The 72,089-nt window shown below is 37.4% G+C and overlaps 2 protein-coding genes and 3 long non-coding RNA genes across 5 annotated transcripts; all 5 read right to left on the bottom strand.

The window, feature by feature from the left end:
• Nucleotides 1-36,714: 36,714 nt before the first annotated feature.
• LOC115963273 lies at nucleotides 36,715-39,778 on the bottom strand. The gene is made up of 4 exons (XM_031082226.1): nucleotides 39,089-39,778; nucleotides 37,914-38,093; nucleotides 37,437-37,837; nucleotides 36,715-37,357 (listed from the first exon to the last, which is right to left on the bottom strand). Exons 3-4 carry the CDS (start codon nucleotides 37,833-37,835, stop codon nucleotides 36,821-36,823), a joined length of 936 nt encoding a protein of 311 aa, XP_030938086.1. The 5' UTR covers nucleotides 37,836-37,837; nucleotides 37,914-38,093; nucleotides 39,089-39,778; the 3' UTR covers nucleotides 36,715-36,820.
• A 318-nt stretch (nucleotides 39,779-40,096) lies between these two features.
• Nucleotides 40,097-42,319, bottom strand: LOC115965141 (disease resistance protein RGA2-like). The gene is made up of 2 exons (XM_031084331.1): nucleotides 41,122-42,319; nucleotides 40,097-40,785 (listed from the first exon to the last, which is right to left on the bottom strand). The coding sequence occupies exons 1-2, from the start codon at nucleotides 42,317-42,319 to the stop codon at nucleotides 40,097-40,099; spliced, it is 1,887 nt and encodes a 628-aa protein (XP_030940191.1).
• Nucleotides 42,320-54,282: 11,963 nt separating this feature from the next.
• Nucleotides 54,283-55,582, bottom strand: LOC115963308. The gene is made up of 3 exons (XR_004085791.1): nucleotides 55,501-55,582; nucleotides 55,229-55,368; nucleotides 54,283-54,355 (listed from the first exon to the last, which is right to left on the bottom strand). It is a non-coding gene; the product is annotated as an uncharacterized LOC115963308 (long non-coding RNA).
• A 604-nt stretch (nucleotides 55,583-56,186) lies between these two features.
• On the bottom strand, nucleotides 56,187-56,883 carry LOC115963307. Its single transcript, XR_004085790.1, has 3 exons — nucleotides 56,797-56,883; nucleotides 56,448-56,688; nucleotides 56,187-56,261 (listed from the first exon to the last, which is right to left on the bottom strand). It is a non-coding gene; the product is annotated as an uncharacterized LOC115963307 (long non-coding RNA).
• A 223-nt stretch (nucleotides 56,884-57,106) lies between these two features.
• On the bottom strand, nucleotides 57,107-68,861 carry LOC115963235. The gene is made up of 3 exons (XR_004085763.1): nucleotides 68,667-68,861; nucleotides 68,429-68,491; nucleotides 57,107-57,493 (listed from the first exon to the last, which is right to left on the bottom strand). It is a non-coding gene; the product is annotated as an uncharacterized LOC115963235 (long non-coding RNA).
• Between the last annotated feature and the right edge of the window lie 3,228 nt (nucleotides 68,862-72,089).

Below are 72,089 nucleotides of genomic sequence, written 5' to 3'. Positions count from 1 at the left end.
GTCCGCTTTTTTTATTAATGTAAATGGAGCCTGTAGGACGAAGCCATCACTATCTTCTCTAATTTCTCATGTTCACATTCACGGTTGAAAATTTTAAACTTTTTTTTTTTTTTTTTCCTCATGTTCACATTTGTAGACAGAAAAAATGTCACCTTCATTATTACAAATTGGCTTCCACCGATTTCAAAGTCTCTTTGATAGTACACCATGCATGAGTCACTTTCTACTTTATTTCTCCTCATCTTCAAAGAAATTGCTCGTTTGGGAAACTTCTCTGAAGACTGAATGCCACTATTTGGAACAATATTTCACCTTTTAAACATTTATAAATGGAAAAAAATTTATGAATTCTCTAAAAATATTGATTTTGGAAATATTTTTAAAACTTTGATTAATTTCTCTTTGATGTTTAGGATTAAAAAAAAAAACTTATGTGTTAATGTTGATCTAAATTAAACTCCTGTCATACGTGTTTAAAATAGTCACTCCTTTTGATTGAGGTAGTTATTTTTATTTTTATTGAGGTAGTTTTAATTCAATCCAATCTTGACCCTAGTCAATTTTAGGTGAAACACAAATTCAATCACGTAAGAAGGGGGAAAAAAAATCAAATCTTACCTGATGTATAAATTTTGGTCCTCTTCACCATGTCAAACCCAAACTTAATCATGTAAACAAATAAATAAATAAAAACCTTTTTTTTTTTTTTTTGCCCGAAGTCTATTTAAATTTTGGTCATTATTTAAGTTTAGGGTGTATTTTGGCAATTTTAGAAGATTTTAGGAGTGCTTTGGTCATTTTCAAATTTTAGGGGCAATTTGGTAATTTTAAATATTGGGTAATTGGGTGGGTTGTGGCTTACCCATTTGAATTGGGTTTAAGTTATAAGTAATTAGTTAAACTAGTTTGTAACTCTGTGCATATGAATATGCTTAAAAGATATACATTAAGATGCATAATATAATTCTGACATATATAATTTAAATATTATTGATAGCTATTCTTATATATTTTTTTAATCTTTAAAAAGTCTTAAAAGAATATTATTAGGTAGAAGATGTAAATTTTTCATTTTTAAATTTTTTTTCTATTCATTAATTCTAGACTCCTTGGCTTTTGTATGCAATAACTTACTTGGATGGACATTTATAATGTAGTCCCACATTTGAGTCTAAAATTATGAAATAAAACTCTCTCTAAAAATAAATAATTTAGGACACATGGCACAAAAAGCTATGAAAACAATTAATTTTATTTTTCATAAAAAATTTCTGAAAATATTTCCTAAACCAATAATAGTAAGGCTTCCCTATAATCTAATATCATATATTTTCTTTTGGGCAAAATAATCTAATATCACATGCTTTCGGATAATCATTTAGTTACCACTTACCACCATGGCTTCTTGTAGGAAATTGTTATAATCCATTTCATAGATTACTCCATCTAAAGCGGTGCCATCCATTCCATGTTCTTAGCAAAGTTGTGAGAAGTGAGATCGATTTGATTGTCGATGGGGACAGTCAGGTTGTAGAAAGAGAAAGAGAGAGAGTAGTTTGAGTCAGGTAGTAGAATAAAAAAAAAAAAAATCCAAATTAGAAAGCAAAAAGGAAGAGGAGTTTATATACTAGCCTCTGAGCACGCGCTCACGTGCATGTTTAGAGACTGTTCTATTTTTTGGGTAAAATTTAATAATTTTCATTCATTGTAATTTGGGATTATTATATTTTCTAATCACCAAAAAAAAAAAAAAAAATCTAGGAGTGTGATGAGTATTATGCATTTGTGGGTGAAATAATTATCTATACCACTCCTAGCTAACTTGCACTATCAAATGACAAAAATTAAAAAATAAAAAAGGGAATAATATAAAAAATAAAAAATCAAGAATATAATGCAACATAAAAAATGAAAAGAATTCTAAAATGAAAGAAAGAAAATAATCAAACAAAACGGTATATGTCATTCAGTTAGTAAAATGTAAACAAAATGATTTCGAAAATTTGTTTGTGCCCTCTACTAAGTCCACAATCAAAAGGTAGTTTCTCAATAAGACGAATAAATGGTAAAAAAAAAGTCAACTACTTACAATACATAATATTTACTTGAAAAAAAATACATCTCTCTTAGATCCAAAGCCAGGGCAGTCAATTGTTCTCCCATCTTGTTAATATCCTCATGTTCTTTGCACATGTACATAATATCTGCAAGGAAAAAAAAAATGGTAAGACCAATGGGCTCCACACAAAGCACAAAATGGTGTTGCAGAGTAATGTTTTCAAACCCGAACCGTTTATTGAACCGTAAAAGGGAGAGATTCAAGATTTTTGAGGTCGAACCGGGGTCGAACCGTGATGACGTCATAATTAATTTAATAATTAATTAAAGCCTAAATATAGATATTAAATTTATAAAACTAGCAAAATTTACTAATATATCTATATATGTGAGGGAAATTTAATGATTTTCAAGCATATATTTAATAATTAAATAATAAAGTTAATAAAATAAAATAATAACCATGAAAACATTAAAATTTATGATTAATTTTTGAAGTAAAGTTGAATATCTTTGAAGGATTTTAATTATATATTTTTTTTATTCCTTGTAAGAGATGGATAATTTAACTAAGTAGAATAAAATTGTGTTAAGTTGTTTTTATAAAAAAAAAAAAAAATTAAAAATAAATTGCTAAGGGGTTGGACCGCATGGTTCTTGCCACCGGTTCGTGCGGTCCAACCCCGGTTTTAGGGGTTCACGGAATTAACTAAAAATCCGATTCTTTAGGCTTAAAAAACCGGTTTCCATCCCAGTTCCTGGTTTCCATCCTGGTTCCCAGTTTTCACTGTCCGATCTCCCGGTCCAAGCCGGTTCTAAAAACTATGGAGTAGAGGCCAAAGATGCAAATGTTCAATATGAAATAAAACCAAATAAATTGTTCAAGCAAAGGAATGATCGAGTGGCACAACCATCCATTGAGTTCCATTGATTTTCTTATGAAATCAAAGAATTAATGGGATTTTGAGGAATGCTCTGCATATTGGGTTCCATGGTTTGCTAACAGCACCACACGTGGTCTTGCCTGGCTTGCAATTGAGATTAAATCCATTTAAATTTTTGTTCAAAAAAATTCTAAAATAAAATTATTACAGCATAAATAAAAAATCAACCCTACTCACCTTAGATTCTATATGACAATGGTTGCAACCCGGGGCATTAAAAATTGGATAACAATGAATGGAACTCAAAAGAAGACACGTTGAGAGCAAAAACAAATACAATATTTTAAAGCAGCAATTGAATGTAAGAAATAGAAAACTAAAAAACAGGATAAGTAAAAAAAGAATATTTGCTTATATACTTATCCAGATAATCTTGGAAGTCAAGTAATCAAGTCTTTTGTTATTCAAGTGCAGTAATATTCTATTCGGTTTTTTTTATATATATATATATATATATATATATATATATATATATTTCCAGAAGAAGAAGAAGATGAAAAGGAAGGAGGATATAACATGAAACTTAAATAAAATAAATAAAAACTGGATAAGCAAAAGAAGTTAAAGAGAAGTTAAAATTTTTAAATTTGATAATAAAGCAGTTTCTTAGGAGTAAAACATGGGAGAGTGGAATTCAAGCAATTTGTTAGGAGAAAAATGTGGGGGTGGAATTCAAATGTGTTTAAGGTTTTTTTTTTTTTTTTTTTTAATTTGAAAAAAAAATGGGGCAACCGGGGTAGTTATTTTTTACAAAACATAGGATTTTTTTTTTTTTTTCAAAAATAGAAACGTGGTAGATAATTTTTTTGATACAACGTGGCTTTTTTCATTAGGTTTTTTGTTTTCAATTTTTATCAATTTAAGATTTTAAACCATTTCTTATGATTTAGAGATAAAAATAAGTTTATTAAATTAAGGGTATTTCATTAGTTTTTTTTTTTTTTTTTTTTTATTGAACGTGAGGTTTTTTCTAAGAATAAAATATTAGAAATTTTACTATTTAGTTTTTTTTTTTTTTTACTCAACGTGAGGTTTTTTTAAGAATATAATATTAGAAACGTGTGTTAGAATAAGTGGGTTAGTAGGACTGTTCCTATTTTGTAGGTAATGTTTTTTTAAATTTATCTAAAACTTAGGACTTTTTAAATTGATAATTTTACAGGTCTAACCCTACTATTTAAGCTTTACAAACTGGTAAATTTGAGGATATTTTGGGCATTAAAATTGAGGAATCCAAACAAGAGAAACCCCTTAAATAATAGTATATATATATATATATATATATATATATATACTAGTCGCTAACCCGTGCGATGCACAAGAAAGCTACCAATTTTTTTAATTAAAAATAAATAAAAAATAAGATGAACCTCCAAATGATGTGACATTAGCTATTGGAATTTAACACCGATTCTCTAGCAGCACATTCTTAGTAAGTGGAAGTTTCACTAGGTGAGCAAGTTCCAAGTCCTAAATGAATTCATTTATTCATTCATTGAGTGGATATGAGTATGGGGTCTTGGCTTTTTTAGGTGGTAGATCTTTGGCTACTTCAACATCAATCTAGGGGAGCTTTGATTAGAGTGGTGGGTCAAAATCCTCTAATGAACCCAGGCTTAGCCAAATCCATTTATTAGTTTGGAGCATCTTGTGATAGGCTTTGCGGTCAAATTTTCACCTCTTTAGTGGTATAGTATCAATGAAGTCATATACGTCTAGCAATAAAATAACAATGAAGCAACCCACATTCAACACTAAAGCCATCACAAATTAGAAAGTAGAGGAACAATAATAATTATTCTCAATAATAATTTGTCACACCTAAAATTTATGCTAAAGATGACATTAATATATAATTATTCTCAATACCCAAAAAATCATACTCAATAGGAACAATATTTTTTGAAAAAGATTAAAGAAATTGCTAACAAACCTGGAGTAGCAGTATTATCTATACTACTATTTAAGAGGTTTCCCCTGTTTGGGATCCTCATTTTTGTAGTTCAAATTGCCCCTACACCCTTATGTTTAAATAAAGATAATAGAAATAAAATTAAAGGACAATCTAGTAAAAATACAAATCTAACTTCCACTAAAACATTGTCTAAAAAATAGGACCACTTTCCTGTTAATTTTCAAATTATTTTCTCCACTTATAAATAAGATTCTCAAAATAAAAATTATATATGTATAAATATATATATATATATATATATAATATATATATAAAATAAAAATAATTTTTTTTGCTAAAAAAGAAAGCCTCACTGTACGCGCGAAGCGCGTGTGATGAAGCTAGTATGTTATTAAAAATGTAAAGGGAATGTAAATAATCTAATATAAAAAGATTAAAGAAATTTTTAACAAAATTGGAGTAGCAGTATTATAAGTTATTAAAATGTAAAGGGAATAATGTAAATAATCTAATATCACTCAACCTATTTTATAATTTTAAAGAATCAATCAATGAGCCCATAAAAAAAATAAAAAAAAAAATCAATCAGTGTGCAGAAGAGAAAGTGACATTGGGATGAGGGTGGGAAATTACATAAATTCCTAAAATTGCATAAGTCTGATCCGTATTTTCCTTTTATTTTTCTTGCTCCACCGTTTTTTTAATTCTCTCATCTTTATTTCTTTGTTATTTTTTTTACTCTTATCTTGAATTGTTCTCATCAACAGATTTAAATTATTTTTACTTTCCTAATACCTTGACTTTTCTTTCCCAATGGCCACACGTTCAGATTAGGGGTGTCCAACCCAACCCGGAACCCAACCAACCTGACCAACCCGCCCGAACCCGAACCGGCAACCGCCCGAACTGACCACTTCGACAGTGGTGACGGGTTTTGCACCCAAGACTCGACGTCACGGGTCGAGTGGCAGGTTTTCTTCTCCAAAACCCGAGCCTCCCGACCCGACCGACGTTATATACAAATCTAGCAATATTCGGGGAGATCCAAGCGAGATTTGGTGAGATCCGGCGACATTCGAGGAGATCCAAGCGAGATCTCGACCATATTTGGTCAGATCCGGCAAGATTCGAGGAGATCCAGGCTGATTTCAGTGATTTTTGGTGCAGATCTACTAGGTTTTTGCAGATTCCGGCGAATTTTTTGAAGATTCTGGCGACGTTTGCAGGATTCGACGACTCTTTCCACCGACCAAACCGACTCGAACACCACCCGAACCCAAAACCGACTCAACCGAATGACGCCGGAAGTCGGTTTCTGGTCCCTCCGCCTTCAGCCCGACGCCAGCGGGTCGGGTCCGGGCTGGGTCCAAAACCGACCCGGCCCGACCCGTGGACAACCCTAGTTCAGATGTTCTATTCTTCATTCTCATCCTCACAAATCTCTTCCTCTCCCTCTGTCTTAGTCTCTTCATTCTCTTCCTCACAAAAAAATTAGTTTCAATCACAGAAACAATAAGAATGCAAGATTATTTTTACATATTACGTCGTCATCGTTCTCCTTTCTTTTTTTCTTTTTCTTTTTTTCAAAATATTTTGCAAAAGCATTCATCTCAATGTTTAACAGATCTCATGGTGGTGGAGGCTTCAACAACAGTGATAAGGTGTTGCGAGCCTGTAAAATACTACTGAGAAAAAAAAATCCTCCTTTTTTTTTTTCACGTTTTCTTTTCTAAACATGAGATCTTTTGTCATCCTTATCGTATAGTACTGTACTTTTTTGCAATGTTCTAAGTTTTGACATAGTAGGCATTTCAGGGGCATTTCAATTCTTTGAGTTTATGTTACAAATATTGTAATATGTTACTTGATATATCCTGTTGTCACCCTAATACCTCATTTGTATTTAAAACCCAATTTTTTTCTTTACCATACATTTTAGAAAAGGTATCTAAACTTTAAATTTGCTTTGACACTTTGCGATCCGGTGTTATTAAAAAGAGAAGTCCTTGCTAATAGGAGAAAAATTTCATGGAGAAATTGATGGAAATATGCATGTGCACAGCGGAAAATTAATGGATCTACTTCATTCATAATTGATAACATACACTATGTAAATTTCAGAATACAAGAACAAGAGTGTGTACCTTCGTGTGATGAATTTCAAAACAAAGATTGTAAGCACTTGGGAATACTTTTAATCTTCACTCCAATTCCACTAACGCCCAAGATGTGTGGTCTCTGAATCAGTAATGTGAATTTGTTCAAGAGAGAATTAGAGAGTGTCCAACACTCATATACACCATTTCATGCAAGTTGTTAGTTTCAAAATTCTGTATGTTTCTCTCTTAATAACTGATTATCTAATTGGGCTAACCTTTTGGACATTTCCAATTGGACTCTAGTATGTGGCTTGGAGTGGGACCAAAAGAGATCAATAAGACACTAGCTCCAATGGGCCTTGGGCTTTTTTGTCAACTCTTGACAAGTCCAAAATTACTAATAATTATATTTAATATCACTATATAAATATAGTTGCACTCTAGGTCTTATCTATAAATTATATCCCAAGACTTTATTGTACATGCAACCCCTTCATAAAATATTCGTAGTAATACAAAGTCATAAATATAGACTGTCACTTTGTAGATTACTACATCTTAATCCTTGAGTACCTAGTTTAATCATTTTAAGTTATTCACCATATATCTAAGAAATCCAATTTCATAAATATATACTTTAGTAATTTCTTACTAAAGTGGTTAGGCCTAACTCTTTCAATAACTGAACCCATTAAACTTATCTCAAGGGAATATTTTAAATCTCCGTTAAGAGACTATGAATTCCATCTTGAGAATATATGTTCCATCAACACTAAATGTGACTGCCCAACATACTGAGGTTTTGACCGTTACTTTAGATCTCACTCCTAATATATCAAAGCAACTTACATTCCATGATCAAGTCCATTATTCTCTCAGGATTAAGAGTTCATGTTAATATAAGTCGTGAGATTTATTATTCAATTGACAGTCGTTACGAGAATAATAAATCTCACAGCGGTCCAATTCAATATGTGTTAACTCTTAAAACATATCAACATATCAATTAGAAGTCACAACTTCCATGATCAAGACAAATCATCTTAGTTGATATGTTATAGTCTTCGTAGATGAAACACCCAATTTCATCACCGACTACGAACTATATTATGAATTTACAAAGAATTTGTGATTTATATCTTCTGTGATTTTTCACATAAACCACATACTATGCATCTCATGGACTATATGCTAATGTCTGAATATTCATGTTACCATTATTTTAGATAATAATAAAACAGCTTTATTAATTACAATATTAAGTCATACATCATGTCATACATAATATCATACATAATATTACATATAGCATCAGATAATAGGATTTAAGGGCACTAATCCTAACAGAAATTTGTTTCAAAGTTGTCCACAGGAAATAAATTTTGGAGAGAGGGAGGGAGACGAAAAGAAGAGTGCAAAGATAAAGATTAAAGAAAGAAGTGTGATGTTTAATTTATATCTACTATCAAACGTTGTGTCTATAGTTTAGTATGGGCAGTTGGGCTTTTAAGAGCATCCACAGTAGTGGAGCTAAAAATTTAGCTTTTTAACTCCACCAAAAGTTATTTTATCTATTTTACCTATACACATGCTGCAGCAGTGGATCTATTTTAACTTTCAATTCAATAAAATAATATAAACATCACAATAAAATAATATATCCTTTACAATAAAATAATATATCTCACTACCAAAAAACATCCACAGCACCAATCACAATCACCCCTACCATCAGTCACACCCACAACCACCACCACCACCACCAGCAGTCCACAGCAAGAAAGAAAAAACTACCACCACTTCGCACTCGTCCCGTTCCTGACTCATCCGAGTCAACTCGGCCCACTCGTCCTTCTTCAGATCGTAAACCCACGACGATTCCAATGTGTTCTTGTTCTTATCGTGCCCACCCGCTATGTAAACCCAACTCGGAAAGGCTCCAATAGCGAAACAACGGTAACCCATCGGGTACTTAGGAACCGGGTCGACTCGGTGATGGGGCTTGGGGAGATCGGCAATGGGGCTTGAGGTGGGTTGGCGAGTTTGGTTGGCAGAATAGATCAGCGATGAGGGAGCTGGCCGGCGAGTTGAGGGATAAGGGAGATGAGGGAGCTGGCCGGCAAGCTAGAGAGAAAAAAAATTGAGGAAGAAAGAAGGAAGAAGAGAAGCTGGAGAGAGAAAAAGAAAATAGGAAAGGTTTTTTTATTAAGAGAAGAGAAGTGTAATAATTTTTTTTTTTTTTTTTTTTTTTTTTTTTTACCTTTAAGCTACAATGTACATCTAGGGATGACAATTTTTTCCCGACCCACGGGTACCCGACCCGACCCGACCCTAATGGGCCAGGTAAAACCCGACCCGATAAGGAATATGGTCGGGTTTGGGTTTTTTTAAAAAAAAAACCCGAACCGGATCCGGGTCAGGTCCGGGTTTTTGTAAAAACCCGGCTCGACCCGACCCGAACCCAACCTATATATATAATATTATTAATAAAAAAAACCCTAGGTATAAATACTACTCTTACACTTCTAAAAATCATTTCCCTAACCCTAATTTCTCACCTCTCAGCCGCCTCTCTCTCCTTCACTCTTAACCACCCCTCCTTCTACCTCACTTTCTCTCTCTCTCTCTCTCTCACTTGCTGCCGCTGGTTCCTCCTCCACCTCACCGGTCTAATCAGTCCTTGCCTCCCTCACCGAGCTGCTCACTCATCCACCTCGCCGTAGAGATCGCTAGCTCCTCCCTCACCATGCCGCTCACTCGTCCATCTCGCCGCAGATGCCGCTCCTTCCTCCCACCTCTCTCACCTCGCCTTGATTGGAAAAAGAAGGGATTTTTGTTGGTTTTTCGTGGTTCTGTTTTTGGAGTTTTGGAGGAGTTGAAATAGTTGTCGGCTTATACTCTGATCTGTTCTGTATTTTTATATTTATTTTTATGAAAGATCTGATCTGTGTTTATGGTCTTAAACTTTGATCTGTTAGGGGGTTTTTCATGGTTCTGTTTTTGGAGGGTTTAAAATAGAGGTAGGATTAGACTCTGATTTGATCTGTATTTTTTTGTTTTTTTGATGAAAGATTTGATCTGTATTTATGGTCTTAGACTCTGATCTGTAGTATTGAGCAGAATTTTTGTGCTTTTTACTTTGTTTTGCATTGCTCTTGTGATGGTTTCTGTTCTACACGACTTAAAGATTCAGGCAAAAATTTTTTTTTTTTTATTGGGCCACAGAATCGCCTGAGGTGGCGGGGCCCGTGGAGCCCGACGGGGCAGGTCTGTGGCGCAAAAAAAAACCCGTTTATTAAACGAGGCGGGTTCGGGTTTTTTGGGCAGACCCGCGGGTCGAGTTCGGGCATTAAGAAACCCGGCCCGAACCCGACCCATTGCCATTCCTATGCACATCTAAAGATAGATGTGCACCGTAGCTGAGAAGCAAAAAATTTTGCTTATAGCTCCACTGCTGTACTCTTCTTTTGTGATCAGTGGTGCTAAAAAATAGCAATATAGCTATTTAGTACCACTGTTGTGAGTGCTCTAAGGGGCGTGTATGTGTGTATATAAGACAAAAAGAGTCAAAATATTTTGTAACTACTGTTCAAAGAGTCAGAACATTGTGTCTCTAATTTACTATAGATGACTGAATACAATGGTTCTAAAAAGTGAAAATATCACTAAAACTTCCATCAAACGAAAAGACACAACTGTTCAACTTTTTTTAAATGTACATATGGCATTAATTTATGTAGTCACGTGGCATAATGAGAAATAGTCAACAAAAAGTCAAATGTTTTGGCTATTAGTTATTACTAGTCGCTAACTCGTGCGATACACAAGATAGTTAAATCTAAAATGACATATATGTATAATAAAAGAGACAAAACAAATGTGTGATTGCATTAAAGATAAATTAATATAAATGAATCTAAATAAACAAATTTGGTCTCAATGGATCAAGTGCAAATCCTTCATCTAGACATTCAGGTATCAAGATAAATGATGTGTTTTTGATAGGTAAGAATTAAGATAAATAACAATTACACATATACACAGAATCCAAAAAAAAAAAAAAAAAAATTGTTTACCAAAGAACCTCAAATATGTAAAATTTTCCAAAAAGAAACATCACATATTAATGTATAAGCACATGTCTACATTACTTTTGATTAATCCAAGTGCAACAACATTAAAAGCAACCTTTAGGCTTCTTCCCTATTTCAAGTGTCTCCTAAACAATGTCATTTTTACTTCTCAGATCTATTCATCATTCTACAATATAAAAATCACGATCAACACGTATGCATTTCATAAAATCCCCAAGCAATTTTTCTTTTGTTATATTTTTTTTTTTAATTTTCCTCTACCCTTCTCAGTTTGACTAAAGAGAAACCAAAGTGAATAAAAAAAGTTTATAATGTTGAAAGAACTTCCTCTTCTTTTAGTGGGAAAAACAGTAAGATCAAAAGTATTATTATGTGTATCAAATATTATCATATTAAAGTGAAAATAAATTGGTTAAGCAAAGATATTAAGCTGATCACTGATGTACCTACATCTTCTGCATCATCAAGAATCAGAACAGCGCTTTCTTGCCCAAGCAAGATATCAAGACTCTTTTGATGTTCTTGGGTGCCATGCTTATGTGAAATCACTTTAGCACTTTAAGTACTCTCCTAGAGGATCAAGTAGGTTAGCCATTTCCAATACATAGTGCTGACAGGTGATCGCCCATTGCATAAATGTACATCTCAAACATTTCACTTTCTTCTTTTAAAAATGTGCAAATAAAGGGCCTTAGCTTCGTTATCATATATGTTTTTCTGATAGGTAGCTTCGTCTTCATATCGATTTGCATAAATTTCACCATGAAGAGGATTCCTTTCTTAACATATGTCCATTTCATAATTTTTGAATACCATAAGGCCACAAGCACATCAAGTCACTCAAATGGCTCAGAATGTCAAAGAAAATACAGTGCAATCAAAGAAAACACATGCACAACCCAAATGTATAATCCAACAATATGTAGAAAATGCTCTTCTTTTCTAATAAATCAAATCATTCACATAAGGCATAAAAGAAATTAGAATTAGAAATCTAAATAAAGAAATATAAATAAGAAAACTCAAGGCAACCTAAAAAAGATGTAATCTTTATCTTTCTTTAAAAGAAGGGAGGATGGGAGGACAAAAAAAAAGTGCAGACAGTGAAGGCGTTGCTTCTTACAAGGGCCACAACATTTTGCACAACATTTTGCAGGAAAATCAAAAAATTCCACCAACAAATTCCTCAAAACTTTTGGGTGATTCATGGTTATAATGATTTTACAACATAAAACTGCATAAGCAATAAATTCCCACAAAAACACAAATATTTCAGTCATATAGCAATATGCAACAATACCCACAAAAAGAAATTTTGATTTTTGGGGTTATACCATCCTCCTTTCCTCTCATCCTAATAATTCCAATTCTCCAACACTACCAACCATGAATGGCTAAATAAAAATAAATCTCAAGAAAAACCCAAAACCTAAATCATAACGTCCAAATTTTTAAAACAGAAAATAATTACCAACAGTAGTCTGACGGTGGAGGAACAAATGTGTGACCGTGGGTGGTGGCTCTCTGCCTTTCAGACTCGCTTCGAGCGATCTCTCTTTAACTACTGACTTTCACTCTCAGTGTTAGTTATTTTTCTTAATATAAGGCGAGCAGATACAAATTAGAGAAATCAGCAATGACACTGTCACTGTCGCCTTTAACGGACTGCGGGGAAGAGAGGCTTGGATGGTATTGAGATTGAAGAGGCGCTGCTTCAGAGATTGCGTTAGGATTTTTTGATTGCTCTGGCTTCCTCAACGACACCGGCGGCATCTGAGTTTTGGGTTTTTGGGTTTTGATTTTGGGAAAGGAGAGGGTTTTGATTTTCGGGGAAGAAGATGGTTGCATGAGAGAATCTGAAAAGAGAGTAGAAGGCATCGGGTATTTTTGGGAGAAAAAAAGAGTACCAGATTTAGGGAAAAAAAAATTACTGGTAGCGGTTTAGGTGTGAAGGTTATAGCATGAAAGATATAGATGATAATTGGTCAAATAGTGATATGGATTATGAAATAGATTCTGATTCTGACAGTGAAATTGATGATTATAATTATAATAGTAACACAAATAATTGGAGTACTTTAACAGAAGATAAAATCAACCGACAGACTAATAAACACAATAATAGTTTTTTAGACAGAATTAATAAAAAATTAGAATCTTTAGAAAATATTGACAGATCCGCTATATATACTAAAGTTGAAAAGAAAAGTGATAGTTTTTTGGACCTCTATGAAAGACTGAAAGCTTTAAATTCACCTTTGAAACAAGAAATAGAATTTGAACCCCATCATAGATCATCTTTAACAAAAACTATGACAGATAATTTGACAAGTACCGACATATCAATGAATATGATAGACAGCGGAAAAGATGGCTTAATAGATAATGATAATAATAGCTTAACAAATTCAAAAGTAACTGACAGAGCTATATCTATAACTTATAAAGACAAAGAAAAGGACGAACTAAAGAGAGAAACTAGTCTTATAGGAATTATGCATGAAGAAAAGAAAAGACAAAATATTAATGATATTAAAGATAAAGAAATGATAAAGAAAGATATAGTAAAAGAGATGAAAGAAATGTTTGAAAGCCAGAATAGTGAAAAACTTTGTAGAAAGTTAAAGACAAAAGAAGATGTAGGGAAAGTTATAAGAAAAGACATAGAAAGACAAAAAGACATGATAGAAACAAATGATGAAAGAAGAATTGAAAGACATAAAGATGAAGATGTTATACGTAGAAAGCTAGAAGATGAGATAGGAAAAGTCAACAAAGGTGGGAAAAACAATAATGGTAATTTAAAAGAAAAGGCAAATAGTGATAGTGTAGTAAAAGTAAAAATGGAAAAAGTGGAAATAGTCAATAAAAAAGATAAAAAGTGTAATAGTTTAAAAGAAAAAATTGATGAAAGACTAAAATCGATTGAGAAAGATATAATAGATACCGAAATGGATAGCTTGACAGAATTAACTAAAAAAATAAAAATTTTAAATGCACCTTTAGAGACAGATAGAAAAAGAGACATAGCAGTTTTAAATACTACTGAGTTATCAGAAAATGAGAAAACTGACAGACATGTTAACAATACTATTTGTCATAAATGCAAAGAATATGGGCATACTAAAAAATAGAGTGACAGACACAATAAAATCATTAAACAAATTAGTAAATTAGAATTTGAGAAAGATATAATAAATGAATTAATGGAAATATTTAATGTTAGTCAAAAAGAAATAGATCAAGTAAAGAAAGAGTCAAAATCAACCAACCCACTCAAGATTAATAAAAGGAAAAGAAAACAAAAAAGACATGATAGTAAAACTAATAAAAAATTTACCGAATCACCACAAAGACAAGAAAGAATATTTATTAAAATTGAAAGACTCTATAGAAATACCTATTGCTTGTATTAGGTGTAGGAAATATGGACACCATATTACAGATTGTAGAAAGAAAGAAAAAGACAAGAAAGAACAGATAAAAATGAAAATAAAACAAGATGATGTAGAGATAAAACCAGTAGCTCTACAAGACTTAATGACAGAAGCAAAAATAATAAAACAAGAAATTAAAGAAGAAAATTCGACGGACATAAGTGAGCAAAATATTGCAGAAATAATAAATTTAAAAGAATTTTCTAATCCCCTGATAGACCCCCCTGATCCTCCTACAGATAAAGAAGCTACAGATATTGATGTTCCAAATAATAATAATAAATTTGATAGCAATAGACAGAATTTCTTGAGTTTAATTGACAGAATAATTTTCCAAAAATGGCATACAGAAATTACTTTAGTAATTAATAAAGCGTTTTCTTTGATAGAAATTGCTTTAATAGACTCAGGTGCTGACATGAATTGTATACAAGAAGGATTAATACCCTTAAGGTATTATGAAAAATCATCTGAAAGATTAACTCAGGCTAATGGTGAAAATCTCATAATTAATTATAAAATACCAAATGTTCATATATGTAATGATATAGTATATTTTGAAACAGCCTTTGTTTTAATTAAAGACTTTCCTTCTAAAATTATTTTAGGAACTCCTTTTATGGCTTTATTTTATCCCTTTTTAGTGACAGATGAAGAAATTAAAACTAATGTGTTGGGAAAAGATATATTCTTTAGATTCATCGTACCACTTGTCTTGAAAGAAAAATACTCTTCCAAAAAGGTTGCCATTTTAACAGATATCAACGAAAGAGGAATCTATAGAGCTGAAACAAGTTTGTCACCTTTAAAGACAGAAATATTACTTGTTGATCAATTGACATAAAATGACAAAAAAAAAGTTAAACAAGACAAAGAGACAGAGATATGTTCTTATTCTCCTATTGCTTTTTTACATAAGTACCAACATAAAGTCCAATCTACAGAAGAACTTGGTAGAAAAGGCATAAAAGATGGAAATATGGATACAATCTTTTGTAATCAACATGCATGGACTGACAGTATATGGACTGATAGTATGATAGAAGTACCAAACAAAATTGTAATAAATGACATATTTACATCATTTATAGTATCCTTAAATATTCATATAACAGATAATTTTATAAAAGAAGTTTTGACAAATTCTCCTTTATTAATCATTAATTGTGGTAATTTCTTGAATAATAATGGATTTATTTTCTTAACAGGCAGAATTAATTATAACCCCCTGACAGACTTTCCTATTAATGAAAGACTTTATGGAGAAGCTTTACTGCAGAATGAGAGATATAGCATTGTATACAGGACAAATAAAATCATAATAGACCTTGTTAGGATTTTGAATTTTAGCCATTCAGACACCAATAGACTTTATCATGATACTACTATTACCCAGCAAGAGCACAAAAGTGTGCAAAGAAAAGTTTGTTTTATTATATATGCTTTTCGTATAAAATATTTCAAAAGAATTTCACAAAAAGACATTGGCAAAAGAATTTCAAAAATAAATTTTAAAGAAGCTTTGCAAAAAAATATTTGTTCCAAACATAATCCTTTTCCCAAAACCCAATTGCAGACTACAATGAATAAAAGATCCTCTCAGATAGACAAGGGCAAGGCACCAGCGGTGCAACCCAGAGGTATCCAAAAGCCTTCAGTAAAAATTTCGGATATGCATGAAGGCGACTCCATAGAGACAATATCCCTTCAGGATACGTTGCTAGCAGAGGCAATGTATTCATGTGGTGAAAATAGTGTAATTCTGCAAAAAGTGCTCCGCACTGATCTCATGTTTCAGGACGGAGAATTTACAGACCTTCCTCTCCATATTAAACTACTTCTTGATAATTTACAGGCAGCCTTCACCCTTAGATAGAAACCCTTATTCCAAATGACCCTTCAGGCTTTGGAATTACATCTTGTTAGCACCAGGGCATTTATTGAAGCACTCGGTTGTCAACTCCCTGGCAAGGAGGATGGAGATTCAAGCTCCACAAAGACAGAACTACAGTCTCTAAAAAGCTATCTTATGGGAACAAGCTTTTCAAAACTCCACCCTAAGATTCAACAAAAAACGAGACTTGCTATTAGAACCTTACCCCCTGAAATCCAACAGAATATATTAACTCATAAAGCTATAACAAGTTCTTATGATAGATGGATGTATCTTTTTAAAGTATTAGTCTCTACAGCATTTATCAGAACAGAAGACATGACAGGTGATATATGGTTATCTCATAAAGCTACATGGTATGAAAGCTTTGGAAATTCAGACAGAGTTTATGAAAGAACAGGAGATAGATATAATCCCTACCTGGCATTACTTATCAACACAGAGACAGAGGATCCAGTAATCCGTGATCCTTTATGGTTATCTGAAATGCTAGAAGCAGGGTTTATTAGCAAATTAATTATAACTTATGCAATTCAGATTAGTTTATTCCCCAAAGTCATCCAAGAAGCAGTAGCATAGATTGGAGGACCTAATTATATGAAGATGGAAATTTGGAGTACTCTTTCAGTTTGGGACACTAGCTATTATATAGAAGCTCAGCCAACACATATTCTAGTCCTTATCTATGATTGGGGTTGTATCCCTGAATACAACTGGTATACAGGAGATACTTATTTATCACTTGATGATCCAGGTGCTCTGGCTCAAGAATGGTTTAATTTCATGTGTAATAAGATTTATGAAGTACAGAAAGAATTAGACAGAGGTTTCCATTTATATGGCTACACCGACAGTATAGCTGTGTATGGTCCAAGACCTTCAGCAAGAAGGTTTTTAGGAAGAGAAGGATTGTTAAGGATCCTAGATTGATGACAACTAAGGATCATGTTCCTATTTTCCTTCTTATTTCATACTGTGCTCTGTGTAATGATTATGGAGTGCTCCATGAGCATGAACAGTATGAGGACAACTTCGATCCGTTAGATTATGATAACTATACAGATACAGATTGATAAACAAACAGATAGAATGCTCTCCCAGACAGACAACGGCGACAGATCACTATTCACTGAAGACAGATCACTATTTACTAAAGACAGATCATTATTCATCAACATGCATGAATAGCTTCTAGACAGATCTATTACAGTCCAGACAAATACAGACAGATTTTAAGTCACTATTGTTCACTAGCATGTGTTCCCTGATAGAGTCTTAGACAGTACTAAAAGGACAGACTCTACCGACAGATTAACTTGGGTTCATTTTACTTAACTCAGGTTACTTTTGAAGACTTACCATGGTTCACTTTCTCTATAAAAGGATAGACTCCGAAGACAGAATTTAGGCCACAATTTTAAGGTTCAATTCTCAGGTTCAAAGCTTAGGTCTAAGATAGCTCTCCCTCTCCCTCAGAAAGACTTTTGTAATCTCTCCTCCCTTGTAATCCTATAACCCTTCCCTTCTAGACAGATATAATCTTGTAACCCTTTACAGATTTTACTTTGTAATCTTGTAACTCTTCAGACAGTGTTTATTTTCAAGCTTGTATCAAAGACAGTTTGTTTTCAAGTTTAATCAAAGACAGAAGTTTTATTCAAGTAAGATTTTATTAGTTTCAGTTTTCATATTCTATACTCTGTTTTAATTTATTTTGACTATATCTATTTTGCTATCTTCTTCTTTATCATCTAATTTATCATTGTTTATGCTTCTATATTACTGTTGTGCTCTCTCCTGGGTAGTTAAGAGCACAACAGTAATATAGAAGCATAAACAACAAATTCCACCAACAAATTCCTCAAAACTTTCGGGTGATTCATGGTTATAATGATTTTACAACATAAAACTGCATAAGCAATAAATTCCCACAAAAACACAAATATTTCAGTCATATAGCAATATGCAACAATACCCACAAAAAGAAATTTTGATTTTTGGGGTTATACCATCCTCCTTTCCTGTCATCCTAATAATTCCAATTCTCCAACACTACCAACCATGAACGACTAAATAAAAACAAATCTCAAGAAAAACCCAAAACCTAAATCATAACGTCTAAATTTTTAAAATAGAAAATAATTACCAACAGTAGTCTGACGGTGGAGGAACAAATGCGTGACAGTGGGTGGTGGCTCTCCGCCTTACAAACTCGCTTCGCGCGATCTCTCTTTAACTACTGACTTTCACTCTCAGTGTTAGTTATTTTTCTTAATATAAGGCGAGCAAATACAAATTAGAGAAATCAGCAATGCCGCTGTCACTGTCGCCTTTAACGGACTGCGAGGAAGAGAGGCTTGGATGGTATTGAGATTGAAGAGGCGCTGCTTCATAGATTGCATTAGGATTTTTTGATTGCTTTGGCTTCCTTAACGACACCGGCAGCATCTGAGTTTTGGATTTTTGGGTTTAGATTTTGGGAAAGGAGAGGGTTTTGATTTTCGGGGAAGAAGATGGTTGCATGAGAGAATCTGAAAAGAGAGTAGAAGGCATCGGATATTTTTGGGAGAAAAAAGAGTACCAGATTTAGGAAAAAAAAAAATTACTGGTAGCGGTTTAGGTGGCCTAATGTTGGTCAACGACTGGCTTGCCAGTGGATGATAGTCTGACACTTCGAAGATTTCTATCTCAATTTCGTTTTTTCTGTCTCTTTTTGGTTGATGGTGAACGATCCTCATATTAAGTTCTCTTTCTACGTTTCACGGTTTATGGGTCTCTGGTTTTTTTTTTCCTATAAGTAGAATGTGATTGGGAGTTTTTCCTGTAATACTATAATTTATAGTTAATTCTTTTTTTTTTTTTTTTTTTTTTTTTTTTTGAAACAAATTTATAGTTAATAATTCTTTAAATTTGTACTTAAAAGGAATTGAATTAAATGGTTAGTTAAAATCCCAAAAAGTCACAATGTTAGGTGTTTTTAAATGTAATGGTGGCCGTCATTTATGTAGCCACGTGGCGCAATGAGGCAGGGTCAATAAAAAGTTAAACGTTTTGACTATTAGTTATTACTAGTGTTTAACCCGTGCAATGCGCGGGATCGTTTTACATATTAACAAACTTTGCATCCAACATAAACTTAGTTATCGTACTTCTACTACATATATTCAAACTTAAATAACGTAGTATATTTAAGCATATAGTGTCCAATATCACCTATAACAACTATTATTTTGTCTACCCTTTAATTTTTCATTTTCTTTTTCTTTCTTTGACTTTCCTTTTTTTCTCTTTATTTTTTTTTCATCTTTTGATTTTGGAAATTTTTGACTTTATTAATAATCAAAGACATGAAATTTGTGACCTAGGAATAGAATCATATAACCAATTGCTGCACAAAATAAAACTGGCAACGTCATCTTCATCTAACACATATATTAGGTAACTTTAATACAATGTTTTATTATGTTAATAATGAAAATCTATACAATGCTAACAAAAGAATTATAAAAAAAGATAAAGATAGAGATAGAGATAATTTAGTAGAAAACAAACCCGAAAGAGAAAGGACTTAAAGCAATATCACAGTCAGAGTAAATCTTTTCCTTTCACTCGTGGCTCAATTAACTTGAAATTTCATGAAATCAAATAGCTAAACATAGTGATAAGTTACTGAATTACATGCTCTTTCTAAGGATAATGCCATCATTGCCCAACATTTTCATTAATCTTTGACCAATATCATAGTCAGAGTTAGTCTCTCTCTCCCACCCTCTAATTTCATTGTGATTATAAAATTAAGAAAACAATTATAATATATGAAGTACATTACTAATTACATTAAAAAAAAGGAAAATATAAAACAAATTGATACAAACACGAAGGAGAAAGAAGGCAATGATTTAAAATATTATTGACCATGGCCAATGTAGATAGTGAACTCTTAACGTAGTCAGGTAATGTAAGTACTTTAGGGAGAATTATACACATCATTTATTAAACTTAAAACTATGAACAATACAAAAGGTATTTTAGAATAACATAAGAATTTTATCAAAAAATTTGCAAGCATGTTACTAAAATGTAGTTATCATTACCATTAGAGCAATATTTCTAACGTAGAGACCATCAAATTATATACAGTGGGGTTGATGTTTGGGTAGGAAATGCCAGAGAAGTTCTTGGAGGATTGCTGCTTATTCATCTGAAATTGTGGTGCAATACTATCTGCAATAAGTAAACACATCATCACATCGTTATGACAAAAAACTATGTACTTGTTATGTAATATTACCAATTGCATCATATTTGGTTGATAATTTATTCTATCCACCATGCTGATATCTTCTAGCATTCATCCTTGAAAACTTTTGTTCATATTCATTTTCATAAATGAAAAAATCAAATACAATCATCACATGTTAAGGTCTAAAAGAGATTTCATCGAATGTGTGAAATGCAATAAAAATGAATATATAGAATACCAAAATTTACACATATTAAACAGTGCAAATATACCAAAACATATATTGCAGGATTCAAGTATTTATATTAGTTTACCAATGAAAGCTATTGTTGCCCATTTCATTGTCGAATAACCCCATCATTAAAATTTGAGTTTGACGGTGGCGGGATGCTGGCCAAATGGTGGCAGCGACCTTTAGATTTCTCTCTCTCTCTTTCTCTGCAAGGCCAAAAAACTTGCTAACCCTCGGATTTCTCTCTCTCTTTAACAACTGTTCTAAAAGGCATAATAAAAAAAAAAAATTTAAATTATATTCTAAGCCAAGAATCAATATTTGTTCAATGAAAGATCAGACAAAAATGTACAATAGAGTTTGAAATCATGGGATAAGTTGTATTTATAGGACACTAATTATTTTATTTTTGGAGGATTTGAAAGTCACAAAATGGTTTAGATTGTAAGAGATGCTATTGGTTCTTGACCAAAGAGAACGGCTCTGTTCAATTTCTAAAGAGGCTGATTTTGGGTTTTCTTTTTCCTCTGACTGTTGGTTCAGAATGGAATGTGCAAACTGTAAGAAAGTGACTGAACCGATGAGTTTATCCTTCAGGTGGCAGAAAATTGCTAGATTACACAACAGGAAAGAGTATATGAAAGAGGAAAATTAAGAATGCTATGCTAACCTTGTGAATATGATATTGCAAAGAAGAAACAGAACAAAGTGGAATAGCAAATGTCAGTTTAGAGTGAATATTGAGAGAGGAAGGGAAGGGGTTTTTTTTTTTTTTTTTTTTTTTTTTTTGAACAAATGGGTTTACCGTTTGGTTTTGAGTTTTTCATACGGTGTAACTTTTCTAATTAAATTCTATATGTGAGTTTTTCATACGGTGTAACTTTTCTAATTAAATTCTATATGTGGCAGATTTTTAAGTAGGGAGTTTTCTTACATGTCGCAATGGCCTTAATTGCAAGGAAATGTTTAAACCCTCCTATCATTGGCCTTCTTAACCAAAATTCCCAAAAAAGAAACAGTACTCAAGGCAGTTTCATACCCTTAAACACTTCTACCTTCTACATAACATTGATTTTTTTTTTTTTGGCTACTAACCATGGTGCTCAAAAACTACAACATGGCCGTACAAATGAACTGCAAGCAGTAGGAAGGGACAATCAAAAATTTAAAAATAGTTGATTTCTAAGGACCATGCTATCAACAACTTATCAAGGGAAACTCATAACAAAATGAATTGCATGGTTAACATTGGGAATAAGGCCCAAATCAAACTCTAACCTTGGTCCCATAGGCCATAAATTCAATCGTGCAGGCCATACTCTGTAATTATTGAATCAGCACATATAGCTGATTACGTACATACTTTCAAATCAATCCTCACGTGCCCCAATTATACAAATATAAATAACCATATATCTTAGGCTACAAACTTAAGTGGACCGATGCAACTTGTACAAAACTTGAACTTAAGGCCATTCTTAGGACCTAACAGTTGTGATTCAACAACATATAATTAATAAACACCAGAAAACTAATCTTCATGCTGATCATGGCAGCATACACTAAACAATGGCATAAAAAAATATTTTAAAATAAGATCAGTGTGAAAAGGTATTTAACAGAAGTAATAGAAGTCCAAAAACAAATAGGAAAAATTACAAAGCGTCTCATATAAGAAAGGTGAAGAAGAAATAAAACCTGTGTTAGTGAAAGATTGCTTTAAAGAGAGTGAAGAGGTAATCCGTCAACTCCAAATCTCCAACCAATCATGGGGAAATTACATCCTTTGATGGAAAAATCATGTCAATGATAGATGAACAGGAAAAAAAAATCTAATAAAAGCATCATACATAGGGGAAAAAAAACAAATCAAGCATGGAAAAAGAGTAAGAAAGCAAAAAACCTAGAGAACATTAATAGAACAAATCTAAAGGTCTAAAGCCTTCTTCACAATTGTCTTTGCCAATGATCGTAATCATTGCCCATTACCTTATCATTCCATAGTTGCCACATTACAATGAAATTTTCAATGTCATACATATAAAGTCAATATATATTCCAATCCGGATGCCCACCGAAAGCCAAACACAAACAGAGAAACCAAGATATTGAATCAGAAATCTAACAAAAAAGCAAAAGACACTATCCAATATTGATTCAGTCTGCTATCTATGATGATCGCAAAATTACCCCCAAAAAAAAATCATCCAAATATCCAAACCAAAACCAAAGCTAAGAAAAAAGAAATTATAACCAAAATACCTTTATCGAAACCATATTTAACCCAAATGCCTCAATCAAAACCTATAGTCAACACAATAAGAAATAGAGAAAGCAAAAATGTAAAGGAAACATTAATGAAAGACATCTCAATTAAAAAAAAACACAGAATACATTAGAAAGCAAATAGAAAGCCAGAGGTTATAAATGCCACGGAAAAACATACAAAGAAAGAGCATTACCCCGTCAATTAACTATGCAGTTGAAGTAATAGTATTTGAATAGGAAAAGCAACCGTGGGAAACAATGAACTGGGAATTGCATAAACTACTGGCAGAAACAATATTTGATTAAAAAAAAAAATAATAATAATAATAAAAAAACATTATGCTAACCTTGGGTATATATGGTTAAAGTATATTCAAATTAAATATAAGTGAAGAAACTTAGAAACATCTAGTAGAAGTCCTATAAACGAATAGAAAAGAGAATAGAATAACTCATATAAGAAATGCGTAAAAGAATAAGTAACTATTTAGTGACAGATTGTTGTAGAGAGAGAAGCGGCATCCGACAAAGAAAATATGGTTGGCAGCATAGTACGCATATTGTAAAATTAATCACATAACAGCCTAACCATACACCAAATCTAATCCAATAACCTTAATCAAAATCAAATCTAACCCAAATGCCTAAATCGAATCTATAGTACCAAACACCCAAATATAAATCATAATTATGGCGTAATTTTAAAAAGAATAAAGAAAACCTTTACCGGTAATAGTTCCGGCTGCACTACGGTGGTGGCTGCCCAGACCTAACCCTAAATCAAAATCAATTCGATTGAAATAACCAAGCATAAATAATATTTAAATGATATAATTTTAAAACAAAACAAAAAACCCTTACCGGTAAAGGTTTCGGCGAAGTGACAGAACGGTAGGAAAAATAGTGAAGCGGTTTGCTTAATCGGCCAAATGAGAAGTTTGGATCTTTATCCTTATCTGGCGGTGGATTTCTCACAACCCACAAAAATCGTTGATCGCTGTTTTCTAAACCCACCGCTATTTCTTTCAACTGTGTCTCCGAAAAAGATCCCAAGCTTCCGAAACATAGAAACACAACGCTTCGGCTTGGTTGTGAGATTAATCAATTCAAACACTACTCTTCTCCATCTTGAATGGTGTCTGACGTTTTGGGTTTCAGTTTTTAGAGCGTGCAATTTTTGATCTCTCGATCTCTCTCTCCTTCTCCGTTCTCTGTATCGTAGGTTTTATCTGGGAGCATTGCAAGCCCTTATAATTGGATTTTAACCGGTTAGTTTTCCTTTTATACCCTTTTAAACAGTATTGTAGCATTGCTCAACAATATAATGTATGCTTTTTTTAAGTGAAACGTGTTAGCATCTCCTTAATTGCAGGAAAAAGTTTCTGCTATTATATATAGTATATGATATGATATAGATATAGATATAATAGTCGTTAATCCGTGAGATATACGGGAAAACTATTGATTATAAGATCTAATGAAATTTAGAAATAAGAAATTGAGTTAATAATATGCATTTTATAGACATTTTGCAAGATAGCATTTAAAAAAAAAAATGAATGGTCATAATAAAATAAAATACAATGGGAAGAAATATTTAATTTCTATGCTTTCCATAGTTTAGAAATGTTATCTAACATAGATTATTATTGGGTTGCCAGGAGAGATTTTTATAAACTGTTAATATTAGACATATGTTGACATATGTGCTTATATTGTTAATAACTCACTGCAAGTGCATAGTTACTGAAACCTACAAAGTAATTCACAATTATTGAATTAATAAAGCAAAATCCCCAAAAGTTATATAAACACACTTAGAACTAATACCCCATTTGAACACATACATATTGTACAACCAAGTCTTAATTTTCCCATCAACAGCCTTTGAAAATATAAATTGTAAAGATATAAACAAAAACCATGATATGAGGAGCACACCAAGCTTCAAATTTGAGTAGTAATATGACTTTCTCAATTTTGCTTGGTTGTGGTAATAATAATATAGATAATTCAATACATGGAACAATATCAAAATTATAACACCTTATTCCATTATCTTTTATGATGAATCTAAACAAACAATTAATTAAAATATGGATAGATCATACATAGATTATATGTGAGATTGAATGACAATTTTAATCAACCAAAAATCACACCTTTAAATAAGAAAATTAAAAAAAAATCACATGAACCCAAAAAAAAAAAATTCTCAATAAAGTAAAAGCATATAAAGTAAAGAATTAAGATTTAGTAATAAGTTTTTGATGTAGTTGTCTTGAGACGTTTGCGAAGCATTTGGATTGGTAGACTCTTTTCTGAAGTTTATGTTACTTCTATTTTCTATTACTATTAAGAAGTATTAATCCTAAAATGGTGAAGGAATTTCAAGATTGGCACTCATGATACAAATGATAAAGTTTGGTTTAAAAGAAAACTTTGGTGGCAATATCCATGCTTTACACGTCTAAAATAATGCATGTAGTTATATTACTTGGTTCATCTCAAGTCATGCTCATGCCAACCACTTACTTCCTTGTTCCGTCTGGCACCACAGCACAAAGAAAGAACAATATGGCTTCACTTATGATTGACAATATCTGTATTGATTGAATCGAATGTATGATTTAACTTTAGGCTAAACGACATCCCATTCACATCTCAGTAGTTTAGAACAAAATAACACATTGTTTCGTCTTTCTTCTTCCTCATTGTTGGGAAACTTGTTTTGCTTCAGTTGACATCTTCTTCTTTGTCGGTCGATGCAGCCATTGACGTGATGGTTCACCTCTGCACAACAAATTGGAGTCTATGGTTATTGCCTTGATCTAAACCGGTGTAACTTGGCTTTTGAATGTCACCACCACATGATAGAATTATATCACCATGAAATTCTGATAACAGGCCATCATCGTACTATTTTCTCTCTCTGCCATAAGATAACTTAATCCTCAACAGTCACATGGATTTTCCACAATGAAACCATGATTGATACAATCTTATTAAAAAATTGCATCAAGAACCTACTCGGATACCATTATTGGATCCTACAATGTGAATGGTAATTCCGTTAGGTGGGGATCACCAAAACTGATAGAGAGATAATGTAAATTGTGTAGCAAATGAATGTAGAGTATCAATATTTATAAACTTCTTCATGTCTTTTGGGAAGAAATATATCTCTTTACCAAAAGATGTATCTTATCTAGGAAAATTTAAATGTTTCGCAAGAACCACCAAACGAAAAGGCGCAATGTTTCAGGTTTTTAAAAATGTAAATGTGTCAGTAATTTATACAGACACGTGGCGCAATAAGGAGTAGTCAACAAAACTGATAGAGAGATAATGTAAATTGTGTAGCAAATGAATGTAGAGTATCAATATTTATAAACTTCTTCATGTCTTTTGGGAAGAAATATATCTCTTTACCAAAAGATGTATCTTATCTAGGAAAATTTAAATGTTTCGCAAGAACCACCAAACGAAAAGGCGCAATGTTTCAGGTTTTTAAAAATGTAAATGTGTCAGTAATTTATACAGACACGTGGCGCAATAAGGAGTAGTCAACAAAAAGTTAAACGTTTTGGCTATTAGTTATTATATAGATATAGATGACATCATCACAAGAAAACTACACATATTGGAATGTCATCGGAAAATCAAGATGAAATAGATGCTAAGTAAAAAGTTAGAAAATGTTGTAGGAAAAGGTGAGAGGGAAGAGGAGAATTTGGCATGAATGATATACTTATCGGATTGAATTAGTACCTCTAATCCAGAATTAGTACTTTATATATTAGAAGATTTGAGAAAACATACCAATTCTTATAAACTTTGACTAGATTGCAGTTAGATTTAAGTTAATTAATTTTTCCTCCAGCTGATCACAATAGATATGCTGTCCCTAGTGTCTGCACATTGAGGTAACATAATTAACTGATTCAATAATCCTCTTCTTTGAATGTTGAGGAATCCATGTGGTGTTAGTTTTGTTACTTTTTAATGTCTGATTGTCCTATTAATTAGTTCCTAATATCCATAACAGCAACAAAAAGAGTCAAAGCGAAGGACATGTCACACCATTCAGGCTAAGCTATAATTGAAGATATTTTCCACTGCAAAAGTCTTAGCAAAATAAATTGAAGACTCAAAAAAAAATCATCTTGTCAAATACTTTGTGATTAATCTCACCAATCTCAAATTAGAATACACAAAGGAAATATCAATAAAGAATTTTTGTTGATGCAAATAACATTACACAAACTTAGCTACACACACCACACTTCACTATTTCACTCACTACTTATTTCCTCACACTTATTTGCTATCTCACTACACTTCTTATTGGATAGCTATATCACTTCTTCTAAAATACAACACTTCTATTGGATGCATACAAGCTAGTCTTGTATAGAGATTACAAAGGAGACAAGAAAACAAAGAATTAAATGCTACCACCTAAAAGCAAATGTAAAAAAATGAAAAGCTGCACTAGTTCTACATTCACACGTTGAAGCCAAATTGGTTTGATTATCAAACCTTTCAACTCGCCTAGTAAAGAAGGAGAAGTTTCCTTCTCACCTAAAGACATGAAACACTTCTTTATCTTGAACTCTTCTTCACCCATTGTCACACATGCAAAACATTGGAAAATTTTACTGCCGGCCTAATGCTCTAAAGTTGGTGATGACTCTACACTAGTAACACTAGATGCACTGAATAACTTTCATATCAAAGAGTGTCAAACCGGAATTCAGTAATCTGACTGTACTCATTCTAACTCCACATTGTTTTGGTGACATATGAACACATATATGGAGTTTACATGTTACATAGACTAACAGTTGTGTTTACATAGATATGTACATTGGCTACAGAACATAGTGGCTCCCTCTCTCTCTATCTCTATATATATATATGAATTGGGTCTTGCAAAGCACCAACCATGAAGTAAATTATTTACACACATCTCAAATGGTAAAGAAAAGCAAACCTGAAGTACCTCAGCATCAGTATTAAGTTGGTTATTTTCCCAGATGCAAATTTCCTGCAAGTTTCACAAGTTAGCCTTAAAAATTCCGATGCAGTAGCAACCCTCAAAAGGTAAAAACCATACATAAATATACTAGAACCATCAACACCTGCAGTGCTGGTTGAAACTTTATAAGAATGTAAGTTCAACTTTGCTAGCACTAGTAGAACCAGGGATCAAATAACTTCACTACTCCCCTGCATAGGATCCACTAAAACTTACCTCCAAACCCAAAAAATTGCAAATAATTTGATAAGTCTTATGATAATTATTTTCTGAAATAATTGCAAATAATTTGATAAAATGAAAAATTCACGCAAAATGAATAGTTGAATTTTTCAAGTGTAAAGTAGCAAATATTTAGCAACTATAATTTTATGAATTGTGCTCAATTAAAGGAATTCATGAGGACAACAGTATCTATCATGTATAGTTTGATCTTGTGAAGCATCCAGTTTATCTGTTGCAATGTGACATTTAAGAATAGCCCTAAAAAAGCACCAAAAGGATTTTGGTTTGGTAAAGAGAAAGGAAGAAATTGGGGGCAATTAGGAAACGGAATATACTCCTACTCCTAGGTTGATTTAAATCAAATAAGATTATCAGAAAAGAGGATATAAGGTATGAGTAAACTTACCCATAATCTTTAGATCCCTTCTCTTTGACATATTTATAATCAATTCTGATAGATGGAATATGGGAAATGTTGGACCACTCTGTGCCACTCCCCTTTGCACATATTTCCTTTAATTTGGGGCAGTTAAAAATCCCCAGCTTCTGTAACACGGTGAGGCATCACATATCTTGCACTGCGGGCAGATACATCAGGTTCTTGCAGCTCCAAAGATACAGCCGTTGAAGATAAGAAAGGTTGCCCAGCAACTCAGGCAAAGTTCCTTCAATTACCACTGTATTTACATCTACTAAGACCTCCAACTTGTCTCACTATAAGCACATGCAAACTTTTAGCAGCAACACTCACTGACACTATATTTGCAAGTGTAATCAAACCAATTATGTCTCACTGCAACCGTCTTTTTTTTAAAGCTGCATGTACTGATAACCATTTTACCACGCTAAATAGCTTTGTCCATCTATGAGCAACAGCTGCACGCTCCGGCACTAACTCATGCAGCCGGCTGGACACTAACTCTTCACCATCTCTTATCTCCAGGAGACTCATATTATTTTGACGTAGTTGCTTTAGCATATAAGTATATTCTGGCACACCAGAAATTCTAAGTGACACAAGCGTAGTAAGCTTGCTGCTAATCTCTTTGAATGCCGTTCTACTGACATTGATGATCATTAATCTCTTGAGAGCTGGAAAATGACATGGTGCACTTGTCAGTTGGCCACAGTTTTCAATAATCAACTCCTCAAGGCAAGGAAACACCTCACCTGTGGTTGTCAGCTTCTCTGCATCCTTCCACTCTTCTAGCCTTTTCAACCCCTTCAATTGAAGTCTTCCCAACGCTGGAAACAATGCATTTCCGTATTTTCCATCACTGTAAAACTCAGTTCTTATATGAAGATAGTAAAATTTAGTCTGATGGGCCTATCTTAATGGGCCTGACGGATGGGTACTGTTTGGTCTTTGTAAAGATGGGCCCACGCGCTCTGAAGGCCCATCGCAGACAGACATGGTAAGGGCCCATGATCCGAAATCTCTATTTGCCTAGAAAAGCCCTAAGATCCAATAAGGGAAATTGTATCAAAGTCCCATATTGGAAAGATCTGGAGGTTAAGAAGAAAAGCAACTCTCTACCACTATAAAAAGGAGTAATATTCACGCAAATCAAGGTAAGATGATTTGACCCTCTCTAACGCCTCAAAATAACTCAAGGGACGAATTCTGACTTGACCTTCGGAGGGCTTTTGGCCGGCACCACACCGGTGCTCTCTAAGGGTTCTTCTTCCGTTTGTTCTTGTTGTGCAGGTTCGTTGACTCGCGAGTACGGTGTGACTTATTGGTGACAATTCTCAACGTCATCAGCTGGCGCCGTCTGTGGGGAATCAGAGAGACGTATAGTACTTCGTAGATTCCCAGACAAAAGAGTTACATGGTACTCACCCGCTCAATGGCAACCACGAATGACGTTCAGGAAGAAGCCCCTACGACTGCCCTTGAGAGACAGGTCAGGACGCTTGCCGCAGCCGTGGAGCGCCTCACCAAGGAAAACCACGACCTACAAGAGCAGCTGAACCAAAAGAATGCCGCGGTCAATAACCAAGGAGCGGATCAAGAGGGGAACAGCGCCGAAAGGAGAAATCAGGACGGACCACAGGGGAGTAACGCCCCGAGCAGACCAGTAAGACGGGACATAAGCATCCCTTCCCCGACGGACACTGCTCCACAATCCATCATCGCGGAGATGCAGGCTATGAAGGAGCATATGGATGTGATGATGAGCGCTCTCAAGGGGCGAGTGTCAAGTGATCTTGACGACCTTGTCAACCGGACTGACTCGCCATTCACAGCAGCCGTCAACTCCTTCCCCCTGCCAAATAAGTTCCGTATGCCAAGTATGGATAGTTACGACGGGGTCAAGGACCCTCTAGATCACCTAGAGACCTTCAAGACCCTGATGCACCTTCAGGGAGTGGCAGACGCGATTATGTGCAGGGCCTTTCCTACAACCCTGAAGGGCGCAGCGAGGATTTGGTTCAGCTGGATAGCGCCCAACTCCATCAGCACCTTCAAGGAGCTAAGCGCTCAATTTACTACGCATTTCATCGGAGGACATCGGTATAAGAAATCAACGGCTTGTTTAATGAATATCAAGCAACGGGAAGAGGAGACGTTAAGGGCCTACATATCACGCTTCAACAAAGAAGCACTTTCGATCGACGAAGCCGACGACAAGATATTGGTAGCAGCATTCACAAATGGGCTGAAGGGGGGTAAGTTTTTGTTCTCCCTATACAAAAACGACCCCAAGACCATGTCGGAGGTCCTTTACAGGGCCACCAAATATATGAACGCTGAAGACGCACTACTATCGCGAGAAGATAGACCCAAGAAAAGAGATAGACAGGAGGATTCCCGACAGGACCAGGGGCGCAAGAAAGGAAGGATGGGAGACCGAAGGGAGGACAAACGTCCAAAATCCATTGGCGGAAGGTTCGCAAATTTCACCCCGCTAAACGCGCCAATTGACCAAGTCCTAATGCAGATTAAGGACGAAGGGTCCCTGATGTTCCCAGGAAAGCTGAAGAGTGACCCCAGCAAAAGGTCCAGAGACAAATATTGCCGCTTTCATCGTGACCACGGCCACGACACGGCCGATTGCTACGACTTGAAGCAGCAAATCGAAGCACTTATCCGACAAGGGAAGCTGCAGAAGTTCGTCAACAAGGGGAGAACGGATCAACCCCCACAAGAACAACACCTCCGCCGAGAAAACGAGCGACCAAGACCCCCAATTGGAGACATAAGAATGATAGTCGGAGGGACTGCTGCGGCCGGATCGTCAAAGAAGGCTCGCAAAACATACTTTCGGATGGTACAGAATGTCCAGTTGACGAGCAGAGTGCCAAGGATAGCAAACGGAGAAGAACCTATTGTTGGGTTCACGGAAGAGGATGCACGACGCCTACACCATCCACACGACGATGCCCTCGTCGTCAGCGTGCGGACAGGAGACTACAACGTGCACCGAGTGTTGATCGACAACGGCAGCTCGGCCGACATATTGTACTATCCGGCATTCCAGCAGATGAGGATTGACAGGGACCTGCTAATACCGACAGACGCCCCGCTCGTTGGTTTCAGAGGGAGTAAGGTATTCCCTCTGGGTTCGGTAACGTTACGGGTGACAGTAGGAGATTACCCCCAACACATCACGAGGAACGTGACATTCTTGGTGGTCGATTGCTCGTCCGCCTACAATGCTATCCTTGGACGACCTACGCTCAACTCGTGGAAGGCGGCAACATCAACTTACGCCCTAATGATCAAGTTCCCAACGGAGTATGGGGTAGGAGAGCTACGCGGAAGCCAAGTTGCCGCACGAGAATGCTACGTCGCTATGATGGAGATGCAAGACCAAATCCAGGCCTTGAACATAGAAGAGCACCGAACGGTGGCGGAACCAACAGAGAAGCTGGAGGAGATAACTCTTGACAGTTCCAATCCGGACAGAACAACCAAGATCGGAACGCTTGCCAAACCCGCAATCCGTCAAGAGCTCGTAGCTTTTCTGAGGAGCAATAAGGATGTGTTCGCCTGGAGCCATGACGATATGCCGGGAATCGATCCCTCCGTCATGGTACACAAATTGAATGTATTACCCTCATTTCCACCCGTCCGACAAAAGAAGAGAGTGTTCGCAACGGAACGAGACCAAGCAATAGCGGAGGAAGTCCGCAAACTCCAAGAGGCAAGCTTTATCAGGGAAGTCTACTATCCCGATTGGCTGGCGAATGTGGTAATGGTAAAGAAAGCGAGCGGTAAGTGGCGTATGTGCGTGGATTTCACGGATCTTAACAAAGCGTGCCCTAAAGATAGCTATCCCCTTCCAAGAGTCGACGTCCTAGTAGACTCGACGGCTCAACACCAATTATTAAGCTTCATGGACGCTTTCTCGGGTTATAATCAGATCCGCATGCACGAGGCCGATCAGGAAAAGACTTCGTTCGTAACCAGCCAAGGACTATTCTGCTACAAAGTAATGCCATTCGGCCTGAAGAATGCGGGGGCAACATACCAAAGGCTAATGAACAAGATGTTCGCGCAGCAGATCGGGAGGAATGTTCAAGTCTATGTCGACGACATGCTGGTGAAGAGCCAGAAGGAGGAAGACCACCTCGAAGATCTTAAGGAGACGTTCGGTACGCTACGATCCTACAACATGAAACTCAATCCGGGAAAATGCGCATTCGGCGTAACGGCAGGCAAATTCCTAGGCTTCATGGTATCCCAGAGAGGGATTGAGGCTAACCCGGACAAAATCCGAGCCATACTAGAAATGGCACCCCCGCGAAATGTGAAGGAGATACAAAGCCTTAACGGCAAGATAGCGGCGTTAAATAGATTCGTGTCGAGAGCCACGGACAAGTGCCTGCCCTTTTTCCGCACATTAAAGAAATCATTCGAGTGGACGGACGAGTGTCAGCGAGCGTTCGAGGAACTAAAGGCATACCTATCCTCACCACCCCTATTGAGTCCCTCGCAACCTGGCGAAGAACTTTTCCTCTACTTGGCTGTCTCCTCTGTCGCCGTCAGCGCTGCTTTAATTAGAGAAGAGGATAATGCACAGAAACCTGTATACTACGCCAGCCGGGCGCTCCGCGGCGCCGAAGAAAGATACCAACCTATGGAGAAACTCGCTTTCGCATTGATAACGGCGGCTCGCAAGCTCAAACATTACTTTCAAGCCCACACCGTGAATGTAATGACCGACAAGCCCTTGCGAAGGGCACTGAGTAATCCTGAAGCCGCAGGTCGACTGACACTGTGGGCAATAGAATTGAGTGAGTTTGATATCAAGTACCGTCCGCGTGTGGCCATTAAAGGACAAGCTGTAGCCGACTTCATAGCGGAGTTTACGCGTGACGAGGACAAGGGGCAGAAGAACCCCCCAAGTGGAGCATCTTCACCGACGGGTCATCCAATCGGCGAATTGGAGGGGCCGGCATAGTGTTGCTGTCGCCCGAAGGGGACAAGATCGAATGTATGGTCCGTCTCGACTCCCCATTACCAACAATGAAGCAGAATACGAAGCGGTGGCGGCAGGACTCGACCTAGCCAAAGCCGCCGGAGCTGAAAGTGTGGCCGTCCATTGCGACTCTCAGGTCGTGACCAATCAAGTAAACGGAGACTACGAATGCAAGGGGGAAAGGTTGAAGAGATATCTTGATCAAGTCAGAACGAGAGTCGACGGACTAAAAGCGACGGTCGTCCAAATCCCCAGGGGAGAAAACGAGCTCGCCGACCGGCTAGCCAAAGCCGCCTCGGCAGAACAAGTGACGACACCGGGTAATGTACTTTCCTTCGTTCAACTCTTTCCACTAATAGACCCCGACAATATGCAGGAGATACGCTCCGAAAGAAACTGGACCACCCAGATAGCTTCATACTTGAAGGACGGGTTACTGCCACAGGAGAAGGAGGCAGCGAGGAAGCTGAAAGTCCAAGCGGCGAGATTCGTCTTGATAAGAGACGTTCTGTACAAAAGAGGATTCTCCCGCCCTTATCTAAGATGCCTCGGGGTTGAAGAGGCAGACTACGTAATGAGGGAAGTGCACGAAGGGATATGCGGGAATCACTCTGGATCGCGGTCGTTGGTGCACAAACTGGTACGAGCTGGGTATTACTGGCCAACCATGCAGAAGGATGCCGAGTCGTACGTTAAGAGCTGCGACAAATGCCAGAGGTTCAGCAATTTTATCGGACAGCCAGCTGAAGAACTGACCCCTATGACGGCTCCATGGCCGTTCGCACAATGGGGACTGGATATCATGGGACCCTTCCCAACGGCGGTAAGGCAGCTCAAGTTCTTGGTAGTGGGTATTGACTACTTCACAAAATGGGTAGAAGCGGAAGCCTTGGCCACCATTACAGAAAAGAACATTAGAAGTTTTGTTTGGCGGTCCATCGTATGCAGGTTTGGTATTCCTAGAGTCCTTGTCTCGGATAACGGGAGGCAGTTCGACAACGGCCACTTCCGGGATTTCTGTACACAGCTAGGAATAAAAAACCACTACTCATCACCCGCCCATCCTCAGGCCAATGGCCAGGTTGAAGTCACGAACCGAACCCTGCTAAAGATTATCAAGACTCGGCTCGAGGGGGCAAAGGGAATATGGCCCGAAGAATTACCGAGCATACTGTGGGCGTACAGGACAACGGCGAGGACTCCGACAGGAGAGACGCCATTCCGACTGACATACGGAAATGAGGCGGTCATCCCCGCAGAAGTTGGCCTCACAAGTTACAGGGTTCACAACCATGACGAAGGCAGGAACGACGAATTGATGAGGCTACAGCTGGACCTGATAGATGAGGTAAGGTCGGCAGCGGAGCAAAGGATCGCAAGATATCAGGAACGCATGGCCAGACATTACAACTCCCGGGTCCGACATAGAGACTTCCAAGTAGGAGACCTGGTGCTCAGGAGGGTCATGGGTGCAGCTAGAGACCCTACACAGGGAAAGCTCGGCCCCAACTGGGAAGGACCTTACCGAGTCACGGCATGGAAAAGGAAGGGAACATACCACCTGGAGACTACAGAGGGGGAGAAGCTACCGCATCCATGGAATGCGGAGCATTTGAGGAAATACTACCAGTGATAGTAACACTGCGAACGGCAACCAATTTTCCATTTGGCCTTTTTATTAACTAGTTATAAGTTTTTTCTTTAACATGTGTTTCTCTTGCTACAATCCTGTCGTGCCTTTTTTAAGCCCAAGGGGGCAGGCACTTTTCCTTTACGCAATTAGATACAGTTATGATCTTTTTCTACTTTGATGTCATTACAATTGTCGTCAAACTTAACGAAAGCTAGTTAAAAGTCCACAAAGTGAACGGATCACCGAAAACGGTGTCTACTTACACAAGTCCACAAATTGGACGGTGTAGTCTCCACAAAGTGGACGGATCACCTAAAAAACGGTGAATAATTCTACATGTCCATAAAGTGGACGGATCACCAAGACGGTGGTAGTTACACAAGTCCACAAATTGGACGGTGTACTCCTCAAAGTGGACGGATCAACCAAAACGTTTAATAATTCTACATGTCCATAAAGTGGACGGATCACCGAAAACGGTGTCTACTCACACAAGTCCACAAATTGGACGGTGTAGTCTCCACAAAGTGGACGGATCACCTAAAACGGTGAATAATTCTACATGTCCATAAAGTGGACGGATCACCAAGACGGTGGTAGTTACACAAGTCCACAAAATTGGACGGTGTAGACTCCTCAAAGTGGACGGATCACCTAAAGCGGTGAATAATTCCACAAGTCCATAAAGTGGACGGATCACCAAAACGGTGAGTAGTTACACAATTCCACAAATTGGACGGTGTACTCCTCAAAGTGGACGGATCACCCAAAACGTTTAATAATTCTACATGTCCATAAAGTGGACGGATCACCAAGACGGTGATAATTATACACGTCCATAATTTAGACGGTATCAGTCTCAAAGCGAACGGATCACCGTAATTAAAATTAGAGATATTTACGCACCTAGAACGGTGAATAATTCTACATGTCCGAAAAGCGGACGGACCATCAAAACGTTTAGTAATACTACGTGTTTGTAAAATGGACGGCATAGCAAAAACGGTGAATAAATTATGTACATACATAAAGCAGACGGCTCTAAAACGCCCTCAAGGTGGACGGACAACATGACGATATAAGTCAGCTTCAATAGTTTAGCTTATAAGTGGACGGATCAACAGACGAGCTTGTGCAAATTAAAATTCAAAATAAAAGTAGACGGAGAAAATCCTTAACGGATACAGATCACGAAAAGACAATGAATGAAAAGTATTGTTCAGTACAAATGAAACTTCAACCAAACCGTCTACAAATTATTAACAATACATAAAAAGGGAGACGGATCCTCATCAACAATTATATGGGTTACTCTGCTTTATTGGGGTCGACAACAGCGACCTCATTCGGCATAGCGGACTCTCCGTCACCCTGAGCTGCCTCTTCTCCAAAGAGATCCTCCGTATTTTCGGAGGCGACGGGTAGAGCAGACGTCTGACCTTGATCAGTTAGTGTTATCATGGACAAGTCCAGATCTGGGTAGGCCTTCTTCACCTGACGGAGCGAATCGTCGAAGCCTTGAAGGAACGATCCTGCCAGCTCCTTCAACAAAGACTCGGAGTTGCGATATTCGCTGACGGCGTCATCCCTTGCATGACGGAGTTTTTTCTTCAGATCCTTCACCTCGTCTGCTCTAACCTTCAAGGCCTTCCCAGCCTCCTCCGTCCTCTGTTCAAGCTCTTCTCTCGTCTTCTCAGAGAGTGCAAACTTCTGCTCCATCGTGGCCTTCCACTTGTGCAGCTGGCCAAGCTCCTCTTCCGTCTGCCCAAGTTTTGACCGTACCCGTTCCAGAGCCGCTTCACGGTTGAGGCAGCGGTCCATCAAGCCCTTCATCATAACCAAGGACTGAAATAGACAAAATTAGAAGTGTCAAAAATGAAACTAGGGAGTGGACGGACATAAACTGAAGGATAAGGAAAGTTACCTGTCCGACGGCAAATAACCCCGTCTCCCCCATCACCTCCGTCGAATGATTCCCAAGATCCTCATAATCCTCTGCAGAAAGTATGGACGTAAGCTTCTCCAAAGCGAACTTCGAGTCCTCACGGAGAAGGGGAGGGGGCTTCTCCTCGCTGACGGGTGGAGCATGCATTAGGCCCTTACCGGCCCCTTGTTTAACTTGGGTGACGGCCTTAGGGCCCTCAGCCATCAAGCCCACCACGGGCTCCATTGACACCTTTGGCTGCTTGAGTGGACGGTCGGACTTTGGTGGCTGCTTCCTCTTACCCGATGACCCCGGCACACTGGGAACAACGATCTCACCCGTCTTCTTTTGCTCGACGGCTAGAGATTTTATCATTGCCCTTCTCTTGGCGTCGTCCATTTCTGCAATACAGGACGGATGATGATATTTTTTCAAAAATAAAATTTCAATTTCAAGGGTAAAAGTAGACGGACTCACGTTTGTGTATTCTTTCGTCGTATGCAATGGCCTCACGGGTAGGTTCTGGACCGTCACAATACCAGTGTATTGTCTTTGGATTCACTAACTTAGCCCAGGTCCTTTCCTCTGGCCTAGTTTTTCTGCAAATCTCTTCAAGGAAACTAAATTCCTCGAGGCTAATCTGCGGACGCTGTCTACCTGCAAAGACAGACGGTCAAAATACGCACATAAAAGTGTACGGATATGTAAAAAAGGACAAGTAAGACGGATGTATACGTAATTGGTTTATTATTCCCCAAGTTGTATCGACGGGCATGTACTCCGTCTCTCCTGGACGGTTCATCCATCTGTCACCCTCCAGGAAGAAGTAGCGACTCTTCCAGTCTCTATTTGAGTCTGGGGTCTCAAAGATAATCTTCAACAGGGGACTTCGACTAGCAAAACGGTACAACCCCCTTGATCTGTCAATCTCATCTGGACGGTAACAGTGAAGAAATTCACGGACCGTCAATCTCCTTTCTCCGTCTGACCATGCACCATAAAGAATCTCCATTGCTATGAAGACCCTCCAGGCGTTCGGAGAAATCTGGGTGACGGACAGTCCCAGGTAATGTAAGAGTTCTCTATGGAGTGTAGAGAGCGGGAACCGAAGTCCAGCCTTCAACACCTGCTCGTACACTCCAACGCCTTCTACCCCGTCATAATAACATTTCTCCGACACGTAGGGGAGACGGATTGGAATGTAATCTGGTATCTGAAAATTGGTTCTAAAGGTACTGAAGTGTCTCTCCCGGATGACGGACGTGAACCTATGCACTGTCCACTCTGGTAACATGATGAACTGCCTTAGTCCATCAGCACCCACAACGGACTCCAGTGCTTTATTCCCGTCGTCAGCAGGACCCCCTATTTCAATTATCTCCACATCCTCACTTGTTGAGGACGAAGAGGATGCAGACGGACTCCTATCTTCGCCTGGACTATCTTGGTCTTTATGACCGGACGGGTATACACTCTCGTATTCCGTCCCGTCACGAACCACCGATTGGTTACTTGACGCACTAGACATTTCCTACAATTAATGATGAAACCTAAGACTTGACGGGTTTAAAAACATTGACGGGTATAGTAAGCCTAACAACAATGCTTGGACGAAAATGTAACTTGAATGTGAAATTGAAGTAAATACTTACCACACCTGGCGTAGAACGGGTGACGGTTGTGGTAATTGGTGGTTACCAGTACTCGACGGATTGCTCTGACAAGGTTGACGGTTCTCTCTGACAGACGTTTTCTGTTTGGAAATGCGAAAATGAGAGATTGAGACGCCTCATATATATAGGAGATGCACGGAAGACGAAGCGACGCTTCGATCCTATACAACGGCCATTCAGAGATTGACACGTGGCATGCTAATAAATGCTGACAACCTGTCTGCTCGCATCAACAGTTTGTAACCGTTGACTCGATTAAACCGTCTGAAATTGCAAGATACCCGTCATCATGTCTGACGGTTAAATCCATATGAAACCGTCGTCCTATCTGACGGTTGGATCCGTCAAACATTTTCAACCTTCTGTTTCGCGAATCCCACTCCGTCATCAAAATACCCGTCACGCCCATACATTAGAATCGTCACCCCATTGGTCCTTTGACCTAAAAGCAGACGGACCATTGGGGTGAAGGGGGCAACTGAAGATAGTAAAATTTAGTCTGATGGGCCTATCTTAATGGGCCTGACGGATGGGTACTGTTTGGTCTTTGTAAAGATGGGTCCACGCGCTCTGAAGGCCCATCGCAGACAGACATGGTAAGGGCCCATGATCCGAAATCTCTATTTGCCTAGAAAAGCCCTAAGATCCAATAAGGGAAATTGTATCAAAGTCCCACATTGGAAAGATCTGGAGGTTAAGAAGAAAAGCAACTCTCTACCACTATAAAAAGGAGTAATATTCACGCAAATCAAGGTAAGATGATTTGACCCTCTCTAACGCCTCAAAATAACTCAAGGGACGAATTTTGACTTGACCTTCGGAGGGCTTTTGGCCGGCACCACACCGATGCTCTCTAAGGGTTCTTCTTCCGTTCGTTCTTGTTGTGCAGGTTCGTTGACTCGCGAGTACGGTGTGACTTATTGGTGACAATTCTCAACGTCATCATTATACATCTTACATTCTCCATTCCTCTTATATCAAGAACCCTTAGACAGGGCAAATGCCAAGAGTAGGAGCTTCTTCACAGTTATAACACTCACTTAAAGTTGGCTCGATCAAATTGTCAAACAGCAACAAATCATCCCTAGTATCATGACCTGTCAACAACCATGATGGGAATCTAGATCCTTTAAACCTTTCAACGGTTAAGCTTTTCAAATTTTGGTGAGGTTGGAGGCCTTCCAACACCTCTTCCTCATTATCAGAGAAGTCCTTCACTCTACCAAAATTTGAACTCCAATGAAATCCCAACTTGAATATTTTGGTCTTCTTTGCTAAACTTGCACTTCTGGCTTCTTTTTTATCTCTCACATACTCTAGATTGTAGATATCTAATTCTCCTCGAAGTTGGTTTAAGCATCCCAGTTCTTTTATCCAATGACCTTCATCTTGATCCACAGTAAAATATGGCAATGTTTGAAGGCAAATTAATTGCCCCATATTTTTAGGTGTTTGTTTTCTGTAACTAGGATCCTTGAAATCATCAATATGAATATGTCTCAATTTAATCAAATTGCTTAGGTCCTCTGGAAGCATTGTGAGATGACAGCAATCTTCAATTCTTAAAGTCTGCAAATGGTAGAGCTTGGTGGTGGATTTAGGTAATTCCCTAATTTTAGTTTGTGAAACATGAAGAAGCCTCAAATGTATTAACTGCTCAATTGTATCTGGCAACGCTGTTATACTAACCCCAGATTACTTTAGAACACGTAAGCACTTAAAATTGTCAAAGTCAGCATTTTCTGAAACTAATGTTCGCAATTGCGTAATACTATCTCCTGCAAAGGGAATTCTTGGTGTCATTTGGCCATCAAAATGGACAACTGAACATCGTATTTGGCTGAACCTATCAACTGAACCTTGCTCCAAAATCGAAGTTTTAGAGTTTGAAATTTTGAGTGCAAGATCATGCACCAAATCATGCATTTTGTAGCTGATAATATTACCCTAGGCATCCTTTCTAGCATTTTGGAAAAAGGTAGTGGCGAAAAAAATATTAAAATATGTGTTACCAACATCTTCCATCTCCATATTACTTTCTATAAGAGGTTCAAGGAACCCTTTAGCCATCCAATGTTGAATTAGTTCGTCCTTTTTCATGTCATAATCTTCAGGGAAAATCGCACAATATACGAAACATTGTTTTAAAGATGGTATTGGAAGATGATCAAAACTTAACTTCAATACATGAAAGATTCCATTATTATCATCATCCAATAAATCCCAAATAAAATTATCTTGAATTGATAACCATTCACTTTTATCATTTTTAAGGTACATAGTTCCCCCTAAAACTCTTGCAGCCCATGGAACCCTTCTGCAATTTTTAACAATCTCTATTCCAATAGCTTGCAAATCTAAAGTTAGTTCATTTGCAAATGCTCTTTTCACCAATATAGACCAACATTCATCATTTGATAATTCATCCAAGCAATATGGGGAAACTGTCCCCATAATTTGAGCAACACTGTTACTACGTGTTGTTACAATAATATTATTACTGGTACTTGAATTAATTCTTAACAAGTATCGCCGTAAAGTATTCCATTCCTCATGATCTTCATTCCGCACATCATCAAGTACAAGAAGATACTTCTTCCCATGCATTCTTTCCCAAAGTTCTTTTAGTATTGCAATATCTTCTAAATCTATCAAGTCTTTGTTAAGAGATTTTAAAATCTCTCTTAGAATCCCTTTAACATCAAGATTTTTACTGACATTTACCCATACTAGTACATTAGAATGCTTCTTTGCTTGTTCATGGTTATACACTTCTTTTGCTAAAGTTGACTTTCCAAGACCTGCCACACCCACAATATGAAGAATGGATATACCATGTTGATTGCTTGAACTAGTAAGTTTGTTTACTATATATACATCATATCCTCTTCCTACAACTTCTGAATCGTTGACTAAGGAGTCCATATTCTTGTCCAGGATAATCTTGGGGTTTGAAGTAGCAAACTCCATTCTAAGATTAAAGTGAGCTACAGTATTCACAATTTTAGCCAACGACTGGTTGATGGTCTTAACTCTATTAAGATTGCAGGATGAAAAGCTGCATACCTGATCCATCGTTTGGTTTTGAGTCGACACCCTTTGCTGAAGAATCTCATAGTCAATCTCATCTAGCAAATTATCAGCTTCATAAGCTACATCTTGAAGCTTTGTTAACCAAATCCTCAGAGAGTCATCACTTACTTGCCTCATCTGAGCAGCACGTATCGCGAATTTGATCTTGTATAATGTCTAAAGAAAATTTTTCAGTTCCTCCTTCAAAGAATCAAAACTCATAAGATTAGCAGCATTGGTTATTAGTCTGTCCACAACATCATCGAAGAAAATTTCAGCCACATAATCTTCCATGCTCTGCAAAAGATAATTAAAATGAAAAGGTTTGCAAAGTGTTAAAAAATGGTTTTATTAGAAATAAACAACTAAGTATAGAATTGGGACTAGATAAACACCTGTGTCACAACTCACAATTTTTTCCTCCTGAATTGTTGATATTGAATTTGAGGCTTCACTCTCCACATCGCTGCTTGAGGTTGATGCACTTTTAAGTTTTAAGGTTTTTGTTAGTCCCTTGAGTTGCTTCATAAGCTTCTTTTTGAACATATTCATTATTCAGGACAACTTCACACATAGCAATATCATGACCTTTAACTCCAGCCAAATGTGATTTAATCCTTGATACAGCCCCAGGGAAATCACATTTACAAAAATTACACTTAAAATGACCGTTTAGGTCCTGAGCATAATCCCAAAATTGACCACTCTTTCTACCCATATTTCTATTTCCACTCAGTAAAAACATAAAGAATACAATATCAGATCAAATATTAATTAATTTAAATTAAATGGATGTATAAAAGAATAAAAATAACTTTATTACATTTCTTTAAAAATTTAAGTAATTAGTTTATATATACGAGTATATAAATATATTATGGAGTGAGAGATTCTTCACATTATATTTAATATTCAAACAATAATATGAAATGGGAAAATTCTACACAACACACTTTGTTGTGTGTATATACCATACCTATCATATTTATAATATATTTTATAAAAATAGATGGACAATTAAAATTAGGTAAGCATGGTACATATAAAAAAAGATCTATAGAATGATTTATGAAATGGTAATCCAATTTTACTACTCTTTGCATCATTTGTCAAAAAGCTCAACAACTTTTACTATTAATTCCATCATGATGTAAATGTATTGAACAGACCACTGAGCATGCCTAATAAATAAACAAAGGTGGCTTTTATGGTGGTACCATAAGCTAGAGATTTGGATCTAATATATCAATTCTACCTTAAACGTGATAGATCCAATACCTTAAAATTTCATCAACTTAATTTTATCATTTTATTATGTTCTTTGGATTTTTTTTTTTTTTTAATTTTTTTCTATAGGTTTGTTTGGATAGAACTTATTTTGCTGAAACTGAAAACTGAAAATACTGTAGCAAAATAATTTTTAAATATGTGAATAGTGCTGTGGGACCCATTTTTAATGAAAAAATTGATAAAAAATGAAATTTGTAGGTCCATAAACAGTGCATAGATGCACTGTTCACGGAAGTCCGGTCAAAAGTTGTGGCTAGTACCGTACATGAACAGTACCACTTATTGGGAAAAAAAAAAAAAAAAAAAAAAAAAAGGGAAAACGCAGAAACTTAAATCGCAGCAAACGTGGATCCAAACTGTGCCTATATCTACTTCTCCTTGGTATCTTGTAGGAACCAACACTCCATCTTGTTTCTCTCTCAACAGTCGATGAGATTGAAAGAAGGAAGAGTTTCCTACGTTTTAATTTGTTGTGTAAAAAACTATTTATTTAGCCAAGAAAAATATAAAATCAATAGCATAAAAACATGTCAGAGTGCAGTGCACTTACTTTTATTAGTTAGCAAACAGGTAGATGCAGGAAATGAAGTGAAAGCCAAGAGACAGATAAGTGGTAAAAGTCTGGAAGCTGGGAAGAGCAGGATGAAGAAAAGAACAATCAAAAGCACAAATCCTATTCAGTTTAATGATTTTATGCTTATAGTATGTGTAATGTATAGTTAATTTTGATGGCTTGACTTGCATTTACTCTTTAAATTAAGGTTCAATTTTATATATGCATTGACTTGACTAGCGTTTGGCGTAGAATTGTTCGTGTGAAAAGGGAAGTCCCAAGTCTTTTCTACCCCACAATGACTAAATGCCAACGATTTTTTTTTTTTTTTTTTTTGAGAAACAAATGCCAACGATTTAAACTTCGCTGAAGTAGCGTGATGGGACCACCAGTTATTTTGCAAATAAACCAAACTAGTCGCTAACCCGTGCGATGCACGAGATTCTTTTTAAAAAAAAAAAAAAAAACAATATTGCAATTATCATCTCCATAAAAATACATACATGCCAAAAAGATTAATACCACTACCATAGGTCCATTGGCAATGAAGTTATTTTCATAGTTACATATATATTGTGAATAAACAAATTGCAATAATGATCGCAATCTTATTTTCATAATAAATAGAATATGGTTACCAATGTCAAATTCTTTTGCTATGACTCAAAAAGAGTAGAGAAAGAATATAATACAACAAATCTGCATTATATAGAAGAGTACATCATATATTTATTCAACATAAAACATTGAGTTTTATAAATCTTCTTTGCTTGCTCACATTCCCCACCACGTCTCTTGTGCTAAGACACCATAGATATTGCTTTTTCAAAATCATGAATAGACTTTGCCAATAAAGCCTTCTCCATGTCAAACCCTTTTGCTTTGCCTTGAAATAGTTCCTAGAAAACAGCTGCTTTACCCAAGTTAGGGGCTTTGAGAATAGAAGAAGAATTATAGTATCTGAGAAAGTGCGATAACCACAACATATTGGTGTTATTTTCATATATAACAGATAACGAAATGTAGAAACACCATTACTAAACAAAACCTGTTCTTTAAACTCAGAAAGTATCATTAACAGGCAATTCTGTCAACTTCTTCTCTCTTTTCTTAAGGGAAAAAAAATTGCTTTACACCTACCATAGGCAAAAGGACCATAATCCAAAGCTCTTCCCAAATACAATTTAGGATAGTTAAAAACAACCAATATGAGAATCAACTTCAAAATTATTAAATAAGAAATAAAGACCACCATAGCTCAATTTTTAAAGTAGCTTTCCTCATAGACACATGCATAAGAAATCACTATATCAGACACATAAAGAATCAACATTTAAAGCAACCCAGATGAGATTTCAAGAAAAATAAGCTCCGCTAAATTTAATTATGAAACCCAGATGTCATAGTAGTGAAGCTAAAATTTTCTTAACAGTGACTTATGAACAATTATGAAGCATATATAAATCATTAAACAAACTTTTTAAAAAATCAATGACATAGATAATCCATTTTCACCACCCTTTCTTCTACCAAAGTTCCAGACTTGTCCTATAAATTCACCTACTTGGCTGCCCTATTTTCAATTGATATAATGGTGGTTAGGATGTTGATATAAGGCTTTGAGCAAAGCACCTTCAGTGAGGAACTCACTTTTAGCGCCTAGGGGCCTCATTTTGGTGCCTCTCACCTTGGGAAATCAGGCTTTGGTGACTTAAGGTCACCTTTTGCTTTTGATTACAATAGTACAAACCGAGGTGGTAAAAGGAGGCAAAATATCCATAATTTATAACCAAGGATAAACACTCAAACAGGGTATAATCCAGCCAAGTCTCACATGTGTATGAGATACAAATTGCAATGCATGACAACTCCGTGTAATGTCAAGCAATATAAATTTTGCATTAAATAACATAAAAACCCAGCCATTGTTACACTGCACCATTGCATTGCCCTGTAACTTGTACATTGCAGGCAGTAAAAAAATCAGCGTAGCCCTTTTGCATAAATCAACATATAATGAATGACTCTAAAGGATTTTCTAGCAAAATCCTGTTGATGGCAGCAAAGTAACCGTAAGAAATAGCAATTAAACTTCCTTAGCTCCAGGGTTCAATTGCTGTTTCAAACCTAAATTGCTCAATTTTGTTCCAGATAATAGAAAATAAATAAAAATTTTCTGTAATTCTGTCAAATTTATTATTGCTCCCCATATGCAGAATCCCACTAAGACCTAGCATCAAACACCTCACAGGCACAACCACCATTTAAAATTTGAGAGATAAGTAGGATAATTAATCAATTCTAAATCAAAACAAAATCTGAACCAATTTCTTAAATCAAAACCAAAACAAATAGCCGAACCTAAATCCTATTAAACACCCAAAATTAATATAAAAGATTTTACCTGTAGCCGTTCCAGCAGTCTGATGTTGGTTGGTTGTGAGGCGAAGCATTTGTGGCATAGTTGAATTCGGTTACCGTCGCAGGGGAAGAAAGCATTTGTGGCGTAGTTGAATTCGGTTACCGTCATAGGGGAAGAAGTTACCCACCATATGAGTTGTTATTTCAGATTAGTATACATCCCCAAAATCGCAGATCTTCAAAATCGTTTTTTGCCTTTGGGTTGTGGGTTTGATATGGTCTGATTATGGTGGTTTTTGGGTTGCGGTTGTTGTGGGTGGTGGTGGTGGTGGTGCTGTTGCCTATACATCCCCAAAATCGCAGATCTTCAAAATCGTTTTTTGCTTTTGGGTTGTGGATTTGATATGGTCTGATTATGGTGGTTTGTGGGTTGCGGTTGTTGTGGGTGGTGGTGGTGGTGCTGCTGCTGCCTGCTGAGTTCTGGTGGTTGTGGGTGGAACGGGAAAGGAGAAGGGGAACGGGAGCAATAGGGTCTGAGGAAGGAGATCTTTGTTAATATGTGGGTATGGTGGGTAGGTGTTTTAGAAAGGTTTTATATCCGGTTTGAGTTTTGAAAGAGAAGGCAGAGCATCGGGTTTGAGTTTTAGAAAGGTTTTATATCGGGTTTGAGTTTTTAAAAAGTTTTATTATTATTATTATTTTTTTAATATTGTGCTGATGTGGAAAATTGTGGAAGCTTCAAAAGCTTCGATTTTATATATATATATATATATATAGATAAGAACAAGCAGCCCACCAGTTATTGTTTCTGAAATAGCGTGATGGGACCACCAATGAAAAATTATTTTTATTCGAACAAGTAGGACCGCCAGCTAGGCAGCTACTGGACGAAAGAAGATGTATTTTGGGATTTGGATTTGGACTAGGATTGAATTGTGATATGTAAATAACTGGATATCGGAAAATCCAAAAGATTTGGACACCCTTGTTATCAAAAAAATAAACTGGACATCAGAACCTAGTGAATGCAATCAATGCATTGCTATGCATGTTACATTGAGCCTAACATGTTGCATGCCTTTCATTTTTGGATATTAGCTCCTCTCTTGGAAATTTCAAAAACTCCAGTTAATTACTATGCCAGGAGATGAGACCGTTAGTTATATATATGTTTATTAATTGAGTTTTCGAATCATTTTGTACCAAAAAAAAAAAAAAATTTAGATTCTTTTGAAGGAAGAGTATTAGCAAAATATATATAAGAATTAACAGTTACAAAAATGTTCACGAAACTTCTATAGATAACTCTTCCTTGTAAACAATTTATTCTATGTGAAAAACTAAGGAAATCTAAATATGTGGTAAATCTTGGGGGAAGAGAAACAAAGGGAAGCAGACATGTATTCATGACATACGTAATACGTGTTTATAGTACATTGTCATCTTTTGAGCCTAGATTATGGTAGGAAATAAAATTAACTGCATAACCTCATGCTCAGAAATTCGTTTCTTTATCAATGGTTGGATTCCTCTCTCAACTGGCTTTTTGGAAGATTCTTCCATGATTTTCTTCCACACCAACGGCAACAGTGAGAGACCCATGTCATATGAATTATTGTACCAAAAAGGAAAATTACACCATAGTTCATGGAATCCTAGTGTTAAAATTAAAGAGAAAACAATGGAAAATTGTAAGAGATGCAGAAGCAAGAGAGATGGTATCATGGTACACAAGAGAGAGAGTTGCATGGTTCAACCTAACTGCCTGCTTCCACACCACTAAAGGCCAAATGACCACATCTTGCATTCACTTGATTAATAATACATTACAAGAGAACCCATATTTATAATGAGCTTTAAATAATTTGAAAATGAATCAACTATTATTGTGAAACTAGTCGCGGACTCCGCGCATTGCGTGTGATAATACTTTTAGAGTAGTCTCATTAATATATATATATATATATATATATTTCAATTTGAACTAATTTAATAAATAATAATGTAATTCATAATCATATTTTCATTTATTATAGTGACAATTACAAATGTAATATATGTAATTTATGCTGTACCAAAATCAACACAATACAATTTTTCTCAAGAATTCAAAAAGTTAGTAAAAATATTAATTTTTTTAATAAAATTTCTTTATAATATTTTGTGTATCATCAAAAAGTATATAAAATTTGGAAATTATTCTTTTAGTTTTAAATAAACTTTCTCAAACCCAATTTTTCTACCATACAATCAAAAACACTGAGAAACGTAACTAAAAAATTTAATAAAACTCATCAAAACTAAAATTAAAAAAAAAATAAAGGGAAAAATAAAAGATTGTAACCATTTTTCCTTAAAAAAGAAAAACAAAGAATACAATTCTAAAGGGGGAAAAAGTAGACAAATTTTTTTTTGAAAAAAGAAGAAGTATTGTATTAATGCTGTCATAATCTAATCTAACTTCTAATCCAATATGTGAATAATAAATAGATAAATAAATAATTTTAAACACAAAATTGAATTTGTTTTCTTAAAAATCTCAAAGAATACACTAATAAGATAAGGAAGATGAAGAATAACATAAAATATTTGTAAACACTTAAAACAATTACCCAAGCATCTAAGAACATCATATAAAAAAATACATAACAATTCACTACTAATTTATTAAACAAAATATTTTTAAATAGTGAAAGGAAATTGCACAAAGACCATTATTTTCAAATGAACTAATTGTTCTTCACCAGCTTGTTTAAACTATCTTATAGTTTTCCAAATAAGTTAAAACCTGACAACACAAAATATAACATATTATAATATGATTTTTTTTTTTTTCCAAATTAGAGCAGTAACAAACACTATTCATTAAAAGTATTTAATGTTGTAAATAAAATGATAAAAAAAATATTTGAATCAAGAAACACATATGATTTAGTCAATAACAGGACAATGAGGGTACAAACCTCTAGTTGGAGATCCTCCTATTGTGTCTTTTCTACCATCAACTTGATTAAGCAAGACCTGTGAATGCATTTTTTATAGACAATTTTTTTTTAAAATATTTTTTATTCTTCATTGATATCATTTTTCAATTATAAGCAATCAAAGGTAGAATTCTAAAAAACACAAACATTCATCAATCTAAGGTAGAAATGCAAGAAAAATAATAATAATAATAAATCCAACGAGAGAGAGAGAGAGAGAGAGAGAGAGAGAGAGAGAGAGAGAGAGAGAGAGAGAGAGAGAGAGAGAGCCCTTTTTGTATAGGAAAAAAATACATAGAATGGAAGAAATCGGGTAGCAAATTTATAATAAGATGATGAGAATAAGAAGAGTCAAAATAAGGAAGATAAAAAGGCAAAATAATATTTAAATTTAAAACCGTCTAAGAGGAATATATGTAAACAACACTTTTGTTTTGATTTTCCATTGATTTATTATTTAATTATAACATCAAAATTAAAGTAAATGAATGTGCAAAGTTAAAACCATCTAAAATGAATTTGTAAAGCTAAAACCGCCTAAAATGAATTTGTAAAGTCAATATATTTATATAGTTAATATTGTAAAAAAATTAAATTTCAAAAATAAATATGAAAATGACTAATGATGTGGTGGACGAGGTGACTTAACGAGAGCGTAGCAACAATAATTACTACGCTTCAGCTTTTAGATATATATAGATAATGGAAATATATATAAAACAAAGTAAAAGAAACAAGAAATACATATTGATAAACTTTTATATTCAAGTGGTCATCCACAATTCTTTTGATCTCTCTTAGATGTGTACAATAACAGTAAAGTAATCCCACATATATATAGAACCTTAGAATGCTTGTAGAGTTTACGGGATAAGGTTGTAATAATGAATACATTTATGGATATACATCTCCCTTATAAGCTTTATACATTTAACCCTTTACACATCCCAAGTAACCTTTTCATTGCCCAAAGTTTATACATTCTAATCAGACTTTATTTCTAACAACTATCAATTTATTACAAGGTGTTGAGGGCCATTTGTAGAAACTCAGGCAGGCAGAAAGAAAGCCCAATAATGAGGGCTACAAAGAATTGACAAAATAGATAGCAAAAACCCATTAGGCCCAAGCGGCAGGAATAATGGATCACAGGCCCAACAAATAAATAAATGGATCTTGAAGAGGCAAGCGGGCTCAAAGAGGCCAGGAAAGAAAGAAATAGCATCTCATGGGCAGTGTATGAGGTAGAAAAGTGAGAAAGGGCCACCGCAGGCCCAAGGCAATGTAAACTAAGAGAGTAAGGGGTTTATGGCAGACCCATGAACCCCAAAGATAAGAATAAGGTTATTGGGCCGGAAAAGTCCAATGAAGTTAGTAAAAAACCCATGGGAGTGTGGAATTAGCAAACGGGTCGAGGAAGCCCAAAGAAAGTAATTGGGTTGTGGATGCCCAAAGGGACATAGGAGCCCATGAGTAAAAGCAAAAACAGTGCCTATGACAGGCCACTGAGAAAAGGGATAAACGGCTGGCCTAAAAAGAGCTCCAGCAGGATTAAGTTATTACGGCAGGAATAACAGTTCAACATTGCAGGCAATAAAGAAAATTAATAGTGGGCCAAAGAAATGTAAGGCCCATCATATAGGACGTGGTGGGGCCATAGGCCAGAGATAAGAGGTAAAGGGGGTATGGTTTGGTGGTGGGGAGAGGGGAAAAGATCTATTTTGTGGCTCCTACCCAAGCTCTTTTGGGAGGTACGTCCTGCTGGAATGATAGACCACCCAAAAAAGGTAAGTTTGAGGGGGAACCATTGGGTGCATGCCTTGAGAGTAGAGAGAAAAAGCATTTATACCGTGGCAGAAAGAAGTGTTACGGTATAAAGAGGAACGAAACAAACCTGCCTCTGTCTGGCAAGGGTGGATGTCGCATAGACCTGGTGGTCGGCAAGTACGCCCAGACCAAACAAAGGCAGTTAAGGGGTAAAACGGTTAAAAATTGGTCACGACAGGCACTATAAAAGGGCCCTTGCCGTGCCCTGAAGAGGGAGGGAAAAACAGAGCATTTTTATGTTGTAGAAAGAAAAACAGAGTAAAAAGAAGAAAAAAAGATAAGAAAGAAAATAGAGAAGAAAAGAGAGAAAATTAACGAGAGAGGTAATACAGTGGGCATGCACCGGTAGATCGGTTTCCCTCTCTCCCCCTTCAAATCTTGCTCTCTTCAAAAAACGTAAACACAGACTCCTTTTTTTGGGCTATAACCATTCAGGTCCGACTCCCTCAAAGCCATTAATCCCCATAGCAGGATCTTTTTCCTGAGAGATTATTTGCATTGAGAAGAGGCGTTCTCCCCTCTTTGGCTTTGTTTCGGCAGACTAGACTTAAAACTTGATTTATGCCCGTTTTGGATTAGTTTATGTTATTTTCTTTCTCCTTTACTTTTCTCTGTGCAATGACATTATCATAATTGTAATCGTGTTTTATAAGTAGGGATTACATAGCCATTTATTTAAATAGTCAGATACTCTCTTTTTGGTTATTATTATTATATCTGCCTGCCGTAACTCGTCTGCAACAGTTTTGCTTGCCGAAAGTTTACTCCTGGCAGACAAGGCATAAGTTTGTGCACAAATCGGCCCAAGTTGAGTTACAATTGGACCGGTCCCAACTCCCTTACTTAGAAATATTCGAGCCCATTACCGCAGGAGGCAGCCCAGCCCAATACACCATACACAAAAAAAGGCCCCCACACATGAGAAGACATATAGAGGTGAATTGTCATCTTGTTCGAGAAAAAGTGGAAAGTGGTGTAATTGCTACATCATGTGTCTTTACAGAGAATCAAGATGCTGATATATTCAAGAAACCATTGTACAATACCCACTTAAATGTGTTATGTAGCAGGCTGGGGTTATAAGATATATATGCCCCAGCTTGGAGGGGATAATTATGAGTAATATTGGATTAGTCATAAGGGTAATTGGGTTATTTTGTCTCGTGTGGGTTAACATATAGATTTTTTTTTCTTTTTTCTTTTTTGATAGATAAGAATAATTTTATTGAAAAAAGACTACTTCATGCAATAATAATAGAAGTTATCTTATTCACACACCTCATTCACAAGAATCACAACTTGCTCATTTGTTAATATCCAAAAAAATTAAGAGACCAGTAGAGTCATGCATTCAGCACTTCAAGGGCGAGTTCCTTACTAATCTGCTGTGTTTTTATTTTATTTTATTTTATTTTATTTTATTATAACAAAAACAAATAAACAAGAAACAACAACAGTGGAGCATGTGGCACATCTTGCTTTTCTAAATCATTGTAAAGTTATTAAAATGTAATAGCGTTGCAGTACCGTAAACTGCTTGCATCTGTACTGAATCGTAAGTGACTAGCGTAAGGCTTCTGGCTATTGCTCCTGTGCACCAGATGAGATACAAGACTGACAAGTGGCCATTTTGGGACACATGTTGTGTCTGTGTCATGTCTAGTGCACAAAAGTATTGGACGCAAGCTAAACCCTGATTGACTAAACTTACAAAACTTTTCACTCCTATTTCTAAGCTAGGACACCAAATTTCAAGAAAAATTGTACTAAGAATATTGAATAACAGACAATAAGTGTTAGTATTTACAGACAAGTCAGTCACGTTATATGTAAGCAATTGGGAACATCCTCAAACCATTTGCATGATCTAAAGCAACCAGAATGGTCACCTGGAAGGTAAGACAATAGCATATAGCTTACAGGAAAGGTGATGGGTGGGGGGAGGGACCTAGGTTGCACGGACACGCCATTTTTGGCGTCGTGTCGGTGTCGGACACCGGAACGGGTACGACTCGCCGGATTCCCGTGTCCGGCGAGTGTCTCTCTTTTTTTTTTTTTTTTTTTTTCGCTTCTCTGACACGGCATCGACACGGCTTCGACATGGCTCCGACACGCCAGCAGTGAAAAAAAAAAGAAAAAAAATAAAGAAAATCACAGATTTCTCAACCCATCTCAAGTTCTCAACCCACATCTCAAGTTGAAAAACCATAGATAGTCGCCGGTGGACACGCCAGCAGTGAAAAAAAAAACAGAAAATCACAGATTTTGACAGTCGCCGGTGAAAGTTTAGAGTCTGATACCGTGAAAGTTGAAACCCATAGACAGTCACCGGTGCAAGATCGGGCCGGTCGGCAAGTCGGCGAGCTCCGTAGACAGTCGCCGTCGACGCCATGCTCTCTGTCCCTTCCGATCTCTCTCTCTCTCTCTCTCGGCGTGGACAAGTCTGAGTCCGACCTCTTCTCTTCTCTCTCTCTGTTTTTTTTTTTCTTTCTTTCTTTCAGAGATGCTGTGTACTCTGTTTACTTAAGTTATGACGCTTTTTTTTTCTTTTCTTTTTTAATCCCACTCTCACTACATATATATATATATATATATTTATATATATCCCAAAAGTTTAAATCTGGTTTTCCTTAATGTTTTTAGTTTGACGTTGAATGTAGCCTGTTTAAACTTTTGGTTTGTACTCTAAACATTTTATGTGTATTATTATACTACTTTGGGTGTTAGTTTACTTATTTGTAGTACTTATATAATTTAAATTCTAGACATAAACGTATTTTATGTCTAAAAATATTAAAAAATATGCCTAAATATAAAATTTAATTAATTATTTAACTGCCGTGTCCCTGCCGTGTCGTGTCCTTATTTTTCAAAAATTGCCGTATCCCCGAGTCCGTGTCCGTGTCCGTGCAACATAGGGAGGGACACAATAGATGGAAAACCTTAATTAAAGCTAGTATTTTTAAAATGTTCTAATAGAGATGTAAAAGTGATTTCTAGTGAAATGATTTTGATGAGAACCAACAAATAAAAAGACAAACTATAGATGTTTACCTCATTGTCCTTTAAGCTATTGAAGTCATCATCATGGAGGCTTCAAGTTAGGAAACCGTAACAAAACAACATTTGATTTGAAAGGCAGAAGAATTATCCTGAATCCTGTAAATTAAGGAAAGAAAGTACGACATCAAATTATATAGAGAGGAGATGAAAGCAACTATTGCAAAATCACAGGAAAATTTTTGGCCTTCCCTAATCCTGAATCCTGTAAATTAAGGAAAGAAAGTACGACATCAAATTATATAGAGACGAGATGAAAGCAACTATTGCAAAATCACAGGAAAATTTTTGGCCTTCCCTAATGCATTGCTGGTAGTGCTGTCAAGTATAGTATACTAATAAAAGCTTTTAAAGAAATATACAACATGCAAGTTGGACCACAACTTCAAGCAGTCTAAGACAATAAAATCAATATAGTTTCAGTGCCATCTTCAAGCAGTCTAATTACTAGTTATATGGCAAGATGCTCTCCTTATTGTGTACAGTAAATAGTTAATTAAATTCTTGCACAACTCTAATTAGGACAAAATAAAAAATTTATGTCATCGATTATTTCTCGAGTTTGAAAAATAACGTCAAAATACAAAAACCTGCCAAAACTCCAAACCCAAGGGTGAACGTTATACTATAAAAATGACCCTTGAAATTTGTACAAATAAAGAGCCCTAATTATTAGAAAACTAACAAGTCAAACCATTATAGTGGAGACAATGCAATAGTAACAAGTAGACCAGAATTTAATATGTAAAATTAGTCCCAAAAAAATTAAGGGAATTAATTGAAACAAAAATTTGAAGGTTTGCATATGCAATGCAGCAGAATATATTGCAATACATGGAGATACAAATTTGAAACAAAAATAAAGCGGTATCTCTATAAAATAAGAAAATAAGAACAATGGTAAATGATATATATATAACTAGTTTATTCCAAAGTGAAATGTTAGATACAAGGACATTTGAGAGAGGATACCGATTTAGGATTATTTTGAGCTTAGAAGAGGAATCAAATGTTAATCTGGATATTTGAAACAGAGACGAATCTTGGACCATTCTGTGCTGAAGTGCATGACCACTAATTGGGAAATAAAGGATAACCAAAACCTATAAATACTATATGAACAAAAAATTTAGTAAATATGATATGAAATTAAAAGTAGAAAAAAGAATCAAAAGAAAGGAATCATAATAGGTTCTGTTGGAAGAGAGAAATTAAATGAGAAGAATACAAGAATGAAAATTTACAAATTTCAATGAAACAATTGCATGGGAACCAATCTAAAATTCCCTGCATTGCGATTCTTGGACTATGACCAATCTTTTACCATGGGCCACTCCAAATTTGGGTTTCTTTCCCTCTGTTTCTCTCAACCCAACACAGAACAATTTTGATGTTGTTAAATGTTTAAATCTGAACAAACAATTTGGTTTTATTTCTATCTGTTTCTCTCAACCCAGCACCTCCGTCTCTCTCTCTCCCTCTGACTTAAGATTTGGGTCTTTTCTTTCTAGTAAAATATTTGGATGTTGTTGGTTGATAAAATCTTAGCAAAAAAAAAAGCTTTGAATCAGTTTGGTTGGTAAAAATATGGGCAGAAGAGATTTGAGCGTTGTTGATTGATGAAAATGCAAAAGAGACTTGGGGTGTTTGTTGAATGATAAACTGTGTCAGATTTTGGGGAAAATAATAATAAAAAAAAGTAAAGAAATAATATTCAAATAGGGATAGAAAATGATAGAGTGACAGTTTTAGAGAGTATATTTGAAAAAACAGGTAGACAAAACTGCTTACTGGGATGAAAATTTGGTTAAGTTGCTGGAGATGCCCTAAAAAGAGAGAGGGAATAGAGAATAATTGGCATGAATGATGTACTTATTGGATTTAATTAATGCTTGATATTTTAGAGGAGGAGAGAAGATCTGAGAAAACTTACTTATAAACTTCCATTAGCTTGGGACTAGATTAAAACTTCTGGCAGAACACATTAGATAGAAGTCCGTAGTGTCTGCACTAGAGGCAACATATTTAACTGATTAAATAAGAAATCGCCACACACAAAAAATAAAATAAAATAAAAGGATTTGGGGAAAGTGAAGAGAGAAAAGAAGAAATTGAGGTTAATTACGAAAATATTCCTAGGTTGATGTAGAGTATAAGGCAAGAGAAGAGGATGAGGTAGGATAGAACTTACTGGTCATCTATCCTAGAAATGTATATGATCTTCAAACTGCTTTTTGTTTAATGCATCACTAATGTAAATATTTGGAATGTGGGCAATCCTGGACCACTTTGCAGCACTTGCCTTTGCACTTCTTTCTTTTAATTTGGGGCAATGACTAATGTACAGCTCTTCTTCCGGCTGGGGAGTTGATTAAACACCATAAATTATTTTTTCCTCCAGCTGAACACAATAGATATGCTGTCCCTATTGCCTACAGATCAAGGCAAAATATTAAACTGATTGAAAAAAAAAAAAAAAAAAAATTAGTTCCTTGAATAATGAGAGAAAATTAGACAATAAATCATTTGAGAGAAAATACCCATTTTAGATGATTTTGAACTTAAACTGGAATCGAAAGTTCATCTGAATAGTTAAAATAAGGGCAATCATGAAGGATAATGAGCCTCTGCAAGTAGTATACAAACCACAAATTTAGTAGATACAATATGGAATTGAAAGGAAAAAAAAAAAAAGTAAAGAAACTATAGGTTTTATTGCAAAAGAAAATTCAGTAGACATTAAGAGGAGACTAAGAGAACTCACAAATCTTAACGAAACAAATTGATTTGATTTTAAATTCCCTATATTGTGATTCTTGGACAATGGTCAATCTTTTACCACTAGGCCATTCTTGCTGCTTCCATCTTTTCAAAGAGAATGATAAAGAAATGCGGCTATGACTGTATTTTAAAACATTTGCATTGGATATAAGTTCACACAAATCCTCAACCACTCCAGGAAACTTGCATTTAGCTTTCCATAGAATAGTATTGCACCTCTTGCTTGGCTGGTACATAGTAGCACTTCTTGGACCCAAATGTCAGCTCTCAAAGAGACAAGAAGCAACCCGCCACTATAGAAGGGCTCCAATATGGCCAAACAGCTTAAGTGACTAAAAATAGATTAGATTCCAAAGCGGGTGAACCGTAAAGTAAACTTGACATTGGAAAAGAATCCTCCACTAATTCAGAAACTACTGGTGGCATTTTAATACCCCAAGAATTACCAAGTGCTAGCTGCAGATTACAAATTATATGTCAAAATATTGTCCAAGGATGCAATGGCATCAACAACGAAAAACTATCAGAATACCAAGACAGAAAAGATACAATGACACCTATCCTTAATACCCCCAACTAAGTTCAGCATGAAATATCATATTCTTTCTTTGCCCGGTCTTAAATTCAGTCTAGGAGAGCATGTAATGGCTGTTATTTATGATTAGTGTATTTGTCAAAATGACATGTCACTAGCTAGAACATTCTATTTTTTACATATCCCTCTGATGATGCCGTAAATTCACCAGTGAGTTACACAATCCGCGCTCGCTCAAACTAACAACCTGCAAGAAGAAAGAAGTGATCTCGCCGAGGGCATCGGTGTGGTGTCGGCCAAACACCCTCTGATGGTCAAGTTAGAATTGTTCTCAACTCTAGAGTGCTAGAGAAGGTAAATTATGCGTACCTTGATTTGCGAGGGTATTGAGGCTTTTATAGTAGTAGGTTGACCTCTCCTCCTTGATGTGGAAGTCTTTTTCTTATAGGAATCCTCTTGAGTAATCCCAAACATGATGGACAAGACATTTCCTTGTAGAGGGGATTAACGCACGTATCTTCCGGAACGCTCTTTGCGCTAGGTTTCTGATTTCCTTGGAGACTCTACGTGTGCGACAAGAATATGGAATTGCTCTAGGCCCCTGGGCTCTACTGTTGCCGGTCCATGGGCTCGGATCCATCAGGCCCAATGTGGTGAAAGTCCATTGTGCTAAATTTTGCCCCTTCAGCTGCCCCCTTCACCCTATGGGTCCGTCACTACTTATACGGACGGACCCTTAGGGTGACGGTTTGGTATTATTTGGGGTTGACGGTCAAAGAAAATTTAGGATGGTGGCGTAAGATTACTGAAGTTGACGGTTTTCCAGGGGGAGACGGATTGCGACTATTTGATGATAGGTTGTCAAGCATTTATGAGCATGCCACGTGTCACTTTTCGATTGGATTTTCTATCGGATTGAAGCGTTGCTTCGTCTTCCGTGCACTTCAGGTATATATATAACACTTCTCAATCCTCATTTCTTCATTTTACAGCTAAAACACATTGTCAGAGCGCCACCGTCAACCTTGTCAGAGCAATCCATCGTACATACAAACCTGTCGACCATACAACCGTCGACCTTCAGTTATTTCAAAGAACGGTGAGTATCGCTATTCTCATTTACAAGTCTTGTATTTGGCAATTATATTTAGCTAGATCTACACAACCGTCAATACTCTTAGATCCGTCAGTCTTAGGTTTTACTGTCAATTGTAGGAAATGTCTAGTGCGTCAAGTAATCAGTCAGTGGTTCGTGACGGGACGGAATACTAGGAAGTATACCCGTCTGGTCATAAAGACCAAGAGAGTCCTGGCAAAGAGAGGAGTCCGTCCGCCTCTTCCTCGTCCACAACAAATGAGGATATGGAGGTGGTTGAAGTAGAAGAAACGTCTGATGATGGTGAGGATCTACCGTCGGGACCCGTCGTTTGTGTTGATGGACTTAAGGAGTTCATCATGCTACCAGAGTAGACGGTACATAAATTCAATTCCGTCATTAAGGAGAAACACTTCAGCACATTTAGGGTTAACTTTCAAATTCCAGACTACATTCCAATCCGTCTACCCTACGTATCAGAGAAATGCTATTACGACAGGGTAGAAGGTGTTGGAGTGTATGAACAGATGCTGAAGGCGGGACTTAGGTTTCCACTAAGTACATTGCATAGAGAGCTTTTAAAATATCTGGGCTTGTCCCTCAACCAGATATCCCCAAATGCCTGGAGGGTCTTCATAGCCATGGAGATTCTCTATGGTGCAATGATAGACGGTGCACGGAGGCTGACGGTACGTGAATTCCTTCATTGCTACCGTCCAGACGAGATTGATAGGTCAAGGGGAATTTATAGTTTTGCCAGTAGGAGCCCGTTGCTGAAGGTCATTTTTGAAACACCTTACTCAAATAGAGACTGGAAGAGTCGTTATTTCTTCCTAGAGAGTGACAGATGGATGAGCTGTCTAGGAGAGACGGAGTTTATGCCCGTCGACACAACTTGGGGGGTTTTACATTCATCTCGTATGCATCCGTCACATTTGCTTAATATTTTACATTCGTCAGCTATAGTTGTTTTCTTCAACCGTCTATTTCCTCTACAGGTAGACGGTGCCCCCAAGTTAGTATTGAGAAGTTTAGTTTCCTAGAAAGGATTTTTCAGAAGACGAAGTCGGAAGAATGGACTTGGGCGAAGTTGGTAAATTCGAAAACAATCCATTGGTATTGTGACGGTCCCGAACCTACCCGTGAAGCCATCAAATACGGCGAAAGAGTTCACAGACGTAAGTCTGTCATCTTTTACTTCGCATAAATAGTTTTAATTTATGTAAATAACTTCATCCGTCCTGTATTACAGAAATGGACGACGCAAAGAGGAGGGCACTGATAAAATCACAGACCGCCAAGCAAAAGGAGTCGGGCGAGGTTGTGGTTCCTAAGGGGATGGTGTCGTCGGTAAAGAGGAAACAGCCATCCAAGTTTGACCGTCCACATAAGCAGCAGAAGGTCCCTTTGGAACCCGTTGTAGGGTTGATGGCTGAGGGTGCGAAGACCGTCACCCCAGCAAAACAAGGGTCTGGCAAGGGCTTAATGAAGGCCCCGTCCACTAGCCAGGAGAAGCCTCCTCCTCTTCTCCATGTCAACTCCAAATTTGCTCTGGAGAAACTTTTATCAATTATTTCCTCGGAGGACTACGAGGACCTGGGCAATCATTCGACGGAGGCAATGGGGGAGACGGGTCTCTTTGCCGTTGCACAGGTAACTTTTATCTGTCGATTTGAGTCCGTCTATTTTGCTTAGCTTTTTGTTTAACACCTTTTAACTTGTTTATTTTAGTCCTTGGTTATGATGAAGGGCCTAATGGACCGGTGTCTAAACTGTGAGGTGGCTCTGGAATGTGTACGAGCAAAGGCAGAGCAGACGGAGGATGAACTCGATCAACTTCATAAGTGGAAGTCTACAATGGAGAAGAAGTTTAACCTTTCAGGGCAGGCGAGAAAAGAGCTTGAGCAGAGGACGGAGGAAGTTGGGAAGGCCTTGGAAGCCAAAGAAAAGGAAGTCCAAGACTTGAAGGAAAAGCTCCGTCATGCTAAGGAGGTTGCGGTCCGTGAATACCGTGATTCCGACGCTTTGTTAGGAGAGCTGGGGGGATCGTTCCTTCAAGGCTTTGATGATGCACTCCGACAACTTAAGAAAGCCTACCCTAAACTAGACATGTCAATGATAAATGTCAATGATCAAGATCAGATGTCTACTTTGCCCGTCGCTTCAGAGAATACAGACGACCTCTTTGGTGAAGATGCGGTTCAGGGTGACAGAGAATCAGTTCCAGCGAAGGATGTCCAAGATGTCGACCCAAAAATGTAGATCAATATTACATCTCTTTTTTTGTATTTATTTTAAGAATGATCTGTCCTTTATTTTTGTATTAAACAGTTGCCCCTTGGGGGTTTTATCCGTCATTAATGCTTTATCTTATTTTTATGCTTTCTAATACTTTTTGTTTGAAACTTTCTTAAATGTCCATCCTCTTTATGAAGGAGAGATTGAGAAAATACTCGTTTATGTTAATTCTTGTATAAAGGTGTTGACGGTCTGGTATCCGTCTAGTTGTACACATGGATTCTCGTTATCCGTCTAACACGAGTATTTCTAACCAACGCGCGATCCGTCCACTTTGTGGAGTTTAAATTATTTTCACCCTTTGGGTGATTCGTCCACTATGGGCTAAATTATTTCAACCTTTGATTGATCCGTCGACTCAGTGGACTGTAAAAAGTCTTCACCCTTTTGGTGATCCGTCCATTTTGTGGACTAAGTTATTTCACCATCTTGGTGGTCCGTCCACTTTGTGGACTGAATTGTCACCCTTTGGGTTATCCGTCCACTTTGTGGACTATAAATTATTTCACCATTTTGGTGATCCGTCCACTTTGTGGACTGTTATTTCACCCTTTGGGTGATCCATCCTCTTTGTGGACTAAGTTATTTCACCCTTTGGGTGATCCGTCCACTTTGTGGACTGAATTGTCACTCTTTGGGTTATCCGTCCACTTTATGGACTAAGTTATTTCACCATCTTGGTGGTCCATCCACTTTGTGGACTAAGTTATTTCACCCTTTGGGTGATCCGTCCATTTTGTGGACTGTAAATTATTTCACCATTTTGGTGATCCGTCCACTTTGTGGACAGTTATTTCACCCTTTGGGTGATCCATCCACTTTGTGGACTTTGTTGCCAGTCCGTCTATTTTGTGTAGCATATCCATTCGTAATAAACATCCATGTGGAAAATCAAAGCTGTGTCTGAATATTCTTCTTTAAATAAAATGCGTTTGTAGAAAAAGTACCTGCCCCCTTAGGCTTAAAAAGGTACAAAAAGATTGTAGCAAAAGTCAAAGAAAAACTAGTAAATTGTAGCTAAAGAAATAAAATAAAATGAACTGGGAAATCGCTGGTTTTTCATGTTCTCTCTACTGGTAGTATTTTCGAAGATGCTCCGTGTTCCAAGGGTGCTGCAGCTTTTGTCCGTCCATTGTCTCGAGGTGGTAGGTGCCCTTCCTTTGCCATGATGCGATCCTGTAGGGTCCTTCCCAGTTGGGGCCGAGTTTTCCTTGTGAAGGATCTCTAGCGGCACCCATTACTTTCCGTAGTACAAGATCCCTGACCTGGAAGTCCTTATGCCTCACTTTGTTGTTGTAGTGTTTCGCCATGAGATTCTGATAGCACACCAACCTCTGCTCTGTTGCCGCTCTGACTTCGTCCACTAGATCGAGCTGGAGGCGTATAACCTCTTTGTTCTTATCTTCGTTGTAGCTCTCCACCCGGTAGCTCGTGAGCCCCTCTTCTGCGGGAATGACAACTTCGGTTCCATATGTAAGTCGGAATGGTGTTTCTCCAATGGGTGTTCTTGCTGTGGTCCGGTATGCCCATAGGACGCTAGGTAGTTCGTCCGGCCAGATACCCTTTACCCCCTCGAGACGGGTCTTGATTATTTTGAGCAAGGACCGGTTCGTGACTTCGACTTGCCCGTTCGCCTGTGGGTGTGCGAGTGACGAGTAGTGATTCTTGGTCCTTAGCTCCGAGCAGAAATCTCTGAACGTGCTGTTGTCGAATTGCTTACCGTTGTCTGAGACCAGTACCCTGGGTATCCCGTACCTGCATACGATATTTCTCCAGAAAAAACTCCGGATGTTTTTCTCTGTGATGGTGGCTAAGGCTTTCGCCTCGACCTACTTAGTGAAGTAGTCTATGCCGATGACCAAGAATTTCAGCTGTCGGACAGTCGTCGGGAATGGGCCCATGATATCAAGTCCCCATTGTGCGAATGGCCAAGGTGCCGTCATAGGTGTCAGTTCTTCGGATGTTTGCCTGATGAGATTGCTGAACCTCTGGCATTTGTCGTAGGACTGGACATAGGCTTGCGCATTCTTCATCATTGTAGGCCAGTAGTATCCTGCTTGGATCAACTTGTGTACCAGTGATCGTGCGCCCGAGTGGTTCCCACAGATACCCTTGTGTACTTCTCTCATCACGTAATCTACTTTCTCTTGGCACAAACACCTCAGGTACGGTCGAGAGAAACCCTTTTTATATAAGACGTCCTTTATCAGCACGAACCGTGATGCCTGGACTTTCAGCTTTCTTGCGGCGCCCTTCTTGTCTGGTAACACCCCAGCCTTTAGGTAGGAGATCAATAGCGTGGTCCAGTTATATTCAGAGTTTACCACCTGCATACTTGTTCCGTCATCGATAAGTGAGGAGATTTGGACGAATGATAATACCTGTTCGGGAACCAGCATGAATTCGGCTGACGTAACTTTTGCTAGGTGGTCAGCCCATTCGTTCTCTTCCCTTGGGATCTGAATGAATTCGACTTCGAGGTTGTTGATTCGGTATTTCACTTCTTCTAAATACCTCTTCATTCGTTCCTGCACTCGTAGTCGCCATTGATCTGACTCGTCATTACTTGTGAATCGCAGTGGATAATTATGTTTTCTGCTCCTACGGCCTTTGCTAGGTCTAGCCCTGCGATCAAGGCTTCATACTTTGCCTCGTTGTTGGTTGTTGGGAAATCCAGTCGGATCATACATTGTATCTTGTCCCCCTGCGGAGTTTGGATCACTACTCCGGCTCCTCCGGTTCGTCTGTTTGAGGATCTGTCTGTATAGATATTCCACTGTTCTTTTTCTTCTACCAACTGGCCTTCCCCAAGAGTGAACTCGATGATGAAGTCAGCTACTGCCTGCCCTTTTATGGCCGTCCGCGGGCGGTATTGGATGTCGAATTCGCTTAGCTCTATTGCCCACAAAGCCATTCTTCCTGCTGCTTCTGGGTTATTCATGGCTTTTCTCAGTGGCTTTTCCGTTAAGACAATGATTGTATGTGCCTGGAAGTATGGCTTAAGTTTTTGCACGGCGATTACCAACGCGAAAGCTAACTTCTCCATTTGAGGGTACCTCTCTTCCGCTCCACGAAGTGCACGGCTGGTAAAGTAGACAGGTTTCTATGTTCCGTCCTCCTCTCTCACCAAAGCTGCACTTACTGCGGCTTGTGAGACGGCCAAATAAAGGTAGAGTTCTTTGCCTTGCATGGACGGATTGAGTAGTGGTAGAGACGAGAGATGCATCTTTAAGTCGTTGAAGGCCGTTTGGCATTCATCCGTCCACTCAAATGATTTTCTTAGAGTACAGAAGAATGGTAAACACCTATCCGTCGCCCTTGAGACGAACTTGTTTAGAGCTACGATCTTTCCATTTAGACTTTGGACCTCCTTAACCGTCCTTGGTGATTCCAACTCCATTATGGCCCGTACCTTCTCCGGGTTAACCTCTATTCCTCTTTGGGATACCATGAAACCCAAGAATTTTCCCGCCATTACTCCGAATGCCCATTTGTTCGGATTCAGCTTCATGTTGAACGATCGGAGCGTATCGAATGTTTCTCTGAGGTCGTCTAGGTGATCTTCTTCGTGCAAACTTTTTACCAACATGTCGTCAACATAAACCTGAACGTTCCTGCCGGTTTGATGTGCAAACATCTTGTTCATTAGCCTTTGATATGTTGCTCCAGCATTTTTGAGTCCAAAAGGCATCACCTTGTAGCAAAATAATCCCTGGCTTGTGACGAAGGAGGTCTTCTCTTGATCAGATTCGTCCATCTTGATCTGGTTGTAGCCAGAGAAAGCGTCCATGAAGCTTAGGACCTGGTGTCTTGCAGTCGAATCCACCAGGGTATCTATCCGTGGGAGCGGGTAGCTGTCTTTGGGGCAAGCCTTGTTGAGGTCTGTGAAATCTACGCACATCCTCCAGTTTTCATTGGCCTTTTTAACCATAACGACGTTCGCCAACTAGTCGGGATAGTATACTTCCCGGATGAAACCTATATCCAGTAACTTCCGAACCTCCTCGGCTATGGCCTTGTCTCGCTTCTGGGCGAAGACTAGTTTCTTTTGCCGGATTGGAGGGAAGGAGGGCGACACATTCAATCTGTGGACCATGACTGAGGGGTCGATTCCTGGCATGTCCTCATGACTCCAAGCGAAGACGTCTTGGTTATTTCTTAGGAAAGTCGTGATCGTCTGGCGTACTGGCCAACTGGCTAGTGTGCCAATTTTAGTCGTTCGTTCAGGCCGCGTGTCGTCAAGTCTTACTTCTTCTGGCTCTTCAACTGGCTCTGCTAATGCTCGCTGCTTCCCGATACACATCGTTTGCTGCTGATCCTCCATTTCTAACATGACAATATAGCATTCTCGCGCTGCTACTTGATTTCCCCGCAGTTCTTCCACACCATATTCCGTTGGGAATTTGATCATCAGGTGGTATGTTGAAGTTATCGCCTTCTAGGAATTGAGAGTGGGTCACCCGAGGATGGCGTTGTAGGCAGACGAGCAGTCGACTACGAGAAACGTTATCTCCTTCGTGATCTGCTGAGGATAGTCACCCGCCGTCACAGCTAGTGTTATTGCGCCCAAAGGGAACACCTTTGTATCCCCAAATCCCACGAGTGGGGCATTCGTTGGGGTCAACCGTTCCCTGTCAATCCTCATTTGCTGGAATGCTGGATAGTACAGGATGTCTGCTGAGCTGCCGTTGTCGATGAGGACCCGGTGCATGTTATAATCCCCTATCTGCAAGCTGATCACTAGCGCGTCGTCATGAGGATGGTGAAGTCTCCGAGCGTCATCCTCTGAAAATTTTATGACGGGGTTATCTATTCGCGGCATCTTTGGTACGGATCTTGTGAATTGGACGCTATGGACCATCCTGAGGTAGGTTTTGCGGGCTTTCTTGGAAGATCCGGCTGCGGCTGTGCCCCCTACGATCATTCTTATGTCCCCTATGGGTGGTCTAGGGCGCTCGTTCTCCCGTCGTGGGGCCTGTTCCTCTGGTGTATCGGTTCTTTCCCTGCTGACGAACCTCTGTAGCTTCCCCTGCCTGATTAGGGCCTCAATCTGCTGCTTTAGGTCGTAGCAGTTGGCTGTGTTGTGCCCGTGGTCTCAGTGAAAGCGACAATACTTGTCTCTTGGTCTTTTGTTGGGGTCTCCCTTCAACTTTCCAGGGAAAGTCAATGCTCCTTCATCTTTGATTTGCATCAATACTTGGTCAATCGGGGCGGTCAACGGGGTGAAATTGGTGAATCTTCCAGTGGGGGGTCTAGGGCGCTTTTTATCACGTTGATCCCCGATTCTAGTGACCTTTCGCCCCCTATCTTATCGCATGTCCTCCTACCTCTCCCTCTTCTTAGGCTTTTCCTCTTGGGCTAGCAATGCATCCTCTGCATTCATGTACTTGGTAGCCCTGTAGAGAACGTCCGTCATGGTCTTCGGGTCATTCTTGTATAAGGAAAACAAGAACTTACCCTTCTGTAGCCCGCTAGTAAATGCGGCTACGAGTATCTTATCATCAGCTTTGTCAATCGAAAGGGCTTCTTTGTTGAAATGAGTTATGTAGGCCTGCAGCGTCTCGTCTTCTCGTTGCTTGATGCTCATTAAGCACGCGGTGGACTTTTTGTACCGATGTCCGCCTATGAAGTGTGAGGTGAACTGGGCGCTCAACTCCTTGAAAGTGTTGATGGAGTTTGGTGTCAACCTACTGAACCAAAACCTCGCAGGCCCCTTCAGCGTGGTCGGGAACGCCCTACACATGATCTTGTCTGGTACCCCTTGAAGGTGCATCAGGGTCTTGAAGGTCACTAGATGATCGAGGGGGTCCTTGACTCCATCGTAGCTTTCGATCTGGGGCATTCGGAACTTCGGTGGCAGGGGGAATGAGTTGACGAACGTGGTGAATGGTGAGTTGGTTCTGTTCACTAAATCGTCGAGATTAGAAGATACTCGTCCCTTGAGGGCATTCATCATGACCTCTATCTGCTCCTTCATCGCTTGCATCTCTGCTATGATAGGTGGAGGGGCAAAATCCATGAGAGACGGAAGGCTTATGTTTTGCCGTTTCGGTCGGCTTGGGGCGTTGCTACCCTCTGGCTTCTCCTGCTCCCTTCACTTGGCACTGTTACCTTCCTGGTTTTCCTCCTGAAGGTTAGGTCTTGCATCCTTTTGGTGTAGCTGTTCCTCCAGATCATGGTTCTGCTTTGTGAGTCGTTCTACTGCTGCCATGAGAGTCTGGACCTGCCTTTCTAATGCCGTAGATCTCAGTGGCTCGTCTTCTTGAACGTTGTTGGTGGTAGCCATCGAGCGAGTGAGTACCATGCGACTCTTATGTCCGGGAGGCGATAGTCTGGCTTAAACTCTTCGCGTTTCCCACAGACGGCGCCAACTGATGATGCTGTAAATTCACCAGTGAGTTACACAATCCGCGCTCGCTCAAACTAACAACCTGCAAGAAGAAAGAAGTGATCTCGCCGAGGGCACCGGTGTGATGTCGGCCAAACACCCTCCGACGGTCAAGTTAGAATTGTTCTCAACTCTAGAGTGCTAGAGAGGGTAAATTATGCGTACCTTGATTTGCGAGGGTATTGAGGCTTTTATAGTAGTAGGTTGACCTCTCCTCCTTGATGTGGAAGTCTTTTCCTTATAGGAATCCTCTTGAGTAATCCCAAACATGATGGACAAGACATTTCCTTGTAGAGGGGATTAACGCGCGTATCTTCCGGAATGCTCTTTGCGCTAGGTTTCTGATTTCCTTGGAGACTCTATGTTTGCGACAAGAATATGGAACTACTCTAGGCCCCTGGGCTCTACTGTTGCCGGTCCATGGGCTCGGATCCGTCAGGCCCAATGTGGTGAAAGTCCATTGTGTTAAATTTTGCCCCTTCACCCTCTATTTTACAAAGAACTGAAAGAAGTAACTGAAATTCAATATTAAAAAAAAAAACATATTATTTTCTTCTACTCTCCATTTGAAATAAACAAAATCTTGATTTGGAAGATAATAAACAAAATCTTGATTTGGAAGACAATTTGGTGTGTGACTTTTGTAAGATGTAAAGAAGTGGTGGATCAGGGTTGACAATAACATTCTCAAATAACAACATAGGTGCTTGCAAGTTAGTGATCCATTTTCAGTTTCGTTTCAGCTTAAGTTTGTTAACTTCTCAGAATGAGCTGACAACTATAACTGATGCTATGATTTTGAACCGCAATTAAAAAGATAGATTTCAAGACATTTGAGAAATTATTGGTCTAGTTGATGAAAAAGAAACAAGTAAAAAACCTGGTTATTGGTTAAAGCTCAAGAAGAATACAATATTTGTAAATATCAAGCATATGTATAATAACCTTTTCCAGCACACTTAAGCAATACTTTTAAAAAGTAAATGAAAAAATAAAAATGATTCTCAAGCATTACGTTATGTTGTGGGAAAGGGAAAATTTTCAAAAGCCTTCAAAAGAAGAAAATTGAGTTACCTGAACTTATTAGCGCATTGGTGGATCTCAGTTCCCCAATTGAAAAACAAGTACCAAATAACCCTACAAACACATTATACCAAAATTTTGTGAATAACTTCAAGGTAGTAAAAATACTATGGAAGAAAGGTAGATCATTTATGAATAAAAATTCATTTTTGATTCTGAATAAAGGTAGGTAAAAAAAAGGAATTAATAGTTGGAGAAGAGCATAAAAATCTGCTTTGGATGGACTTACCATTGGCTTTCTATTATATCACATAAACTTCAAGCTGCTACTTTGGATGATCTAACTATCTATTTTTTTAATAATAAGGAGAACCTTGGACCACCTGGGGTCATTTCCCTGGGCAAATCTTTCCTTTTGTGGGGTGAACAAAAAACCAGCAGCTTTCATAATGTAGTGATGCATTGTATTAGAGAAGATGCATCAACTTTCTGCAATCATGAATATCGTATTAAAAACTTTAATAGAATTCTCCCTTTTCATCTAGAGAAAAGCATTACGGCCACCAATAAGAGATAAAACTAGTTTTGATTCCAATTACAATTAATGACAATGTACAACAATGCAGTGAAGATTCTAAATAATTATCTCGTATGAAAAACAATGCAACAGCACATCAATTAGGAAAACAAAAAAGATTTATGAGTCCATCATTATAAATGCAAATGGACAGGTATTAGTATCCAAAAGATACGCCAACTTTATCAAGGTAAATCACATCCAATCTCCAAAGTTTGGAAGAGTACAAAGCCTCAAGTTCTTCAAGTTTCAAACTCAAAGTGGAGAACAATCCACTCTTGCATTCTAATAGGAAAATTTTATAAAAGAGTATAGGAATCATGTAATTAAAACTTTAAATGAACAATAATTTTTCCATTTAGCTTGACAGAATCCAACACTTGTTGAGAATAAGAAACTTTTATATGATCTTACAATCTCAAATTCTCCGTTGAATTGGCTGGATTTAAACTTTCAATAAGAAAAGGATTAATGCATGTGCTATTGATTGCCAATGATTTAATGGTTAAAATAAAGAACATAGGATATAATTAGATCCACAAAAGAGTATAGGAATCACGTTATCAATTTTAAATAGAAAAAACAGTGGAAAATTTGATGTTAGTGGTGACATGCCAAGTTTAGTTACATTCGGTCCTAAATTATGAAAGTGTACTGCATTATTAAGATATGGTCTCAAATTTTAGAATACTAGCAATATTAGATTTCATGTATTCTAGCCAGCTACTACCAACACTAATCACACCAAAATAATTTAAGTACTATAATATGGATTAACCAAATTTCCTTTTTCTTTTGCTTAGTAACAGATAGGTTTGGTAAATGTTGTAGGGTATGTGAGAGGGGAAAGGGGATAATTGACATGAATAGTATTCTTATTTGATTAAAATAAAACTTTCTGCATTAGAAGAGAAGACAATTTTTGAGAGAACACACCAACTCTTAAGAATTTCCATTAGCTAGGGAGTGGATTTAAAAAAGAGTATAAGAGAAGAGAAGATGATGAGGTATGACTAAACTTATCACTAATCTGTCTTAATAAAGCATACGATCTTCAAACTGCTTTCCCTTTAATACAATCAAACTACCAACTTAATATTTGGGAGAAAAATGGAAATTAACCCTGATTTTCAAACATTATAATTAGTAGGCTACGTTTTCAAACTATATTTTTTACTAGCATCTCGATTTTAAGAGACTTGATTTAGGGCCTATAAATCGAGTTTTTGGGACTCGATTTTCATGGTTTGTTCACGTTTGATGTGGTACTTTTTTTGCGTGGCATCTACCTGGAAATCGAGTCTCTAAGACTCGATTTCTAAACCAAAAATAATAATTACAAACATTCATACTCAGAAGACCCAAAATGCAGAAATAGCAAAAATGTGGAAAGAAAGAAAAAAAGAAAGAAAGAGAGAGAAGAAGAAGAAGAAGAAGAAGAAGAAGAAGAAGAAATGGAGATGCAAGCTCAAGCCGACCTAGGCCACGCCAGACCTAGGTCGTAGCGCGACCCAGGCTGCATGAGACCCAGGCCGCGCGAGACCCAAGCCTCTCTCACTGCAACCCATATTTTTTTTTTCTTTTTCTTTTCCTAATGAACACATATTTTTAGAATTGTTGTTGTCATTGTGGTTTTCTTTGTTGTTAAGGTGAGAAGGTGTAAAGTGTAAAGGCCAAAATCTTTTCTTTTTACTGTAAGTGTAAAATAGATGTAAATCGAGTCTTAGAGACTCGATTTATAAGTGGACGCCAGACTCAATTTATAGTCCAAAATCGAGTCTGTTAGCCTCGAGATGTTAGTAAAAAATATAGTTTGAAAACATAGCCTACTAATTATAATGTTTGAAAATCAGGGTTAATTTCCCATTTTGGGCTAATATTTGGAATATGGGAAATCTTGAACCACTCTGCGCTGCTCTCCTTCACACATCTTTCACTTAACTTGGGGCAATATCGAATGTCCAGCATCTCTAATTTGGTGAGGCGTTGCATGGCTTGCGGAAGATACATCAAGTTCTTGCATTTCCTAAGAGAGAGTTTTGGTAGAGAAGAAAGGTTGCCCAACCACTCAGGCAAAGTCATTCCATCAAATTCTTTTATGCACAGTTCCCTAAGGGCAGTGAAGCATTGAATCTCCCTAGGGAGATTGATATTCTGCCACCCATACAATGATAGCCATTCAGGGGCTGTGTGCAAGTGTAGGATATTGAGACTGGGGAAAGCATCAAGCTCCTCACAAAACCCACCGATAGACAAATTGTCCAACCGGGTGAGGCAGTCTAACCCCTTTGGCAAATGCTTCAATCTTCCACAATACCTAATTTGCAATTTGATAAGACAACGTAATTCTTGCAAATCTGGTATTGATACAAGATTAGGACAATGTTTAATCCTCAATATTGAAAGAGATGTACAGGATTGTAGCCAAGTTGGAAGAACTTCAACACCACATGATATTCTCAAGAGTCGAAGATGGGACATAGCACCTACTACACTTGGAAAATACCTTAAATTTGGACAACTCAGTGCTTCCAACCCCTCAATGGAACAGAGGTTGTGGAAGTCTAGCAAATAACTCAAGTCTTTCACACTCTTCTATCTTCAATGATCAGAGAGAGGTGCAAAAGGCCAATACATCTTGATGTGGCAAGATGGACAGTAGCTCAGGACACATTTCTATTTGCAGGGACAAGAGACCTGTATTATTTTGCAAAAGCTGCTCTGGCAAAAAAGTAAGTTTGAGCACTTTAGATATGCAAAGGGATGTGAGTGTTGTAAGCTTGCTGCCAATCTTTTCAAATGACATGTGGTTGATGTTGGAAATCCTTAATTCCTTGAGAGATGGAAAATAACATGGAGCATGTATCAGTTGAACACAATCTCTAATGCTCAACTTCTTAAGGCAAGGAAACACAATACATGTTGTTGGCTCTAAGGCATCCATCCACTCCACCAGGTTGTCCATTGAGATCAATTTGAACCTTCTCAATGCTGGAAACAGTGTGTTTCTGAAACTGACATACCTATATTTGCCATAAAACTCATCTCCCATATATCTTACATTATCCAGTCCTATTGTTTTAAGAACCTTGAGACAAGGTAGATGCCCGAGAGTAGGAACTTCTTCACATTTCC

The sequence above is a fragment of the Quercus lobata genome, chromosome 10 (assembly GCF_001633185.2).
Source record: "Quercus lobata isolate SW786 chromosome 10, ValleyOak3.0 Primary Assembly, whole genome shotgun sequence".
NCBI classification, from domain to species: Eukaryota; Viridiplantae; Streptophyta; class Magnoliopsida; order Fagales; family Fagaceae; genus Quercus; species Quercus lobata.
The sequence above is the reverse complement of the archived record's forward strand: the minus strand, read 5'-3'. Positions and strand labels throughout refer to the sequence as shown.

Coding starts and splice junctions, on each gene's coding strand:
- LOC115963273 (XM_031082226.1), bottom strand. CDS start 37,835: ATGGACGACGCCAAGAGAAGGGCAATGATAAAATCTCTAGCCGTCGAG. Junction 37,358..37,436: donor GGTTATTTGCCGTCGGACAG/GTAACTTTCCTT, acceptor TGTCTATTTCAG/TCCTTGGTTATGATGAAGGG.
- LOC115965141 (XM_031084331.1), bottom strand. CDS start 42,319: ATGAGGCAAGTAAGTGATGACTCTCTGAGGATTTGGTTAACAAAGCTT. Junction 40,786..41,121: donor TATGGAGATGGAAGATGTTG/GTAACACATATT, acceptor TTAGTATAACAG/CGTTGCCAGATACAATTGAG.